At 45.7% G+C, this 71,741-nt stretch overlaps 1 protein-coding gene across 4 annotated transcripts; it reads right to left on the bottom strand.

The window, feature by feature from the left end:
• Positions 1-26,850: 26,850 nt before the first annotated feature.
• LOC144454061 (regulator of G-protein signaling 3-like) lies at positions 26,851-69,496 on the bottom strand. Of its 4 annotated transcripts, none has more exons than XM_020965489.2 (7): positions 69,332-69,496; positions 54,694-55,452; positions 47,913-47,977; positions 30,808-30,909; positions 30,273-30,334; positions 29,091-29,257; positions 26,851-28,167 (listed from the first exon to the last, which is right to left on the bottom strand). In XM_020965489.2, the coding sequence occupies exons 2-7, from the start codon at positions 55,450-55,452 to the stop codon at positions 27,982-27,984; spliced, it is 1,341 nt and encodes a 446-aa protein (XP_020821148.1). In that variant the 5' UTR covers positions 69,332-69,496; the 3' UTR covers positions 26,851-27,981. The 4 variants fall into 4 exon arrangements, with proteins under 4 accessions (XP_020821148.1, XP_020821149.1, XP_020821153.1 ...); XM_020965490.2 differs by lacking the exon at positions 69,332-69,496 and adding an exon at positions 56,870-57,129; XM_020965494.2 differs by lacking the exons at positions 47,913-47,977; positions 54,694-55,452; positions 69,332-69,496 and adding an exon at positions 35,010-35,763.
• Positions 69,497-71,741: the final 2,245 nt, after the last annotated feature.

Raw genomic sequence — 71,741 nt, 5'->3', positions numbered from 1 at the left:
TCTTATGCATTTTATTTTATAAAGCATTTGAAAACATTCTGAGAAGAGATTCTTAAGTTTCCCTTGACTGCCTAAGGGAGTCTGACACACACATACAAATTAAGAAGCCCTGCTCTAGAGAGAGAATGCTACTGCCTGTCTGATGTTAGACAGTCACATTCCTCTTTTGTGCCTCAGTTTACTCAACTATAAAATGAGTGATTATGAGATATATTTTATCATATTTTTATTAAAGATGTAAGGAAAGTCCACTTTTAGATGCCAATGTATAGCTTCAAGGACCTCCCTCTTAGTTGCTGAAAATGGAAAGTAAAATTCTGATTTTTTTTCCCTAGAAAATACACTGATTTATTTTAAAATTTCTGCCCCATCACTAGAAGAGTTTTCATTTTTGTGCCTTCTGTCTTATTTGGTAGGGGTAGCTAGTTTCTTTTACACATAATACCTCATACTCTTACTCTAAAGATCAAGAAAAAAATTTTTTTTTTAAAATTTGGTACCTACTAAGCTTAGATTCATGATTCCCAACCTGGGCCACAGATTCCTAGAGGAATCTCCAGTTATTGAAAGGGGTCCCAGAATCCTGTAAGCATTATGTGTTGTCATTTTGATCTTTATTTAGCTCCAACAAATCATTCAGATAAGCAAACATACTTTAGGATTTGTTCCTATACACTGTTCTCTCCCCTTGCTTTGGTTCTTCCAGTCCTGAATTATAGCCCTGTCTCTCCTACCTCCAACATCTCATGGCCGTGTGAGACACTTCTGTATCTCCTACAGCTGTGCCCTCCTGACCCCACTGGGCCTTGGCCCTGAGGAGACAGACAGACACACCTCCAGGCCTTGGAGAAAGCCAGCAAATCCACCAAGGTCACAATTGCTCCTGGGATTCTACCAGGTGTACCTATTCCCTGTTGCCACTGAGGAAGCCCACGGAGATTTTTTTGGAATTATAGGGCCTGTCAAGGACCTGAGCACAACCACTACCACCATCATCACCACCACCACCACCACCACTACCACACTGTGAGTCTTTCCTGCAGGATCCTAGAAATGCATAGGGCATCAGGGCGTGGAGAAGCCCCAGTTCCATCTTGGCGTAACCACTAATGACAGGATACCCGAAGTCCTGAAGCTTACTCTGTTCACAAGAGCTGTATTTTTAGCCCTAGGGCTGGCAGCTTCCCAAGTCCCAGACAGAGGTCCGGAGAACCACCACAAGTGGATGGTTTAAAAATTCTAAGCTTACGGGAACGTCTCCGCTGGAGAGGGGACCTGGCCAGAGTTTGCTAAGGACAAGAATCTAGGCTGGCATTTGAATAATTCACCCAACCCACATAAAATGTTTAAACCTTTATTTATTATTATTGTTGTTGTTGGATTTTGCTGGGGGGTTGCTATTTTTTTGACAGTAGGTGTTCAGGGGTAGGGTTCAGACTGTGATTTTAGGGAATTCCCTCTACCAGTCTAGGTAAGCCCCTGCTCTAACCTTAGAGAGCTGCCTGAAGCAGTGAGAGGTAAATAACTTACCCAGGACCACCCAGTCAGGTGGTGTCAGTGGACTTGAACCTGGATTCAGCAGGCAGCTCACTAGCCATTATCAAACACAGCATGCTGTTTGTCATTCAAAGCCCTCGGTAACCCAGCCCCCTCCTGCCTTTCCAGTGTTCTTAGACCTCATTCTTGGATATAGTGACATTGGTCTATGGGGCATTCCATGAACAAGACACTCCAACTCTCAGCCCTGGGCATATCCTCTGGCTATTCTTCCATTCCCTCCTCTGCTCTGATTCCTGACCTCCCTGGCTTCCTTAAGTCTCAACTAAAATCCCACCTTTTACAGGAAGACTTCTCCAACCCCCTCTTAATTCCCGTGCTTTCCTTCTGTTAATTATCTTTTTATTTATCCTGTGGAACAAGTAGGTGGCACACTGGATAGAGTGCCTGGCCTGGAGTCAGGAAGACCTGAGTTCAAATCTGGCCTCAGACACTTACTAGCTGTGTGACCCTAGGCAAGTCACTTAACCCCATTGGTCTCAGTTTCCTCATCTATAAAATGAGCTGGAGAAGGAAATGACACACCACCTCTAGTAGCTTTGCCAAGAAAACCCCAAGTGGGATCACAAAGAGTCTGAAACGATTCAACCAGCAACATTTATCTTATATATAGCTCGCTTTGTATATATTTGTTTGCATGTTGTCTCCCATTTGATTGTAAGTTCCTTGAGTGCTGGGACTGACTGTCTCTTGCCTCTTTTTGTATGCCCAGCACTGAGCACAGTGCCTAGCATATAGTAAGTGTTTAATAAATGTTTATTGACTATTGATTGATAGGCCAAGCTGTTTCTCACTAAAGCTATCTGATTTTATGGTACAAGGTGACACCCAAAATATTAGGAGAAAATGTATAATAATGTTAAGGTAATTGACTTTTAAGAAACCAGGGCTAGAGATGAGCAGTAGGTGAATTGGCTTTATGTAGAGTAACCTAGAATGCTGCTCTCTCCACTGCCCCACCTCCAAGCCCAATCCCCTCCCCTACAAGGGAATTTAAAATTTAAATTTAAATCATTTAAAATTTGAGATTCCAAGAGTACCTGTCTATTAATAGGGAGTTTGGATCCAGAAGTTTAAGACCCTAAGATTGGATTTCTAGGGCAGCACAGTAGGCAGACGGATAGATATTTAGAGGCAAGGCACCTGTCTGGTTTCTCTCAAATCGCAGCTACCTTGTTGACAGGCAGCCCCAAGCACAAGGAGAATCAGGAAACAAAGCAACCAGCAGGACAGCAGGCTTATTCAGCTGGTGGTAAAGCAGGACTCAGCATCTTCCCCCAGATCTGTATGCTCACTCCAGACAATGGCCCTTTGCAGCAGGATTGCTGGGAGAAGGAGGCCAGGCAAGGAAGCAATGGGGTAGGACATCAATAGAGCCACCCAGGACACCTGAAGGATTCTTTCTGACACACCCCCGAGGGAGGGAAAGATGAGCCAGCGGCCAGGCGCAGGTGGCACTGGGCTGAAACGTGGGCCCCCTTGTCGAGAACACAGGTCAGGGCTGAATAGGCTCCTCTGGGAATAGGGAAAGTATCTGATTTTGTTCTCTCTCTTTCTCCCAGGCAAGTGACCTATATAAAGGGTGAGATAGCTCAAAACCAAGGCCCAGCACACAGCACCAACTTCACGGGCACTTGTTGGCGTTTAGTTGTGTCCAACTGTTCATGACCCCATTGTGGTTTTCTTGGCAGAGATACTGGAGTGGTTTGCCATTTCCTTCTGCAGCTCATTTTACAGATGAGGAAACTGAGACAAGCAAGGTGAAGTGACTTGCCCAGGGTCACACAGCTAGTAAGTATCTGAGGCCAGATTTGAACTCAGGTCTTCCTGATTCCGGGCCCGGCACTCTATCCACTGCACCACCTAGCTGTTCAAGCTCCAAGTTACTAACGTCTCTTAATTTACAAATCCAATGCCTTTTTTTCTCAGTCTTCATCCTTCTTGAACTAGATGCAGCATTTGACACTGTTGACCACGCCTGCCTCCTGAATACTTTCTTCTTCTTGGGTTTTCATGATGACACTCTCCCAGTTTTCCTTCTATCTATCTGATCTTTCCTTCTTAGTCTCCTTTGCTGGATCGTCATCCATGCCCTGCCCCTAACTATGGTTTATGCCTAGGCTCCATCCGGGGCCATCTTCTTCTTTTTGGCATTCCAAGTCCTTTATAACCTAGCCCCCTCCTATCTTTCCAGTTTTCTTATACCTCACTACATATATGTTACTTCCATATAGATTTTTTATGTCACACATTATGCATACTATATACCATATTACATATTATTGGAATATATTGTTATGTAATGTATGTTATATCTCTTACTTCTATATAGATGATTTTTATTGGTGATCTCATCAGCTCCCATGGATTCAGTTATGATCTCTATGCAGGTAACTCTGAATTTTAATATTTGCCCCTAATCTCTCTCCAGTCCTACATTACCACCTGCCTGTTGGGCATCACCTACATGTCTCGTAGGCACTTTAAACTAACATGTCCAAAATGGAAGTCATTAGCTTTTCCTTTAACCACATGCTCCTTCTAATTTCCCATATTTCTGTTGAGTATATCACCACCTTCCCAGTCTAGGTTTACAAGGTTCACAAGTTAGGAGCCATCTTTGACCACTCATTCTCCTTCATCCCCCATATCAAATCGGTTGCCAACTCTACCCCGACAGTGTCTCCCCCAATCGCCTTCTCTCCAGTCAGAGTCACCATGCCAGGTTAGGCCCACATCTCCTCTTCCCTGCACTGTTCCTAACTGGTCTTCCTGCCTCAGGCCCCTCCATCTTCCACACAGCTGCCCAATTGGCATTCCTAAAGCTCAACTGCGACCATGCCATCCCCCTGATTCAGAATTCTCAGTGGCTCCTTGTCTTTCAGGATCAGCTTCTATCTTTGACATTTCCAACCTTTGACAGTCTGACTCCACCCAGCCTGTTCTTTCACATGACTACCCTGGCCACACTCTCTGCTTCAGCCAAATTAATTTACTTGGTGGACCCTGGCATTGCAGTCATCCTCCCATTCTATGCCTTTACCCAGATTGTCTGTTCACTCCTCCCCAAAGGGCCCTCCCTTTTTGTCTCTGCCTCTTGGAATACCCAGTTCCTCTCAAGGCTCAACTCAGGTGTAGATGCTTCTACATGGGTCCTTTCTTGGCCCTGCCCCAAATTGTTAGCACTCTCCCTTCCTGATGCCACTTTGGATTTATTTTGTATTTATGTATCATTGTATAAATTGTGTCACTCCCACAGAATATAAGCTCCTTGAGGGCAGGAACTATTTCTGTTTTTTGTTGTTTCTGTATCCCCAAGGCCTAGTAAAATGCCTTGCACAGGTTAAGCATTTTAAATGTTTATTGAATTGGATTTCATATAATAACCCTTCAAATACCTGAAGAAAGGTATCATTGGAAACTTCCCCAATTCTTTTAACCAACCCTCACATGTCATGATATTAAGGCTCTTTGCCATCCTATACTCCTGAAGAGAGAGCATCCTTCAGCTTTCAAATGTCCTTCCTAATAAGTGACATCCAGAAATGAACACAGTAATTCTATTGGAGGGTAGCCAGAGCAGAGTGTAGTGGGGACCATCCCCTCCCTCATTTGGGACTCCATGTCTCTCAGTGTAGCCTCAGATTACATTAGCATTTACAATTTCCACATCATACTACTGAGTCATATTGAACCTAGAGTCCGCTAACCCCATTCCCCACCCCAGTCTTTATTAGAGAAACTCACAAGCCATCCCTCTCATTAGACTTGGCTTGAAAAACTGCTGGGATGGGGAGCGTAAGGCAGATCACTCCACTTTTGGGCATCTCTGATTTATAGGAAATTCTTCTTTGCATAGCATCTTACATACATAGATAACAATGGAGGGGTGGGGTGTGAGGTATAAAGAGCAGGCACAAGAATTCAAGATTAGCAGTCTAGGTTGGGGCAAACAATACCACACCCTTCCCTAGGTCCTGAGGCTATCACCCACATCACATCCCAGTACATCCTATGAATAGATCATTGACTATGCATGCTTCACAGACCTAGAGGTGGAAGGGACCTTAGAGGTCACCCAGTTCAGACTCCTCATTTTACAGATGAGAAAACTAAGACCCGAAGGGGTGTCAAGTGATTGGCCCAAGGTGACTCAGCTAATAAATGAATGAACTGGGATTCAAGTTGAGATCCTCTGACTAACTCCAAGGCTGGTATACCCATAATAATGGCACTGAGTCATCAAGGAAAGACTAAAGGATAATGATACTAAGGTGAGAGCAAGAATAATGTTAACTCATTTCTATAGCACTTAACTGCTTATGTGGTGCTCTCCTTACAGAATGCTACTTTTATATGGTCTATGAATAGGATGGACTATCGTGCTTTGGGAAATGAGGAAGTGGTGGATTTCAGAGAATCCTGAGAAGATTCGTATGAACTGATGCAGAGTGAAGTGAGCAGAACTAGAAGAATGATTTATACAATGACCAAAATATAGTAATCATAAAGAATTTAAAGATTTAAGAACTCTGATTAGCTCAATGACCAGCCACAATTCCAGGGGCCCCATGATGAAGCATATTGCCCATCTCTGGACAAAGAACTGACAAACTCAGGGTGCAGAATGAGACATATGTATTTTCTGCATATGGTCAACATGGGAATTTGTTTTGCTTGACTATAATTGTTAGCACTTTTATAGCATTTTAAGATTTTCAAAGAGCATCACAAATATTATCTCATTTGATCTTCACAACAACCCTAGGAGGTAGGTGCTATCATTATTCCCATTTTACAGCTGAGGAAACTGAGGCAGACAGAAGTTAAGTGACTTTCCCAGGATCACACAGCTAGTAAGTATCTGAGGCAGGATTTGAACTCAGGTCTTCCTGACTGTATGTCCAGTGCTCTATCCACCATCTAGCTTCCTCTATTATATTTGTGACAAAGATTTTCTTTTTCTTTCTTTTTCATTTAAGGGTACAGGCAGTAATAATAATAATAATAGTTAGCATTTATATAGTGCTTACTATTTGCCAGGAAGCATGCTAAGTGCCTTATAATTATGATCTCATTTGATTCTCACAACAATGCTGAGAGGTAGGAGCTATTATTATCCCTTTTTTACAGATGAGGAAACTGAGGCAAATAGCAAATCATGATTTGCCCAAGGTAACATAGCTAGTAAATGTCTGAGATCTAATTTGAACTCAGGTCTTCCTGACTCCAGGTACAGCACTCTATCCACTGAGCCACCTAGCTGACTCATGCATATTTGTTACAAGGATTTTCGTTTTCTTTCTTTTTCAGTTGGGGGTGCAGCAGGTAGGGGAGAGAGAGAAGGTAGATTTTAATTAACTGGAAAAAATAACAAATAATTCTTTTAAAGAAAAAAGATGAGAAAAAAAGAAGCATATCAAAGTGCTATTTTAAGAAGGAAAGCTATCCCTTTAAAATATCAAATGTTCTTGGAATTTTTTTACATTAAAAGGCCCTGAACAGTGGTTTAGTCAGTACTCATTCCTAAGAAATTCTTTCTATGTAATTAAAATAACACTTTACTGTTTTGCATGGCTGCACATGTATAACCTATATCGAATTGCTTGCCTTCTCAATGAAGGTGGATTGGGAGAGAGGGAGAGAATTTGGAACTCAAAGTTTTAAAAACGAATGTTAAAAATCATTTTTACATGCAACTGGGAAATAAGATATACAGGAAATGGGGTATAGAAATCTATCCTGCCCTACAGGAAAATAAAAGAGGAAGGGGATAAGAAGGGGGGCAATGATAGAAGGGAGGGCAGATTGGGGGAAGGGGTATTCAGAATGTATGCTGTCTTGGGGTGGGGGGAGGGACGAGATGGGGAGAAAATGTGCACTTAAAATCTTGTGAAAGTGACTGTTGAAACTAAAAAGAAATAAATTATCTATCCAAAAAAAGAAAATAAATAAAACACTTTACTAGGTACCAGGAGACGGTAAGTATTGGTTTTATTTTTTTCTTTCTCTAGGACAATGCCTGGCACATAGTAGCTACTTAGTAAATATGTGTTGGGCGTGTTTCATTGTGTTTTGTTTTTAGTGCTGGGTTTACAGACAGAAAACCTGGGTTCAAATCTTGAACCCTATAGGTTGTTGCTCCCAACCTGTGTGAACTTGGACATCATTTCACTCCTCTGGGTCTCAAGGTGATGCCATTCTCCATCCTTCTACCTCTACTGCTGCTGCTGCTACTGTTCTGCCCTCCAAACCAGACCATGAAAGACTCGTAGGCTGAGCTACTCAGTTTCTACTTGTTGGTGCCAAGCATCCTTATCTTCATCCCTGCCATCTTCCTCTTCCATGGTGTCCTCCCTCTCCTCAGTCCTTCTCCCTCCACCTCTTGCTCTAAAAACTGTAATCGAATCAGGGCCACCTTTTTGCCTCTGGAAAGGGCCTATCAGTGCCCTACCCCAGCTTCCCAAACCATAGCTCCCTTGTCTGACTACCCCTCACCTATACTTGCTGTTTCTCCCCATTAGGAAATAATTACATTCCCTGAGAGTTGGTATTGCCTCATTTTTATTTGTAACCCCAGTACTTAGCCCAGTAATTGGCATGTAGTTACTGCTAAGTAAATGTTTTTCATTTATTCATTCATTCACTCATTCAGCTTGGTAGATCAGAGGTTCTTAACTGACCCCCAAAGGGAACTTGGATGAGAATATACATACATACATTTTTATATAGATATGTAGAAAACATATAATTATATAATATCATATACAACATATATTATATAAATATATTATATAAAATAATATTATATATGTAGAAAACATAATTATATAATATTATATATAATATATTATTTTTGCTAATTTCTCATTGATATTTAGCATTTCCTTCCATTTTAGAATTTTTTTCTGCATGTTCTGAGAAGGATTCCATAGGTTTCACTAGACTATCAACAGAGTCCATGATGCCAAAAAAAAAACAGTGAAGTATTACCAGACTACATTTACCAGTCAACATTTGGGTCTAAATCTATGCTTCTGTGAACCCTATGAGTTAGGTAGTTAAAGGAATGTTATGTTAGGAAACTGAGGGGCAGAGAAGGGAAATGACTCACTCAGGGTCACACAACTAATAAGATGCCAGACTTAGGATTAGAATCCAAGCCCCTTAACTTCAAATCTAGCACTCTTTCCATATACCAGACCAATTCTTTTGTCCAGGATGTTGTTTAAGAAGGCAAGGAAGTGTTAGTAGTGGAAATTGTAAAGATTTCCATCTCAGCAGGAGAAAATAGAACCTGTTTTGACTGAAGGAGTAATCTGGAAAATTCTCCGATGGGGACCAGCTCAGTCTCCCCATGGTGCTGCAGGATCAATGAGATGCTACAGTAGAGATACAAAAAAATCAATCATCAGCCATCATAAATGGCAACCGCTTCTAAACGTGGCTCTGCCCTGACTTGGGCTTTGTCCTCAATGGGCTAGCGTGCATTCAGGGGCCGGGATCCTGGTGAGAGCCTGCAATGATTCTGATGCAAAAACCAAGGCTCCCTGCTCCCAGGGCCAGGCTTCTCAGGTGCTCACCTCCCCATCCCAGGCCTCCCCAGGTAAGAGGAGTGTGCAGGGATGGAGCTTTGGCCTAGGAAATTGCTACCAGCCTCCTGCTTTCCTAAGATGTCAGGCCCCATGGCTGGGCAATAGGAAAAGGCCATCTCCAACGTTCCAAGTGCCAGGGTTTGGCCTCCTCCAGCAGCAAGCCAAGCTCCCTGGGTTAGAGCCCTGGACGTACTGAAAGCCAAGCTCTCCAAGCCCAGTCTTTTTTTCTAGATGGCTCTGGGAATGTATTACAAATGTGGGAATTTGTGTGTATGTGTGTATGTTTTTCCCTCAGAAAATAAATGTGGTTTTGTTCTAAGAAAATTGGAGCAGCTCAAGGAATGTTTCTTAGCTGGGTCAGAAGGACCCTTCTGCATCACACCCTTCCCCAGGTCTAGTTTCCCATTTTACCCCTGCCTCTCAATGCAGCCATAGTTGGCAAGACTTCTGACTGGACCCCTTGCTCTGCTGTTGACTGGGTTATGCCGAAGCGTCAACCCACTTCCCTGAGTCCAGTGCCTTTCACAATGAAACAGGCCTATTCACTATTCCCTGAAGAGAGTTTATGCTTTCCAACCTCCATGTCACTGCCTAACATTTTTCTCCCTCACTTCACATACACTATATGACTGGTGTGTTGTGGTCATGTGTGTCCATGTCTGACCTTCTTTATGAGGCTGAGAATTCCTGGAGCACCCAGACTACCTCTTACCCTCTCCTATGCCCCCTGGTGTGTTCTATACAGCCTGGTGTGGTGGGGAAATGTGGGGAAAGAGTCCCTGAGTTTAAATCCCCAGTACAGTTTCTTAATTAGTCCTTGTCTGACCTTCAATAAACCATTTATTGTCTCTGGCTTCAGTTTACTAATCCGAAAAATAAGAGAGCTGGTTTAGAATCATAGATATAGAACTAGAAGAGAGATGAGAGTCTGGTTAGTTCAACTTCCCTCATTTTACAGATGAAGAAACTGAGGCCCAGGGGAAGTTCAGTGTCTTCCTCACTGTCACACTGGTATTATTAGGCGGCAGAGCTAAGATTTGAACCCAGGTCCTTTCCAGCTCCGCTGATCCTATGAAATGCTTGTTGAATGAAAGAATAAATGAGCAAAGTGGATTGGGATGGTGATCCCAGGCTCACAGTAAGCAGAGTTCACTAAGCAGGGGGAGTTTCTGTTGTTGGGAGAAGCCCGGAGGTTCATTCCTTAGACTCTGCTACAGAGGAGTCACTGAGCCTGAGCTCTTTTAGGAGGGATGGAAAAACCATTATCTGAAAGATGACATCAGTCTGTAAAAATGCATGCCTGGTGTTGTGGAGCAAACCCCAAGAGGAGAGGGGGAAATGACTCTAGCCACAGAGAGAGAGAGAGATAGGGGAAGGGGGGAGGAGAAAAAGAAAGAGAGGGAGAGAGAGAGAGAGAGAGAGAGAGAGAGAGAGAGAGAGAGAGAGAGAGAGAGAGACAGACAGGGAAGCAGGGGAGGGAAGGGGGGAAGTTGGACTCCAGCCATGTTCAGAGGGGGAGGGAGGCAGCACAGGAAGAATAAAAGGAGAAATAGAAGTAGGGAAAGAAAGAGAAACAGAGAGAGGGAGAGAAGAAGGGGAAGGAGGGAGAGAGAAAGAGTAAGAGAGAGAAAAGGAGAGAGGGAGAGGAGAGAGAGAGAAAGAGAGAGAAAGGGAGAAAGGGAAAGAAGAGAGTGAGAGAGAAAAAAAGGAGAGAGGGAAAGAGAAAAGGGAAGGAGGTAGAGAGGAAAGGAAGAGAGAAAAAGACAAAAAGCAGAGAGTGAGCATGGAGAGAGAAAGTAGAGAGAAAGCAGGAGAAAGGGACAGAAAGAAAGAACAAAACAGATCATGACGAGGTCCATGAGGCATCCTGAGATGAGTGGGTCCTTTAATGGCAGGGGGGAGGGAAGTGCTCATCTATTATACCAGGAACCAACCAAGAGGTGGCCATGATGTAGATGACCCAGGTCAGAAAACCTGGATTCAGGTCATGCCTTTGCCATGAACTAAGGACAACACGACAAAAAGTACATAGGTTACTTTATAAACTAAATGACCCTGGGCAACTCAGCCTCTCTAAGCCTCAGTTTTTTAATCTATAAAATGGAGATAAAAATAATTATACTTCCAAACTCCCAGTATTTTTTTTTGAGGAAAGTACTTTGTAAACCTTAGTGTTACAGGAATAGAATCTATTGATCTCCACAGTGGTATCCGTTCCTGGGGTCAAGGGTTAGACAAGTAGAGCTTTTATCTCTCCTGCGGGCTTTAGAGAGGGCTAATGTATCTACCCTGCTCCATTTTTATCTTAAAGCTCAACACAAGCCCACTTGTCTTGATATAAAAAGTTGCCCCTAGAGTGCTCAAGATGTTCATTCCTTTAAGTAGATTAAACACATCAACCCAGTCTAAGGACCACAGGTCATCAGGATGCATCTTCCGTGGGTACCTACTAGCCGTCTTTTGTTCACGTATCCTTGCACTCATGACACTTTGGGACCACCAATTACTACTGGCAGAGGTTTGAGCAAAATCTGAGGAGCTTCTCTCTCTTGAACATATAAGGATAACTTCTAACTGGGCTAACAAACTTTATGGCTCTAGTGGCAGCAGGGGTCCAGGGATCTGCTTTACTGAATAGAGCAGTACAGAACTGTCACCTGGGAACCAGGACACTGGCATTCTTGTCCCAGATTCTAGTCCTAGTACCTGGCTGTGTGGACCTTGGCCAGGTTCCCTTTCTTCTTGGGGCCTCAGTTTCTCCAAATGTAAAATAACAAGTTTGGAGTTGTTGTTTGTCCTTCATTCTCAAAGAGGATTATGACATCAGGAAGGTGATGCCATGACTTGCAAGTGAATCGAACTTAAGAGAGGGAGGGCTATGCAAAGTCACCAGCCTCACTTTCTCCTCTGGAGCCATGTGGGTCCAGTGGCCAGATGTAGATCAGAACAACTGGAGATGGCCCCCAACAGGCTTGGAGTAAGTAGAAAGGAACAAATCTTGGAATCAAAGGACATGGATTCAAATTCTGACCCTCTGACTCACTGACCACATGCCAGTAAACAAATCACTTTGATCCAACCGATTTGTATGAGTCTCCCAATATTTGCAAAGCATTGTTCCGGGTGCTAGGAATACAACAGTGAGGAGAGTCCTGAATGAGCCTCCATCGAGTGAGGAGGAGGGAAGGAAACAAAAATAAAAACCACAAGGAAGAATGTAATAGGGACAAAGGATGTAATAGGGCTCCCACAAAGTTCTCTAGGGAAGTTTGAGGCAGGAGAGAATGGGCACCTAGCAAGATGGACTGGACGGTGATTAAGGTCCTTTGGGGCTCTAAAGCTGAGAGGATTTAAGTGAAGTAGCTGGTTTTCAACCTCTTCTTCTCCCAGATCTTACTGGCGCTATGCATTTACACAGCAAGCCTTCTGTTCAGAGATTAAATTTCATCTTAGTTGCTTTCAAAATAGTCCCCCATTTCAAATGAGTCTTTTATTGCTCATAAAAAAATTCACAGTTTTCAAAACACTTTTATATCCAGTAATTATACCTGTAAAAATACCAAAGCACAACTTTGAGTAAGTCACGTGATCTCCCTGGGCCTTAGTTTCTTTAGATGTAAAATGGTAGAGATGAACGAGATGGCCTCTGAAGTGCCTGTCAGTCCTAAATCAAGAATTAGTTCAGTAGTCTGGGAGCTCCACAGGACAGAAGCCATGTCTTAGCCAACTATGAATTTCCTTTCTTTCTTTCTTTCTTTCTTTCTTTCTTTCTTTCTTTTTTAGGCAAACAAGGTTAAATGACTTCCCCAGGGTCACACAGCTAGTAAGTGTCTGAGGCCAGATTTGAACTCAGGTCCTCCTGACTCCAGGGCCAGTGCTCTATCCACTTGCATTTCTTTTCAGTGCCCAATACAAGTAGAAGTCTGATGTGGTTTGTTCTTTGTTCTCAAAGAGGACCATGACATCTGGGAGATGATGACATGACTTGAACTGACTTTGATTTGAGTGAGGCAGGACTGTGCAAAATCACCAGCCTCACTTTTTCCTCCAGAGCCATCTGGGTCCCATGGCCAGATATTCATCAGGATGACTGCAGATGGCTCAGGATGCAATGGAAGACCCTGGCCCTTTTAAGCTGAGGTCTTTTCAGGTTCTGACTTTGAGTGAGGCAATGCCCATTTGGTGAATAGGCCTCTATAAGAAGTGAGTCAAGGGATGGCCCCTTTAAAAAAAAATCAGACTGGGAGGGGAAGACCCTCAGGATCGCTGGCCAAAAGAGAAACACTTAACTAGAAGTCTGATAGATGTTTGTTGAAAGAATAAATGAAACAATCTCCCTTGATCTTTACAAAAGCCCTCTAGGGTAGATAGGATAGGGAGTATTCATCCCATTTTACAGAGGAGGAAAGGGAAGCCCAGACAGGAAACTTTAATTCCTAAGTGCTGTGATGCTTCCTTTGGGCTGCTCAGAGGTTGTCTTTGCATTCTGCAAGCTAGTATTACTGAAGTTTAGTGTTTCCCTTTCTTCGAGGTGCCTTTCCTGATTCCCCCAACTCACCATCTTCCAAAGCACTTTTTATTGCAATATATATATATATATATATGTATCTTAGATTTACCCAAGAACGGGTTGTACTGCCCTGTCCCTTCTTGAGAGCAGGAATTGTCTTGATTTTGTATTCCTAGCCCCAGCATGGTGCCTGGCATATGCGGTTAGGGATTGGATTTATGGAGGACTGTAGGGTGTCTCAAAGTCTTAGAGCAATATTATTAAATTATTAGGTATTAAAGCTTCAAGCTATAGGCTAATGAAGTATAAAATTTCACTAAGACTTTTGGAACAGCCCATATAGGGAAAAGGGAATAAATCCCTTTACCAGTGCAGTCAGAGGCTTTACAGTTTGAAATCTTAGAGCATTAGGTGGGCAGCCAAGCGGTGCAGTGGATAGAATACTAGGCTTGGAATCAGGAGGACCTGAGTTCAAATCTAGTCTCAGACTTTTATAGCTGTGTGACCCTGGACAAGTCACTTAATCTTGCTTGCCTTGGTTTCTTCATCTGTAAAATGGTCTGGAGAAGGAAATGTATCTTTGCCAAGAAAACCCCCCAAAAATGGGATTATGAAGAGTCGGACGTGACTGAACTTAAAGAGAATTAGAAGGTTAAACAACTTGCCCAGGGTCACACAGCAGTATTAATCAGAGACTGAACTTGAACCTTGTCTCCTTAACTATACCTGGCATTTAATAGGTGTTTAGAATGGGTATTGTTTAACTCATGGGCAAGGGGCAGAGAGAGGCAGCATTCAGTTTCCCTGGTGCGGTGGCAGGGTGCTAAGCTGCCCTATTAACCTGATAGAGGCTTTCCCTGCCCGCTCCTCCTGGCGCAGGGAGGGAGGGCCCCAACACTAAATTCTCTGGGCCCAGGGCTACACAGTGGGAGAGAGGGAAGGGGGCAGATTTGAGGGAGTCGACGAAGATCCTTCTGAGTCAAAGCTTGAGGAAGATTCTCTGCTGAGGCAAGCAGGAGAAAAAAGTTTTCCTTCCAGAAAAGAGAGAGAAGCGATTTATATTTCTGTCCAGGAGAGAGGGGAAAGGAAAAGCTGAGCCTGAAAATAGAAAGCAGGAAACCATGATTCAGCCTGGGCAGCGCTGGCTTGCGGCTTGGCAGGGAGATTTGGCACAATCGGAGTCCTAGAGGCCAATGAGGAAGGTTCTCCCTATGAGGCCGCTCCCCCAGCCAATCATTCACTGTCCCGGTGCCAGGAGGCAGCCACAGGCGGGCACTTGTCAGGAACCCACTCGCCCCTGCACACTAATCTCATGCCCCTTCCCCAAGACAACCCACCAGCTCTGGCCTCCCCTGGCCTCAGCTCCCTGGCAGTCCCCAAGCCAGGGCTTCTGGTGCCTGCAAGGGGCCTCCCATGCAAGCCCCAGCTGAGCCAGGTGCTTCTTAGACTACTGCCCCTCCTCCCCCCCAGAATCATAGAATCAAAGTCCTAGAGCTGACGGAAGGGACCTCAGAAGTCATGGAGTCTATCTATCTCCCTCATTTTACAGATGGGAAAACTGAGGCCCAATAGTGCTTATGCTCACAGAGCAATTTACTATTTACTTTTTTTATTTATTTACTTTTACCATTTATTATGTTGGGTGGGTTGCAGAGGGAGAGGAGAACTTGAAATACTCCTATGAGGCAGACAGGCTGATCTCCCTGGATTATCATCATCATTTTGCAGATGAGGAAACTGAGGCCCAGAGAGATAAGTGACTAACACAAGATCACACAGTGAATTAGGAGCAGAGCCAGGACCAAAATTACTTTCTAGGGACAAGAAACTGGGACCACAATAATGGAGGAGGGAGCTGACCTGTTGGATAGGCAATCTCCCCAGATTTCCAAGTTTTTCTGCCCATTGTGGGCCTGGCCAAAGGCAGATTATATACCCCAAACTCTAATCTCACTCCCAGCCCTCAAGGGCTATTAGGATACCAATGAGTCCCCTTTTCCTTCTGTTTTAACCAAGAAGCCTAGGAAATTTCCCATGGTCCTTTCTATTCCACGTAGCTGCCCCAACCCCTCAATATCTTTTATTTCCTTCATTTTAAATTGGGGGCCAGGGAATAGAAAGAGAAATGGTAATATTATAATAACTCCTATTTCTACAATGCTTTACGGTTTATAAAGCACTTCTCACAACAACTCTGTGAGGTGGTCTGTGGATTCCCCCCCTCCCATTTTACAGATGAGGAAAATGAAGTCCTGAGAAGTAGAATGATTTTCCCTGGGTCACCAACATAGAGTGTTGGAGGCTACAGTAAAGCAAATTGTTTTTGAAGCTTTTCTAAGCCCTGGGGAGCCACCTTCCCCAAGCTGGAAACAAACAGGAATATTTGCTTCGTCCATTTCTTGTTATCTCTGGTAACACAAGGGTTTCTGTGTCCTGGCCCAAGTTGTTGACATTGCGTCTTCTAAGGGCACTGGGCATATCTGGCAGTCGCTGAGCCTTGCCTCACCCTCAGTTCAGGGGGAATCACAGCCCTCATTCCAGCAAGGAACTGGAACACATGAAAAACAAGGAATTGCAAAGTCCTGTGTTTCATGGAAGAATGTCAAGTTCACAGATTTAGAGCCAAAAGGGGCCTCAGAGACCATCTGGTCAGATGTCCCAGTTGGGACTCCATAATAATGGTGACTCAGAGCCTGGGGGTAAAGATATGCAATTTCTTTAATAAAAACATATTAAGCAACCCCCATGTCAAAGCAATCCACAAGACAGTGAAAACAACTGTATAGATGGTGCCTGGCACATAGCAGGCCCCTTAATTAATCCTTGTTGATTGGTTAAAGAGATACATACAGTGAAAAAAGCAGAACCTAGAGAACAGTATACACAATGATTACAATAATGTCACTTAAAGAAACACCAAGAGACAGCTGAATGCCAAATAAAAACTAATCCTGGCCCTGGAGAACCAATATGAAATATACTTCCCTCCTCTCAGGAAAGAGGTGGGGGACTGTAGGGGTGTAAGAGTACATACGCTTTTAGATGTGGTCCCTTTGTCAACTGGGATGTATTTAGCCTTTTATTTGTTACAAGAGAGGGTTGGGTTTGGGGAGGTATATTAGGAATTGAAAAAAAAATCATCAGTAAGCAATACAACCTCTTAAAGCTGGGGAAAAATCCAAAATTCGAGGAAGTTTCCTGGAGCTTGTGAGCACCCCACCAGAATCCTAGACCTGTCTTTATACTCCCTGCCCACAGAGCCCACAGCTAAGTCCCCATCAATCCCCCTGGGGGTGAGGTGCAGTCAAACAGTTGCCCCCTCTCCACCTTTCATAGCTCTTCTCTCACAAGAGCTAAGTGATTCCAGGGGTGTTCCAGTACTGGGGGTTAATTCAAGCTGCCACAGCTTCAATAGTGTCCAGGCCCACAAAATATGACCCCCTCATTTTACAGATGAGGAAACTGAGGCCCCACCAAAGTAATCTGCCTATGGTCACAGAGAGAGGTAGCAAAGCAGGGAAATGAACCTGGTTTGCTCAGAATCCAGATCCAGGCTTCCATCCACTGCATCCCTCTGCCTCCAAGAAGCAGGCATTCCGGGGGGAAGGACAGCTGAGTGGACAGTACACATAGAAACTTCTCCTGGAGCCCAGCCCTCCCAGAGCTTGGAGAACAAGGAATAATAATTTAAAAACAATACAAGGGAATCCTCTGGGGAATCTCTGTCAGAGACACTTAGGGAAATACTAAGTGCTATGTTATAAATAGGCCTGGGGTGCCCAGAAAGAGCAAATGCTTTCTCTAAAGATACACAGTAAGGAAGGGAGGAACCAGAAACTAGCTCTTCATCCTGGTATCTGGGCTATATGTCAGGCTAGTCAAACAAGCCCGGAGCTGTGCTAGATCACAGAATCAAATATTCCATGCAGGGTTCCTCAAACATCTCCCTAAAGTGTTTGTCTACAGACCATTCATTGATGGTGGGAAAGGGAAGTTACAGAAGGCAGGAGGAGTCACAGAGTTGTTACAGGTACATAAAGTTGGGGGAAATCAAACCAGGGGAATGGGGAATGGCTCACCTCCACCATGATCTATACCATGGCCCCAGGATGACAAGGGATGGACAGTCATAGAATGCTAGGCAGGACCTTAGACATAACCTTGAATCAGAGAAGCCTTTCCTGATCCTCTCCATGGCTAGTGCCCTTCCTGTCCTTACCCACTTGGCATTAATCGTCCTTTTATTTATAAATGTTCTTGTCCATCTCCCCCTTAAGAAGGTAAGCTATTTGTGATTAGAGATTGTTTTATTCATTGGGTCTGTATCTCCAGTGCCTTGCATATAGTAGCTACTTAATAAATACTTGTTTGATTGGAAAGAGCATTAGATTTGGAATCAGAGAGCCTGGCTTGAAATCTGGATTTCATAACTTACTACTTGTGTAACTGAGACCAATGACTTAAACTCTTCTAAGCCTCAGTTTCTTCATCTGTAAAATGAGGGGATTGGACTAGATCACTAAATCCCATGATCTGGTCTACCCCTTCATTTTACAGATGAAGAAATTGAGACTTAGAGAAGGGAGTGACTTACCCAAGGTCATCCAGTGAGTTGGCTGACACTGCACCCACGTGATCCCCACAAGTAAACAGGAGACTGTTTTCTATTGAGTTGGCATGGTCAGGGGACTCTGGTTCCAAAGGCCAACAGTTTGCTTAATGGACTTCGCTGGAAATAATTTTACCCAGTACCCACTCTGAGGCTGGAATGTGCAGAAGGCCTTGACGGTATCTTTTTTTTTTTCTCCCTGTCCCAACAGCAATGATCCAAGATGAAGTTTCTCGCCAATTTTCCATCCACTTTCTCTTTGGGGTAGATGCCCCAAAAGGAGCATTTCTTGGCAAAATGACATTTTGGTGGAAGTTTTTGAAATCATGTAAACAGCAGCAAGGACAGCCACACATGAAACCTGTGAAAGCATTGGCCACATGATTCTGACCTCAAGGTGATTATCTCTGCTACTAAAACAATTAGGAAATGGAAAGAACAATGAAAAATCAGTGGAGATCTTAGAAATATAGATTCATAAAATGTTAGAGTTGGAAGAGACCTTAGAATATAGAAGGTTAAGGCTGGAAAGGACCTTAGGGGACCATGTCATCCAATTCCTCATTTTCCTCAGAGGGGTGAGATTTGTCCACAGTCAAATCGTGAGTGAGGACAGAGCTGGGATTAGAACCCAAGCCTCTTGACTCCTCATCCAGCACTCTCATGATGGTATCATGTTAGTGTTGGTAACTTACGCCTTTTTTTAACTCATCTACCAGATGACAAGCGTTTGAGTAGAGAAGTCACATGGGATAGAGTGGACAGAGTTTTGGATATGGAGTGGGGAAGACTTGAGTTTGCCTTTCAATATTGGCAAGCCCATGGGCAAGTTACTTAAGTTTTTTGGATTTTGGTAAAACGTGAATAATATTGCCTAACACCCAAGGTTGTTGCAAGGAACAAATGAGATAGTAATGTATCCAAAGAACTTTGCAAGCCTTCGATATTATACAAATGCCAACTGATTTTACCTGCTGGGTGCCCCAACAAGGGATGAGCCCTTCCCTTAATGAACTAACAATGCATTTGGAAAGATAAAACCAAGCCTTGTAGAGCACTGAAGGGAGGCAACAGGCCACAGTAGTAAGAAAGCTAGAGTAGCTGGCAGAAGACCTGACACTATTTCCCAGCCTTGCCATTCATTTGCTACTTGGGCTGTTTTAGGGGTGGGAAGGGTACCTCTGGGCTCTGTGGCTAGAATTCAAAATCCCTTCCTCTCTCTCTGATCCATTTCCCTCAGTCCTTCTTCCTTCCTTAGCTGGTTTATCACAGAGGAGCCTAAACAGGGACCAGAGAATGGGAAAATTGTGCAGGTGAGCTCTGCCCCTAAGGTCTAGTTCCTCAGGGGAAGTTTCAGAAGATTGGACCCCAGGGAAGGCATGCTGTTCTTGTTGGGAATCATCAAGGCCCCACTCAGCCATAGCAGCAACTTCAGTTTAAATGAGGAAGTCTCCCTTTCCCCCAAGCAACCCCAAAGGAAAGGGAACCCAAAGCCAGTTTCTAGAAAGCAGTCAGAGGCCCTGCCCCAGAATGGGGCTGGGGAGGGAGAGCGGTGGAGAAGGTAGCAGCAGGCCTGGGCCACGACAGAACCCGCTCCCTGGCCTCACTCCAGTGACTGGTGACACGAACTTTAGCCTTTTTGACTAACTGCCGAGGTTCCCTCTCTTGGGGCTGTTCTGCTGCCTGTTTGTCTAGGCAGGACTCAAGGCAGCAGTGCTTGTCTGAGTGCTGGTGACATGACAGGATGACCTTATGTTCTTGCATGTTAACTCTAGCACAAGAAGGGACCTCAAAAGCCAATCCTCTCATGTCAGAAATGAAAGAGTCTCAGGGACCTATCTAATCCAACTTGCAATTTTTTTTATCAGTAGCTCCCCCCACAACAGAAGATGGGTGACATGTCCAAGGTAATACATCAGGTTAACAGTTGAATTAGGATTTAAAACCCACATCTCTCAACTCCCAGACCAGTTTTCTTTCCACTGTACTGTGAGGGATAGGGCTGGGTAGTAGGAGTGTAGCTATGGGTGAAGGAATTTTCAGACCAGGTGGGACAGTATCATTAGATGGTGGTTGGAGGGGGGGGGGATCCAGCCAGTGAAAGAACTTTGGCATGCAAGGACCAACTAGAGAGCAGGTTAGGGCCTCGAGACTAGGAAGCCGCATGGCTGCTGGCCCTTAGCTTTTAGATAGTAACACTGAAATCTGGAGAACCCATGTCGAGTTTGAGTTCAGGACCATTTGTGGTCATCAGCCCTACCTTACCACTCATCCACCAATGCTCCTCATTCCTGACTCAGTTGCCCACCAGCCAGAGCAGCACCTGGCTCCTCAAGGTTCCCACAGTTGCAGGAAATCCAGGGACAAAGGGTGCGGAACAGAAACCTTCCTGCAAGTCAGCTGGAAACTCACTCATCTTTTCCTCCCGCTTGCCCCCGCAGGAACACCAGCATCTAATCTGCAGAGAATTGGCCCTTTCTTTGAACCGTCCATCTCTGGGACCTCAGTCCCCCAGAATACTCTGTGGGATCATTGTTCTCCCTTCCGCTTTCAGTGAGACACATTCTGCCCAGAAGCCTGGAGCACTGGGAACCCGGTTCTCCCCCAGTTAAAAATAACCCCAGCCGGCGGCAATCGTTGGGTTCTTGCTCCCTTATCTGTCCCCCTGGAGGTCAGAAGCCAACTTCAGCCCAGAGCAGAAAGTGCTGTCCCTGACTTTCTTTTGGCAGAGGCATTCCACCGGGCTGTTGAGTCCCCCGGCCCCAGCCCCCGGGCTGGCTCCCAGCTGGGAGCAAGACCTTTGGCTCCGGCGTTTAATATCTCCTGCCTATGTGACCTGGGCCAACTCACTTTCTCTCTCCAGACCTTTTTAAAAATGTATTATTTTTGTCTAATGAAGATCCTCCTTCTCTACAATCTTCCTGCTCCCCACCCATTAAGAAAACAATAAAAACAAAACCCCTGTTACAAACATGTATAGTCAAGCAAAAAAAAAAATAATTCTCTCATTGGCTATGTCCAAAAAAATTACATCTCAATCTTAGACTAAGGCCTAAGATTGTTTCATTATCTATAAATTAAGGAGATTGGACTAGAGATAATGAGACAGCGTCTGGTACATAGTAGGTACTTAATAAATGCTTATTGACCAAGATGTCTTCCAATTCTAAATTCTATGATCCTTTTCATTTAAATCACTCTCCCAACTTACTCTTAGGGGAAACCGACATCCAAGGTTGTGTAACTCTGCCAGTTCTAGGATTCTAAGGTACCAAGACATTATTGCAGGCCCCCTTTCGGGAAACCTAGTTTCATTTTAACCAAGTCTTTTTGTAGACCATTCTTGAAACCCAAAGCTGGGACCTGTGGAGGTCCATCCTCTCCCTTCCCCCAGTTGCAGCTAGAGGTCCAGTGGTGGTAGCATGGCACCTATCTTCCAATATAGCAGTGCAGATCTACTACAGACAGGGTTTTTGGATGAAAAATGCTATTCAGAAAGAATCATTTTTTTTTCCATTTCTCAGACTTTCCTTATTTTCTTTAAGTAGCCTAGAGCCTAAGCCAGAGGCCCCCAGTGGCTAAAAATAACCTGGAACAGCACTAAATTGATGGAATCAGAGAATTATAGAGTTGGGGGAGGAGGGGCAATGTCAGATATGATCTCATGCAACCTCTACCCAAAGCATGAATCCTGTCTACACCCTCCCTGACAAGTGGTCATCTAACCTCCACATGCAATGACAGGGAATGCACTATTCCTCCAAAAAGCAAGTTTCATCTGGGGGAAAATTTTAAGAGTTAGGACAGTGTTTGCTCCTTTTTAAAGGTTAGGAACTAAAATCTCCACCCTCTAATCCCTTCTTCCTTCCTGTCCCCACACCCCATAAATTCCACCCATTGGCCCCTGTGGTCCTTGTTCTACTGAAAGCAAGACCACCTTTCATACATCTGAACACAACAACTCTCCCTGTCTCTGTTAATTAAGACTTCTCGCCTAAACAACCCCAGTTCCTTCAGTGTCTAACCCTGGCATGGCATGGTTTTAAGACCCCTCTACATCCTGGTGGATCTCCCTTGGATATGCTCTACCTTGTCAATGTTCTTCCTGAAATGCAGCACCCAAAAAAGAATATGACTTTACCAGGCCAAGGACAATGGGACCATCACCTCCCTTGCAACAGCTGCTGGACTTCTATTAGTGCAGCCTGAAATTGAATTAGCTTTTTTGACAGCCACATCCCACTACAAGTCTGTATTGATTTGACACCAGTAAGCTCTCAAGGATATTCCAGCCAGAAGGGACCTCAGAATCCATTTCCTTCATCTTACAGTTAAGGCCCAGAGGGGGCTTAATGTTATCCAACATTACAGTGGCACAGTGGCAGAGCTGGTATTAGAACCTCTGTCTCCTGCCTGGAGGCTAGCGCTCTGTCGTCTCACTATCTCTGCAGTGGTAGCTATTTCAAAAAAACAAACAAAAATCCAAACTCCAAATCAGTTACCTCCCCACCATTTAGCATTTGCCAAGAAAAACTGAACAATCCTTATTAAAAAGAGCCAGTCTGAGGGTGGGGGTAAAAGGGGGAGGGAAGAGGAAGACAAGACAAGTATACCATATGCTTCTCTTCGGGAACTATTTTTAACCTCATTCCCCTCCTCACCCCGAATTGTCCAAGAGGCCAGATGGGGCCTAAGGCATAACAGACAGAAAGCAGGAGCTGACCCTTTGGTATGAGCTGATGAAGGGAATGGGAGAGATGGAGGGAGGTTGGGGTGGAGGGATGGAGAGGCACGAAGGATGAACCAGAGTGAGAACGAGGAGCATCGGTCGAGTGTACCAAGCAATCTGATATCAGTGTCCCTGAAGCAAAAATGAAAACCAGGCAGGCTCTTGGCAGGGGTAGGGAAATAACCCACCTGGGTGGGTTCTAAAGGCCCTCATGGTGCTCGATTCTGAAGGAACCAAGCCAAATGGCTGAGCAGGGTGAGGACCCTACCTCAAAGTGGGAATTCTGGGAGGAAAGAACTGTCTGTGAGGAGTCGGAGCTAAGCCAGACGTGGGTGGGGAGTGAAGAGTTAGGAATGACAGACCTGATACTTTCACTGACACATACAGCTGGAGAATGGCATGAAGCCGGAGGCTAGAACCCTGGGAGAACAATGCCCAAAGCCAGGCCAGTGCCCACCTGGGCCACACCTGGAATTTCCTCACCCACCCCAAAGAATCATAAGAACTCAGGTTCTGTGATACCATTTCACAGTTGGAGGGAACACAGACCACAGGTGAAAACACAGCATAGAATGTCAAGAATAAGAGCCACCTCAGAACATAGAACCAAAGAATCTCAGAACGAGATATCTGAGGGACTGCAGAATCTGTCTTCTGATGGTCCAACCCCATGACCCCACCCAATGCAGGCATCCCTTCCATTGTGCCTGGCACAACTGCTCCCCTCCGGTGATCTCAGTTAGATTTCACCAGCTAGGCTGGTGGAGAGCAGGAGGCCTGCGAGGGATGGATGGACTTTGCCAGGAGGAGAACAGTGACCTCGTAAATAACTAGGAGGTTGTCAATGGGCCCATGCAGCTATTTCGAGAAGCAGCAGATGAGACCTTGAGAGCAGCCTGAATTACCCAATCGATTTCCTCGAAAAGACAGAGTTAGCCCCACAAAACAGAAGCCAATTGACATCCCAAACCCTAAACGTCTGTCTTTTCTTTCATTGATAGTTAAAACGTTCACCTTCTTTAGAAGGCCTGCAGATTACGGACAAAAAGGTGCCCCTCGATTCCCAGGCTTATGCATCACCACAATAATTCCTGATATCTGCATAGCCCTACATAATAACAAAGTTCTTTCACCTCATTGTTTCTATTGTTATCTAACAACACCTGGTCAGGCAGCAATTACTCCCAGTTTACAGACAAGGAAACTGAGACCAGGTGAGGCTGTGTCTCATAGCTAGCAAGGACCAGAACCAATGCCACCCAACTCCCAATCCAGTGGTCTTTCTACTGGGCCACACAGGTTTCTGAAATTTACAAGTTGCGTCTCTAAATCTGCCATAGTCTAAAGGAGAGCCTGGGGGCTGGTGTCTTAGCTTTCTTTCCCCTACCAATTCCCTGGGGATGTATGACATTAAACAAGTTAATGAGACCTGTTCCCCCCTCTATTGGAGTCAGAGAACACAGTATCTGCCTTCCATAAATTCACTCAGAGGTGGCTTCCCCCTGCCTATTCCCAACCCCCACCTTGACCATCCATGGTTGACCTTTAGGTTCCCATGGAAACAAACCCCAAAGAGAATAGAAAGCCAAAGCAGTCAGAATTCAATTTCATTGAAGCCAGCTGCCCCAGTCCCATTAATCCCACTCTGGTTTCTTTTAGATGCTGAGTGTGGAGAGCCAGGGATAATATTTGATAATGCTTTGTTCGTGACCTCTCCGGTATAAATCGATCATCTAGGGCAAGTGTCATGAGGATGCAGTGGGGAATTACCAGCAGCTGGAGAGTCAGGAGGCCGGGCTTCCGTTCCCAGCTCTGTCACTGACTGGGTAACCTCAGACCTCTGAGGCCTCAGCTTCTGCTTTGTAAAAAAGGAAGAGCTGGCACTGGGTGACCTTTAAGTCCAGAATCCAAAGTTCAATGGAGACCAACATCAGGAGAATCATCTATCCACCTTTTTCAAGAAGTTCTATGGTTCTGGAGCTACCTACCATCTCTAACCCAAGGTGAGGGCTCCTCAGGACAGGGACAGGATGTCTGTCTCTTTGTCTTGTTCTGCCTGTGCTCCCTTCCCAGATCTTCCAGGTGGAAATTGTCTGGTGAAGACGCTTAGAATTGGATCAAGAAATCCTTACCTGTTGGTTCCATGTAGAGGCCAAGGCACATCATATCTCAATTGGGAACTGCTTTCCCTCAATCATCAGCAGCTGGGATGTTGCTCTAGCACGAAGACCATACATGGTTCCATGTTCTACTGTACCCATCCCACTGCTGACAGGGATTCAGGCCCAGGAAGTAGGGAGTGTGAGGGACCTGACCACATATTCACCTCCTCTGCTTACATCTTCAACACTTTAATTCAGCGATCATTTATTAAGTCTCTATTATGTACGAGGCACTGTGCTAGATGGTGGGGATATCACCAGTACAATATAAGCTCCTTGGAGGCAGGGGTTATTTTTGATTGTCTTTGCATACCCTGGTGCCTGCACATAGTAGGTGATTTAATAAGTGCTTATTGAATTGATTGGATTCTCAGAGAGCCAAGCCCTGGGGACCGGAGCTAGGAAGGGGCTCTGGCAGTGAAACAACAATGGTTCTGCCACTAGTGGCTTCCTGGCAGGCAGGCTACCCATAAATCCCAATCTGGGAACTGGGGTCAGGCACAGGCTAAAGAAAAGTTCTCTAGTCCCTTATAGGAAGTCAGAGGGATTGAGGAAAACAAGTGTGGTCTCTGGCCACCTAGCAATGGGGCATAAAACAGGTTTCTGAGCCCTTAGTATCTGCTGGCTGACCCTGTAAGTTGTCTCTCCCCAGGACCCCAATCTCAGACATAGTTGGTGCCAAAACCTAGAAAAGCTTCCTGGAAGAGAGGACACTTGAGGAAGAGGTCAGGAGGGGGAAGAGGAGAGACTGATAGGTACGGGGGAAAAAGAGGGGAAGGAAAGGGAGAAAGAACCTAAGGGTCTCACTGCAAGGGAATAGCAAAGTCAGGCAAAGAATCTAACCCACAGAGTAAGTTTTGGTGCTTCTAGCCCAAATAACAGGCCCAGGGCACCCACCGAGGAGGGAGAGAGGCTAACTCCATATGCTGAGAGGTCACAAGGCAGCTGGGTCACAAGGATGAGGAGAGCCTTTCTGCAAAGTCTTCAGGACCTCAGGGAGGCCCGTTAAGAGCCTAAGTCCCACCTCTCACAGGAAGCCTTAATAGATGACTCTAACCCACCGTCTCTTGCTCTGGCTGCATTTAGATTCAGTACTACACAGGTTAACTCCTTGCAGACTGCTATCTCCATGGAGGTAAGGAGCCAGCTGCTAAGAGGAGAGCTGAAGGTAGGTTCTTATGCTGGTCGGTCCCATGCACAGGGCCTAGGAGGAGGCTACATCCTAAAGACGATCTAAGGAAGGACCAGAGTCCTGGGGAGCTCTGTCCTATCCCACACTGAACCAGGAGACCCGGAAGGCCTTTAGAGGCCACATCTCATAGGACCAGATACAGAGTGGCAAGGGCCAAGCCCCTCATTCTATGATGACATACCTAGGACTGTAGTCAGTGGCTTGCCTGCAGAACCAGCTTCTGGCTCCAGCGTTCTTTTGACTCTCCCACCATGCCCAGACCTGTGTTCTAGTTCCATTACTCACTAGCTGTATGACCTCATGCAAGTCACTCCCTCTCTTACCCCCCTCTGGGCCTCAGTTTCCTCATAGGGCAGCTGGACTAGATGGTGCTCTATGAAGGGCTCTGCCTTCTTCCAGTCCTGAATGTCTAATAAGATTCTCAGCAGGATTAAAGGGTTAATACTGTAGGTGACAAGAGGGCCTACAGCAGCTAGATAAAAAAGACAGCAACCAGTAACAGAAGTCAAATGGGCCTTTTATTCATTCCATCACCTGGCTGTGTGGATGGTTTGGGAGCCACAGCAACGGCTCTCAGGGACCAAATGTGCTGTCCAGAGCCAGGTGGGCCCCGTCAGAGATACTGTCCCTCTGCTGAGGGTCAGGCTTGCACGGCACTTTGTTCATATTATTGAACTTGAGATTTTCAACAAATAATATATACATCCAGGGACCCCAACTGCCTGCTGCCAGGGTCCCTTGGGCAAAAAAACAACCCTCCCTCCCGCCCCAACTTATAAAAGTGTGTACACCTTCTTAAAATAGAACGGTCATTCTGCTTTGTAGCTTCCCACGAAAACATATTTAAAATATTGCACTTGTAAATTAAGAAAATAAAGAGGCAAGGATTTCCTATTACAGAACAATGCATCAAGCATTCGGCTACAGTGTTGAAATAAATAAAATCCTGAGGCCAGGGTCCAGGGTGGGGATGTCAGGGTGCTGAGCACCAGGGTCCCAAGGGATGGCACCTGGAGGCCAAAACCTACAGGATAAGTCACCTGAGCACCTGCCTCCTGGCCCAGGGAATACCTTCCTCACCCCCGCCTTCTGCTACCCAGTTCTTTCAGGGCCCTGATCACTGTGAAGTGACCCAGAAGGGGGGGCAGGCCCGTGCTGGAGGACACTTGGTGGAGCTCATAAGTTAGAGGTAAAGTTTCCTGTACTGGTTGGTCCCCTGTCCCCCCAGCTTCACACCTGCCCCTGGCTCCTTGCTGCCTGGACAAGAACCTGTCAGCCTGTACCAAAGCCCTGCCTATGTGCCATGCCCATAGGCCCGATCCTGGGGCAGGCATCGTCGTACCAGAAAGCAGCACTGGGGGTGGGGGCAGGGTGCCGACACGCATGGCACCAGCCCACTGGCTTCTCGAGTGCCCAGGGACTCTTGTAGTCCAGGCCTCCGGCTTCTCATATGTCCATGGGCCAGTCCAACAGAGATATGGCTTCGAGGAGTCACAGGCGACAGAGTGGTCCATTCTCTCAGCCATCCTCAGGAGGGTGGGGAGGGAGAGGGCAGGCCACCTGCCGGGCTGGCTTCATGTAAACATTCATGTCCCCTGGGCTGCCCGGGGGAAGGGATGGGAGCACCCTACAATGGAGGGCTCAGCTTCTTCTGGTTAATGAGGTCTAAGTAGAGCTCTGAGCGGAGGAAACGAGGATAGGAGTCCTTCTCCATAAGCCCATAGATGCGCTTCTGGGCCAGGTCAAAGCAGCCCCTGGTGACATTCTGCAGGTTGTCCTTGGTGTGTTCCCTCGTGTAGGAGTCCAGGTTCACCTGGGGGGAGAAGCGGGTACAAGATCAAGGCCGTGACCTGAAAGGCAGCGCTCGGGATGTGCCCAGGAGGCCAGCACCAGTCAGCATTTCCAAAGCTAAGTCTGTACCGGTACAATCCCTCATCTCCAAGCCCCTATCTCTCCAGCTGCTCTCTCCAGCTTGGTGCACTGATCCAATCAGAACCCCCTAGGTGGTTTCATCCCCTGCAAGTCCTTCAGTGCCAGTCCCCAAGGATGTCCCCAGCTTCATGTCACTGGGAACAAAAGCCTAACTTTCCGTCTGGTCTCCCAACTACAGCAAGGCAAGGAAGACACCTGCCTCCCTTCCCCCTTAACCAGTGGGGGGGGGGCATCTTTGAGAAGGAACTAACAACTCACGATGAAGAGCAACACGACCTGAGGCCTTCGGGGATCACGCCCTCAGGAAGGGCACACATGGAAGAGTCAACCAATCAACCAATAAGCATTGATTAAGCACCTCCAATGTGCCAGACACTGTGCTGAGTGCTGGGGACACAAAGACAGAAACAAAACAGTCCCTGCTTTCAAGGCGCTGACATTCTCCCAGAATAAAGCCAGCTCAGTGTCCCAATCCTGCCTTAATGTCATGAGCTCCTACCATAAAATGGACTGATCAAGTTTCCATTCCTAAAATTGCTCTGATGGAACTACCTTCCCCTGGGACATTGTTTTGCCCACAGCTGTTTTCGTTTTCAGGCAATTAGGGTTAAGTGACTTGCCCAGGGTCACACAGCTAGTAAGTGTCAAGTGTTTGGTCTGATGCCGGATTTGAACTCAGGTCCTCCTGACTTCAGGGCCGGTGCTCTATCCACTGCGCCACCTAGCTGCCCCTCCATAGCTGTTTTCATATAACCAGTTAAAGATATCAGCTAGGGGATACACAGCCACACACAAAGGGGTTACCTCTTTACACGCCTGGATGGCAATATATTCTGCAAAAATCTTCTTTGCCTTGGATGCCATCTTGGATTGAGACTTGACTTTCTTGAAGTCCTCACATGCCAGCCAAAATTCCAGGTTCTCTTCACTGAACTCTGTTCGTAGGAAGGCACGAAATACTGCTAGTCCATCTGTCAGAAGACAAAGAGCCCAGGTTACATTGGGAAGGGACAACCTAGCACCAGATGAGATCCCTCCCAGCCCCATTACAGGTCCCAGGAAGAGGAGGACAGAACATATCCCAGACATATCCTAGGACTCCCCACTGAGCCTAGCCCAGAAAACCAAGGAATAGTTTGGTGTATTAGAGAGCTCACAGGGCTGGGAGTTAAGACACCTGTGTTAATTTAGTCCTATCTCTGCTACCAATTCATTGTATGACAATGGGCAAGTTGATTTGCGATCCTGAACCTCAGTTTTACATGCATTACATGAAAGAGTTGGATGAGACAACCTTTCAAGGGTCCTTTCTAGTTCTTTGACAATGAACTATAAGACAGACTCAATTCAATCCAAGAAACATTTATGAAATCTACTAAGTCTACTACTATACAAGGCACTGCTCCAAATTTTGGGCATATAAAGACAAAAACAGTGCCTGTCCTCAAAGCTGCCCTATCTCTTATCTGTCTCTTGCTAGTTGTGGGAGGAACCCAGCCTGGCTTAATGCCTGGCTGATGTGGGTACAAAGGTACAGCTAAAAAGATTCCTTCCCCCGCCCCCACTCCCGCCCCTTCTCTTTGGCCCCCCAGTCTCTCTCTCAGTCAAGACTTCAGAGGAACAAGCGAGTCCCAGTCCCATCAGAGGCCTCCACATTACACTTTTGAAACAGTGATTCCCCGGGAGGCCGTTTGACATTCATCACGGACATTCCGTGTTGGATGTTTCTGCTGCTTCCTTCTGGTGCCTGAGGAAGGACTTAGGACGCTTTGAAGAATGAGGATAAGTGATAGATAGTCACTAGGGGTTATGGGGTAAACTTTCCACACATTCTCATGGCATATCTAGCTTCTACCCTGACAGGAGAACAAGCCAGAAAACAGAATCCTTCTCTTATGGTACACAAGCCCCCGAGCTGAAGACAGGAAAGGAGACAGGAGAGGGGTAGGGGAGGGGGGGAGAGGACCTGACAATACACACACTCACATTTGTGCAACAGCAGTTTCTCCAGAGATTCTCCCCACTTGAGTGCCTCCTCAGAGGTGGGTCTGCCAACAAACAGGGGAGAGATGATGTGAATTCAGGCTGAGCCAAGGCAGTGCTACAGCTGCCTAATTTGCTAATAAGCAGCAGCAGCTGCGCCCATCCAGGAACACAAGAGTGATGGGAGCTGTGCTCTTTTGCTCTAGGGCTGGCTCTCAGATCTGGGCCTTTTCAGTAGATGATCAAAGTTAACCAACAAAGTCTTCTGTTGTACCCGCCCCCCCCCAACACTATAGGATGAGGAGACTAAAGGAAAATAATAGATCCCAGATCCCTGAACTCTTGGGGGGGAAAGCTGGCCACAGCTGGCAGAAGCTCCTTTCTCTGGTCTTCATTCCCACTGCTTCTGAATCCCCGCCAGGGGAGCAAGGATCTTCCAAAAGGAGCCCAGGTCTAGTTTAATGGTAAGGGTCCTGAGGCAGGAAACATAGGGGTGGAAGCAGAAGAGGATCTACTCCGGGTCCACAAAAGAACTCACTTCAGGGATTTCATCCCTTTGTCCGCCTTGCCAGCCACATTGCCCCCAGGAGAGTCATTTCTTCTCCGGAAAATCCCCAATCTGTTCTTCATATCTTTGGCCCTGAGAGAGAAAAGAGAGAGAAATCTTTAGGCTCAAGAAAGAAGACAAAGCAAGCAGGAGTGAGGGCTAGCTAGGGCCTGTTGTCCAAAAATTTCTTGGTGCCCGACAGGTGGGTTCGGTCGCACGTACTCTTTCATCGTGTGTCTACGTTGCAGGTTCCCATTCCGTGTTCGGTACATGCTCAGGAGCATCTCTGAGTGGAACTCCAGAGGTCCTGGCTTAGACAAGTCTCGGAAAAAGGGCATGGCCCTGGAATCAAGTTGGCCCAATCTGGATGCAAACCACCCACCCAAGGATCCTTCCACAACCCTTGCCCCCAGGCCTGGACAGGCAAAGGACTGCCCTCCACGGAAAACTCAGCCCAGGCAAGCAGGCAGGAACCAGCCGGGGCCAGTGTCCACTCAGAGCATGGGGAATTCAACGTCTGGGCTCTGAGCAGAGGCTGAAGCTGGTATTCAGACAGGAGGAGTCAGGAAGTAGGAGGGGCCGGGAAAGCAAATGAACAGAAAAAATACAAGCCAAGCCTAACAGCTAGTGAAAGAAGCATGTGTCTTTGACTAGGCTGGCCGGCTCCCACTGAGGCCCGGCCCCCACACGCCAACCCTTCCATGAGGCTGAGGCAGGAAGCTGCTCTGAGCTATTTGTGACCAGGCCTCAGCAGTTGCCATGACAGCAAGGGAAGGGAGAAAGAAAATAAGTCAGCAAATACCAGGGATGGGCATCAACACGTCCTACCAGGATGGCAGTAATGGTTATTTTTAGAACAGACTCATTTTTAGCACTTTCCCCCCAGATTGTCATTGGGAAAAAGGATGGCAGATTTCAAGATGGGGTACCCTTCGGGGCAGGGGGGAGGGGAACAGTGTAAAACTATCCGGCAGGGAAGGGGTGAAATAGCCCATACTCATTCCTGTTATTTACCCCAACCCTTACTCCCTCCCCAAGTCTTGGCACTTGGGATTAGGGGATTGGCCAAACTTGGGCAGTGCCAAGAGATGGGTGCTGGAGATAGGCATCTGTCTGACAACTCTGGTCCCTCTGGGCTCTGGTTTCAATCAGCAGCACTGGAAGAATCCCAGGATCCAGCTATGCCCATGCACAGAGGTGCAAAATTAACAAACAAGGCAACCAAGCCTTGCTGGCTTGGAGCAGAAGACTGGACTTTGGGCACTGCCGGAGGCTCCCTCCAGCTGTCTTGGCTCCCAGAAGCAGGCTTTCTAAAGGGCTTGGCACTTGGAGCACAGCCCAAGCAGTTGCCAACCCAGTGAAATAACATAGGGTGGAAAAGCTCTAATCAACATGCAGAAAACAATCATTAGCATAGGGAGTGGGCCAGTGGCTTAGGAAGAAGAGAGAGCATCTCTTCAAGCACTTGGCTCCCAGGGGAGGAGGGGCCAGGAAGGTGGGGAGGTGGGGGCAATTTCATCCCGAGGACAGAATTCAGGTCTGAAGAGTCTAGAAGCCCACGACTGACCAGTTTGCTCCTTTAACCCTAGGTCCTCAATCATGGGCTTAATGTTCACAAGGATAAAATACTACAGTGTTACAGTGAAGTCACCTAACCCAACCCTCACATTTTTCAGACAGGAAGACATAGGCCCTGAGAATGGGGAAACTGATATCCTTAAAATCATACAACTCTTCCTACTACTACTGTTTTTCCCACCACATCTTATCAATGGGACTTGAAGATTACACACACACACACACACACACACACACACACACACAACAGACAATTCCCAAAACTCTTGTTAGTTGTGAACAAATCTCTTCCTCATCCTTCACCTAAAATGTAAGCAGTAATTAAATGGATAAATAAGGACTGCTGCTCTTCTCCTATCCTCTGATCAGCCTCAGGTAGAAGGTAGAAGGGTGGTGATATTCATATTTGTTATGAGGGTTTTACTTTTGTTTGTCTTTTTTCCTGGAGGAGAGGGAAAGTAGTGCAGAGTGAGAAATAAATGTTTAATTCAAAAAAATTGAAGTACAAAAAAAAAAATCACTAAATGAGTTTTCCCCCTACCCTGAAGCACATCTATTACTTCCCTCCACCTCCTCAGGACTACTGTCCTAGACTTATGCTCCTCCTGGAGCAAAGAAAAAGAGAAGGCACAGGCTTGCAATAATTCACTGGCCCCTGGTTAATTAAGAGGTGACTATATTATTCTGGGCCTGTCACCAAGTGCTTACAGATAGAAGTCTGAATACCCTGCTGACCTCCTCCTAGGACAAGAAGCGTGCCAGCTGCCTAGAGATGCCACCATTGAAGCGCGGATTAGCATCTCTCCACTCTCAGCCCAGCCCACTGTCCCTTCCTTCACAGCACACTGTTTCTTCTCTGGTATGTGACAGGTGACATTCCTTTTCCTATTCCCTCCCCCCACCCCTAGCTCCCCAATCAGAGCAGAGCTGAATCTCCTTTTTGCTTCCAAAGTGGGAATGTGGCCAACAACCATAGGAGGTCCCATGGATGCTGAGAGTGGGGCAAGGCGAAGGACCGAGCTTATAAGATTTGAGAAGAGACCTTAAGAGACCATCTACTATAATCCATTCATTTTACAGATGAGGTAACTGAAAACCAAAGGGGTTAAGCCTGTTGTGCCTAAGGTCACAAATGGAAGTCAATAGGAAGGCAGTTGCCCAGGGACACCATGTTTTATACCCTCTCCAACCCTGCCTCTAATAGGGAACAAGACTCCCCCCTCTGGCCCACTGCTTTCAGTTGACAAGAGCCTTTTTTTCCCTTCCCCAGGTTTCTCCTGCTATCTTAGTAAGTGAAAGTATTAGGACCCCTGTGGGGAGGTCTAGACCAAGGGCAGTGAGATTGTAGGAGTCTCCCAAGGTGTCTATTTCCAAGTCTTCCATTAAACTGCCCAGTAAAATTGCTTTCTCTTCTTGGGCCTCTACTTTCAGAGCTCTCTCTGGGTACTCTCTACCTCTAAGGGGAAAGGATTAATGGGGTGAAGGGCTTTGAATTCCCAGGTCAGGTATTAGGCCAGACAAGTGGAGCAGTTATTCCCTAATGTAAATATGACATTAAGGATAAACTCCCTGACCCACAAGCACTCAATGTATATTCCCCATTGGACTGCTCCCACAGTAACCCCTACCTTCCCCCTCATACGTCAACTTCTTTTGGAGTTTAAAAGGGCTCAGTATTTTTCTGCAGCTCCACAGCTGAGTCTATAATCACAAGAGCATGCTGAATGTGGGGAATACTGTAACCCCAGAGTGTGATCAAGCCTATTCATATGCTGAGTGCCTCTGTAGTCAACCATGACTACCCAGCTGCCTTCTTTCCAAGCCTATGTCTGGCCAAATGCACGTCTTTAAGGAATGTCAAGATTCCCCCTGGGACATTAGACATACAGTTGTTTATTTTTCTTTTATTTTCTAGTTTAATTTTAAAATTTACATGTATATATACATATATATACGTACATATATATATATATAAAATCTTCATTTCCAAATATATCCTTCCCCAGAGTATGATGCCTTGTATAACAAATCATGAAAAATGAAAAAAAGCTGTTTAGCAAAACTAACCAGCAACTAAGCCAAGACTGACATTATATCAATACATGTAATGTTCTATACTACAGTCCCTCATCTCTGCAAAAAACAAAGGGAGGTATTTTGCAGTTGTTTTTTTCAAAGAAAAGGGGGTGGGGCAGGAAATCTACAACACTGCCCCAGTTTGTAAATAGTTAAAAATTATGTGGGTTTGGGTTGTATGCTGTTTTTCCCTTTTGGAAAATCCAAATTGTTCCAGGCGGTCCATAGTGGGAGAGCTTCCCCAATCTTTGTAGCAAACAGGGGAGAAAGGGAAAAGAGCCTGGATAGAACAGGAAGCGGCTGGAGAACAGGGGCATCTTGTAGCAACAAGTTCAGAAAAATAGTGTATTGCCCAAATCAAGGTTCCAATAACGGCCTCCAGGTTACATATAACCTTAGGTTAAGAGGGAAAAGACACAGAAAGGGTGTAGGGCGCCCTTTAGGAAAATCACTCCAAATCCCATTTCTTCCTTTCTTGCCCCTACCCCTCATACATATGGCTTAGTTCACAGCTATAAAATCACAAATTGAGGTCCTACCTTTCCAGATACTTTTCAGAAAAGTCAACCATAGTGTGGTACATTGGGGAGAAAGCGGTCAGTAGAAAGCAGTGGGCCAGGCGCTGTGCTGGAGGCACTGGGCTCCAAGCACAATAAATAGCCCAAGAAGGCTGCCGGCAACCAAGCCCCTGCAGTCAGCCAATGGGAGGGCGCTTAGTCCCAACGCTCCCCAAGGCGAGGCCGGGGAAGGTCTCTTGCTAACCGCCAGCAGCGCAAGGACATTAAGACAGAGGGGTTATACTTCTCCCACACACAAACTCCAGGGTCATCCAGCACCCTTGACTTTACCCTGGTTTTTCTATAATCTAATCTCAAAGAGTATGTTAGGGGAGCAGGGAGGAAAGAATCTGATAAAGGTATTCTTAGTACTAGGAACTTTCCGCATGTTTTTTTTTGCAAATATTATGACTGCAATGGTCCCATTAATTAACAGCTACATTAAAAACCCAATACTGGGGGAGAGGGGGAACAGAATTGGAAAGGGGGAGAAGGAAGGGAAGGTACTTGAAATGATAACCAAGATGGGCCTTTGGTCTAACAGCTCCACCTGCTGGCAATATTTAGGATATTATAACTGATTTTTGAATTAATTGCTTGTTTGTACAAAGCTCTAATATCATGGGGTCATAGATCTAGAATGCGAAAGGGCTTAGAGGTAATCTCTTCCAATCCCCTCATTTTACAGATGAGGAAACTGAGCCATACAAAGGCTAAGGGACCTGGCCAATTTCATACAAAGTGTATGTATAGCCAGACTTCAAACACATCTCGACTCCCAGTCTATGATTCCCCACTGCTTCCCATCATAGGATTCAGAGCTGGGTGAGACTATAGGAATCATCTTTTTCCACGTAACAAAACTGAGGACTAGAGATGTTAAGTGATTTGCCTAAGGCCATATAAGTAATAAGAAAATTGTCTACGATCAGGGCCTCTTCCTCTCCTCTAAACTCTGGCTTCCTACCTCATCATTCCACCGAACCTGCCCCCTCCAAAGTTACCAATCATGTCTTAATTGTCAAATCTAAAGGACATATCTCAGTCCTTAGCCTTCTTGACCTCTCTTCAGCTTCTGATGCTAACAATCTCCCTTTTCTCCCAGATACTCTCTCCTCTCTAGGATTTCATGACCCTACTTTCTCCTGGTTCTCCTCCTATCTGTCTGAGTGCTCCTTTTTAGTCTCTGCTGGATTTTCATCCAAGTCATGCCCACTAATAACCAGGGACCCCATGGCTCCATTTTTGACCCTCTTCTCTCTATATACTGTCTCACTTGGTGATCTCATCAGCTCACAGAGTTTCGATTATCACTCTATGCAGATCATTTTCAGATGTATTTATCCAGCCCTAACCTCTCCCCTAAATTCACTCTCATATAGACAACTGCCTATTGGACATATCGAATTGAATGTCTTGTAGACATCTCAAACTCAACATGTCCAAAACAAAACTCATCACCTTCCCCCCAAACTCTCCCCTCTTCTGAACTTCCCTATGACATCGAAGTCACCATCATCTTGATAGCTGCCCCAGCTAACAACCCCAATGACATCTTCGACTCATCACTTGTCCTAATCCCACATATCCAATCTGTCACCAAGCCTTGTGACTGCCACCTTCAGACATCTCTTGCCTGCATATGCTCCCCTCCCTATTCACACAGCTGGCACCCAGATGCAGGCCCTCACTGCCTCACACCTGGACTACTTCAATGGCCTCTTACGGATCTCCCTGCCACAAGTCTATCCTCTACCCAGCTTCCAAAGGGACCCTCCTAAAGTTCAATCCTTGCCATATCACCAGCCTTCTGCCCCCACCACACACCCAACAGACTTCAGTGGCTCCCTGATACCTCCAGGATCAAATACAAACTCTCTCGTTCAGCTTTTAAAGTCCTGCCTGCCTTCCCAGTCTTCTTTCACTTTTGCCCCCTCCACATACAACGAATCCAGCAACACTAGTTTTCTTGCTCCTCAAACGGGACAGTCCATCTCTTTCCTCCACACTTTTTCACTGGCTGCGCCAGATGCTCTACCAGAGGGTTGTTGGAACCAGCCAGAACAGCTCCAGGGAGCCAATTGTTAAATTTTCAGTGTGAGTACTTATGCCTTGGAAATTGGCAAATAATGCAAATTTGGGTTTGATATATTATTTTATTGGCTTATTGGCTTAAGAAAACAATGGAGAAAATGCCAATAATGCAGATTAACCTTAAAAGTGTGCCATGCTTTTCAGACAGCCAGTTGTTAAATATCAACATACTCCTGCTCTCCCTCTGACTCCCTGGCTTCCCTGGTTTCCATCAAGATTCAGATCAAATCCCAGATTTTGTAAGAAGCCTTTCCCTTGTAGTGTTTTCTCTTTGAGATTTATATCATATTATATTGAATTACAGTATCTATCACATTTAAAATATGCACGTAGCTGTACATACATAGGTGGCTGCATGCCTCACTGGAACATGAGGTCCTTGAGGGCAGGGACAGTCTTTTTTGCTTTCTTTCTATCCTGAGCCCTTAGCACAGTGCCTGACACACAGCACTTAATCAGTGCTCACTGGTGATGAAGTAGCCAAGCCAGAATTTGAACCTAAGTTTCTAAAGACCTCCAATGCAAAGGTCAGCCCACTCTGTTGCACTGCTGCTGCTCTGGGCTAATCCTAAACCAGGAGTGCTCATGCTATATTTCAAGGACTACTGATTGTCACTATGGAGCTAGGAGTGGCCTTGTTCCTGTTTGCTGGCTAGGAATTGGGCCAGCATTACATAGGGGCTAAGCACAGGGGACTTAAAGAACACCAGAAGGGCCCCTTTGCCCAAAAAACCCTAAGAGAATCAGTAGAGACACCTCACTTTAGAAACAAAGGTTATCTGGCAAAAAAAAAACTTCTCTCCTCTCCATATTTCTACCCATCCTTTCTCTTTCTACTACCTTTTCTCACCTGAAGGAAAGATCCTTTGTCTTAATCTTTCCACTTGTCTTCTAAGTCACCTAGTTCTGTCAATCATCCCTTCTCTTCCATGAATCTTCCATTTCTCTCTCTACTGGGCCATTGTCCACAGCCCACCAAACTACCCAGGTCACTTCTGGTCCCAGGCACCATCCCTTCACCTGCCAAGCCCTGTAGCTCTCTCCCTCTTCTTTTTTCTCCTAAACCTTTATACCACTGCCTCCAACTCCATTGAACAAACCTTTAGCAAGTACTTACAGTGAGCATGGTACTAGGCAAAACATGGAGATAGGGAGACAAAAAAAACAAACAAACAGAGGGGCTCTGCCCTCCCCAAAACTTTCATTCTACTGGAGGAAACAACATTTACAGAGATAAGTCCTTAAAAAATAATGAAGAGGACAGAACTACAAACAACGAGGGAGATCAGGAAAGGTTTTCCATAGGCAACGTCATTAACGCCAATCCTTGAAATTTAGGATTTTTAAAGACATTTTATTGATTCTCTTTTATTTATGTCATTTTAACTTTCCACCATCCCTTCCTTCCCTTTCCCCCCTCCAACAGCATAATCCTGTCTTGTAGCAAATACCTGTATGCCTGAGGAAAGCAAATCAATACATTGGCCATGTGTGGACATGCATGCTTGTATGTCCACTGTACACATCTGCTGTAGAATCCAACACCTCTGTGGAGGGGGGAGTCATAAAGCTGAGAACTGTAAGAGGCAGAAGTGACAAGGGAGTGTATTCCAGGTATGGAGGGACAGCCTGTGGGAAGCACGGAGCCCAGACATGGCTGTAGTTGGGCTGGGATAGAGACTAAGATAAAATAAATTTGGAAGAGAAGGCTCAAGCTAGAATGCAGATGGCTTTACGTACTAAACTAAGGAGTCAGTATTTTGTTTTGAAAGGAATGGGGATCTACTAAAGCTTTTTGAGCAGGGAAATGATAGACCTATGCCTAAAGAAAATCATTTTGTCAGCAGTGTGGAGAATGAACTAGAGAGGGGAGCGACTAATGAAGAGGTTACCACAGTAGTCCACACAAGAGATGGTATGGGACTGAACCGGGATAATGGCCAGGTGAATGAAGAGAAGGGGATAGATAAGAAAGATGTTATGAAGGTAGAATCTTTAAGACATGGAAGCTGATCAGACATGAAAGGGTACGGGAGAGAGAAGAGTCAAGGATGACTTTAAAGTTGCAAACTTGGATGACTTAATTCCCTGTCACATATTCTTTGATCCAGTGACCCTGGCTTCCAGGCTGTTCCATGAAAAAGACACTCTATCTCTTGGCTCTGGGCATTTTCTTGGGCACTGGGCATCCCCCATGCCGGGAACATTTTTCCTCCACTCTGATGACTGACCTCCTGGCTTCCTTTAAGTCCCATCTAAAATCCCACCTTCTACAGGAAGCCCTCCCCAGCCCCTCTTAATTCCAATCCTTCTCTCTGTTCATTTCCTATTTATCTGGTATATAGTTTGCTTGTACATATTTGTTTCCATGTTGTCTTCTTTATTAGATTGTAAGTTCCTCGGGGACATATTTTGCCTCTTTTTGTATCCCCAGCACTTAGCACAGTGCCTGGCACATACTAGGTACCTAATAAATGTTTACTGATTGATTGACTATAGGAAGATGGTGGTGCCCTTCCTCAACAGAAATGAGGAAATCCTGGAGGAAGGATAGATTTAAAGGAGAAAATAGTGGACATATTAAATTTGAGAGCTGATAGGAATATCCAGGTGAAGGTGAGCAGCAGAAAGCTGTGATGTAGGAACAGAGTGAATAATAACAATAACTGATATACGGTGCTTTAAAATTTACAGTGTGCTTTACATGTATGATCTCATTTGAGCTTTACAATAACCCAGTGAGGTAAATATTACAGGCCTTATTATCCCCATTTTATAGATGAGAAAGCTGAGGTTAAGAAAGGTCAAGTGGCCTAGGGTCTCACAGATAGTGCAAATCAGAGGCAAGATTCAAACCCAAGTCTTCCTGACTCTCAGTCTAACATACTATGTACTGCATGCATCATGCTGCCTCCTAAGAAAACACACTAGAGCCAGAAAGAGAGATGTGAGCATCTTCTGCATAGAGATGCTGGGAGTAGATGATCTCACCAACAGGGAAACTGGAGGAGAAAGAAAAGATAAGAAGGCAAAGGCCAGAGGTTTAGGCAACACCCATACTTAGAGCAGGGAGGAGAGTGACCTGATTCAAAAAAGGAAAGTGAAACCACAACTTGTTACAGTGGGGAAAAATAAGGACTTGGGAGTCCCAAGGACTTGAGTTCAAACAATGCTTCTCACTTCACTAGTTGTACGACCCTGGACAAATCACTTAACCTCTGTTTGTCTGTTTCCTCATTTGTAAACTGGATATACTAGCACCTACCTCCCAGGGTTATAGTAAGGATAAAGCACTGTGCAAAACCTTAAAGTGCTCCATAAATGCTAGCTATAATTATTATTATGTATGTCCCTGGGCCAGTCCCTTACCCCCTCTAAGTCTGTTTCTTATGTCCAAAATAGGGGTTCTGGACTAGATGGCCTCTAAGATCCATTCTGGCTCCTGATCTATCATCCTGTAAGAAGCAGTCAGTCAGGTAGGACGGCCCTGTCATAAGAGCCAGGGGACAGGATGTAGAAAGCACTTTTAATAGAGTGGTGAGATCAGAAGCCAAATCCAAAGGATTTAGGAATGAGTGGGACATGAAGAAGCAGAAGCCATGAGTATACATAACTCTTTTCTAAAGGTTTGGCTATGAAAAGGAAGAGAGATATAGGTAGAGAGCTGGAGGGGTAGCAGTGTCCAACGAAGACATTTAAGGCTGGCAGAGACCTGGGAATATTTGCAAGCAATAGGGATAGAACTGCAGTTAGGAACAGTTTGAAGATGGGGGGGGAGGGAGTGAATGATCAAAGGAGAGGCTTCCAGAGGAAATGGGAAGAGAGTAGATTGAGGACACAAGTAGGATGGATGGACTTGGCAAGGAGAAGAGCCACTTCTTCCTCAGAGACTGGAACAAAAGAGGAGAGATGGTAGAAGGGAGGAAGGAGTAGAGAGAAAGGAGAGCTCAGGACCACTTTTCTTGGTAAAATAGGAAGTGAGGTCATCTATTGAGGAGAGAGGGGGAAAGGTGCTGGAACTCAAGGAAAGAAGGGATCTGAAATAGCCACTTTAGGGAGCGTGGTAGCCATCAGGTACTGAATGTGCCAGTCACCTCTTGGTGATGAACAATAGTTACAGAATGGGGCATACATTTTCAGACATAGCCCCTGTCAATTTGTTTTGCTTGACCAATATGGTTTACACCAAGGAAGGGTTCTATGGCATGTGCATGTGGTAACGGAGGTCACTGAAAAGTGATTGACATGTAAAAAAAAAAGGGCATCATTGAAACTTTTTTCAGGAAAGAAAACTCAGGGATGGAAAAAAGATTACTGTGCAGCATTTAGAACACAATTGAGTTTAGATTACATAAATTTGTAGTGGATCCAACTGAGGACAGTTATGTGACTTCTTTGGTGGCATTCAGCAGTACTTGAGTAGGCTCAGAGAAAGTGGAGGAAGGGCTGGGGCTAGGGTCTAAAATGGCTCGAGCGATGACAAAAACAAAAAGGCAATGGTGGAGCAAAGTGTATAAGTGACCTGGCTAAGTAGTGGACTAAGAGAGGACAGGAATAAGGGGGTGGGGATAAGGTTAGGGACAGGTTTAGAGATGGGGATGGAGATAAGGATGGGGATAGGGTTAGGGACAGAGAGACAGGAACAGGGTTAGGTATAGAGATAGTGATGGAGATGTAGCTAGGCATAGGGTTAGCAACAGGACTGAGGATGAGGATGGGGTTAGGGATAAGGATGGGGATGGAAACAGAGTTATGGACTGGACCTCTGATTTCATATAGTGAACTTCCCAATAAAGAAACTCTCTCTATCCATGAAGGTTGGCACCTGCCCTACAACTTATAATCTTAAAGAGCAACTGGGCAAGCTTAATGACTTTCCCAGAGTCACATAACCAATGCACGTCCTAGGCAGGACTTAAACCCAGTTTTTTCTGATTCTAAGGCCAGGTCTCTATCTACTATGCTAAACTCAAAACCATGAAGAGAAGAAAGTGAGGACTAGAACAGAGGGATGGAAGTATTAGAGGTCATTGTGAAGGGCAAAGAATAAGTTTTGGAAGGAAAGAAAGAAACAAGCATTTATGAAGCTTAACTTACTATGTGTCAGGCACTGCTCTAAGTGATTTATAATTATTATCTCATTGTCCTCACAATAAACCTGAGAGGTAGGTGTTATTATTATCCCCATTTTATAGTTGAGGAAACTAAGACAGACAGAGCTGGGGTAGACAAAAAGACTGACCTTCCTTGGCATCCATTCACTTCTCAAACCTTTGGCAAAATGGCTTCCATCCTCTTAGCTCTACTTAAACACCCCTCCCCTTTCTAAGGTCACACTTTACCTTATCATCAAATGAAATGGCCTCCTTTCTGTCCTTGACCTCTCTGTGATACAGGACACTGTGAACCACCCTGTCTCTTCCCCTTGGCTTCCATGACATTGATTCTTTATGATTCACCTCTTATTCTTTGAGTACTTCTTTATCTCTTTTGTTGGCTCCTCATACCCCTTCCACCTTTCTGATGTGTATGTTCTATCCCTAAACTTCCATCATCCACCCTCTTCTCTCTGTACACTCTGACCCTTTGTGATCCCATCCACTTTCGTGCCTTCAATCAGCACTTTTCTAGCCAATCATTTGAAACCTAGTAGTGGGGTGAAAACAGGGGCTGCAAAATCAGGAAACCTGACCAAGGTGTCTAAAAGAGGAATAAGGCCAGTAGAGTGAGGATTGTTGATCGATGAGTCGATTGGAGAGCACAAGAGAGGTCCCTGGAACAGTTATTGGATATGACTACACATGCCTGAAGTTTCTGAATGGGCCAAATAAGAGACTGCTCTCTATGTACAGGAGACAGGCCCCGTTACCTTTGTCCTAAAGACTCTCGTCTGTGATAACTATGAGGTGCTCCTCTCAAAACAACCATTCAAGTGTGACTCCTGAGACTCCATCACCAGCAGAATTACATGCCTTGTCCGTCACAGCCAGGGAACTGGTGGTTCTGAATCAGTCTACTGGGCAAGTCTCTGATCTGCAGCCTGAAAATGTCAAGTCATATTTGACATCTTTTTTTTCCCCTTTTTCTAAGATCAGATGGTCCTCTGAACCAATAATTAGATAAATAGATTTATATATTTTATGCCTATTATTTGTATTCTCCTATGTATTTGTTTATGTGTGATGGTGTCCACCTCCAGAGAAAGAGTTGATATAGTCTGAACACAGACTGCAGCATACTGTTTTTCTGTCTCTCTCTATTTCCTTTCTTTTTCATGTCTTCTTGCACAAAATGACTAATATGGAAATGTTTTACTTGATTGCATATGTATTATCTATATCAGACTGCTTGCCATCTCAGGAAGGGGGGGACAGAAAGGAGGGAGGGATAGAATTTGGAACTCAAAACTTTTTTAAAAAATTTTTTAAAAATGATAAAAGTTGTTTTTACATGTAATTGGGGGGAAAGACTTTTTTTAAAAAAGAATCTCCAGGTGAAACAGTATGGAATACCAAATTTGCAAAAGATAAATCTTTGTTTGGTTCTTTCAAACTTTTGGAAATGGGAGGACCGTGGAGATCATCTAGTGACTAGTCTAATCCCCTTCATTCCACAGATACAGAAACAGAGGCTCTGAGTCACTGTCATTTTCAAAGTTGTCTCTGTACACGTCAGCGCACAGCAAATTAAGGAGCAATAGCCCCAGGAATTTACTCTCTAAACCGTATAACATAAAGATATTTTTAAAGGTATAAGTATTTCCACTATGTAATAAGCAAAGGATTAAATCTAATACCATGATGAAGGAAGACAAGACCCACGGGAGTTGTATGTCATGGGAATTACTGCTACTCTCAAAGTTAAGTGGGAAAAGCTTTTCGGAACAGATGCAATTTCAAGAAGTGTCTGAATGATGAGAGGGAGTTTAGCAAGGGGAATTATGAAATCATGCTAGGAAGAAGGAATCAAATGGAAATGAAAGGCCAGCAACAGGAGTCCTAGCGTACACAAGTTGAAGAGGAAAAGACAAAAAGGCAAAAAGGGCAAGAGGAGCAATTCTCAGGCCTCCAGAAAATGTCTTATACCAGTAGACTGACAGCTGGGATTTCTCCTATCCCTCCATACTCTTACATTTGGTTGATCTTATCAGCTCCCACGGATTCAACGTATTATCTCTGCTAATGATGATTCCCAAATCTACTTATCTAGCCTTAACGTCTCTGATGCCCTACTGAACATCTTGAACTGGATGTGCCATGTTAAACTCAACATGTCCAAAATGTGATTCATTCTCTCTTCCCCAAAAATATCCCTTCTTCTGAACTTCCCTATTACTGGGGAAGCGTGATGGTACAGTAGACAGCACACCAGGCCTGGAGTTAGGAAGACCTGAGTTCAAATATGGCCTCTGACACTTACCAGCTTTGTGATCCAGAGAAAGTCATTTAACCTCTGCCTCAGTCCCCTTATCTGTAAAATGGGGATAATAATAGCACCTACCTCCCAGGGTGGTTGTGAGGATAAAATGAAATATTAATTGTAGAGTGCTTAGCACACAACCTGGAACATAGTCTGTTATGTAAATGTTCTCTTACCCCTCCATAACCCAACTGTTGCCAAGACCCGTTGACTTTATCTTCACAATGTCTCTTGCATACACCTTCTTCTCTCCTCTGATATTATCACCATCCTGGTGCAGGCCCTCATCACCTTACACTAAGACTATTGTAAAAGCCTGCTTGTGGGTCTGCCTGCCTCAAGTCCGTCTGCATTCTGGTCCATTCTCCAATGATCTTCCAACACACACCTCTACCCCCAACATTCAATAAACTCCAGTGTTTCCCTATCACCTCCAGGACCAAATAAAAACATTCTCTATTTGGCATTCAAAACCCATCAAAACCTGGCCCCTTCCTACCTTTCCATCTTCTTACCACACACACACACACACACACACACACACACACACACACATCTCTCTCTCTCTCTCTCTCTCTCTCTCTCTCTCTCTCTCTCTCTCTCTCTCTCTCCAGTGACACCAGCCTCTTTCTTCTTTGAACAAGACAATTCATCTCTGGACTCTGCATTTTCATTGCCCATCTTCTAATCCCCACTTCCTAACTTCCCTGGCTTCCTTCAAGTTCTAGCCAAAATCCCACCTGCTGCAAAATGCCTTTGCCAATCCCTCTTAATGCTAATGCCTTCTTCTCTGTTGATTATTTTTAATTCATCATAGATAGATAGATAGATAGATAGATAGATAGATAGATAGATAGACAGATAGATAGATATGGATAGATATGTGTATATGTATATACATGTATACAAATACATATATCTTTGTACATAGATGTTTGCATGCTGTCTCTCCTTGAGATCAAGGTCTGTCTTTTACTCTTCTTTGTAATCCTAGCACAGTACCTGGCACAAAGTAGGTGCTTAAGAACTGCTTCTTGATTAACAGCTATTCTAAGATGATTTAGAATTCCTTCATCCTATAGACTTTAACAGCAAAAACAAAAAACAAAAAAAACAGTTACTCACTGTATCAGATCTCTCTATAGCCACAACCTATAAATTACCAATGCTTGCCTGAGAAGTTTGAACAAACAGTGATAGACTAGAATGGAACCTTGACAGCAGCCACTGTTACCTCTACTTCTAGGAAATGGGCCAGAGTCCTAACACCTACCACAAAGCCAAATGGATGAGCTCTCATTTTTTCAGCTGCATGTCTGCACCAGTATATGTAAGGTTCCTAACCAAGCCTTCTTCCTTCTCTATATCAGCAAAAAGACAAACTTCTGACCCTGCTGACTCTAAAATGGCACGTTACAAACTGGATACTGGCTGTGAATCAGCTTACAAGAGACACTAAAAACAGTTGGTTCTATTACCAAAGACAGATGAGAATTTCAGAGGGTGGCTACAGAAGCAGCAAGGGCTGGTGGAAAGGGGAAGGAATATAAGTTCTTGGCTTGGTGTCGTGGGAAGAGCACACATTGGTTTGAAGTCAGAGGGCATTGGTTTAAATTCTTAGTTTGGCTATTAATTACCATACACTAGTCACTTTAGTTCTTGGGGCCTTGATTTCTTCATCTATAAAATGAGAGGGTTGAACTAGATGGTTTCAACGGCCCCTTCCATCTCTAGATCCCCCCCAGTCCTCTATAGATAACTCCCAGAGAGCTCTCTCCACCTCCACCCCTCCCCAGGGCTCCAGCTCTGTGTTTGTCTGCCGAATATCTTCACTGGAGGTTTCACCTACACAATAAACTCAAACTGTCTAATGCTGTGCTCACCAGCTTTCCCTCATCCCTTCCCCCTGTTCTTCTTCAGTTTGTTTCTGTTTCTGTTTCTGTTAATGGCACCTCCCGATCTTCTAGGCTCATACCCTCAGAGTCCTCTTCCCACTCTCTCACCCCACACATTTGATCAGTTGCCAATTTTTTGTCATTTCTGTCTTCACGATCTCTTTACTATTTGGCCCCTTCTCTCAGCTCTCCCTAAAACTACTTTAAGTCCATTCTAATAGCCTCCTCTCCCATTTTCCTGCCTCCAGTCTAGCAACATTCCTTAGGCAATGCCACAATCATGCCACTCCTCAAGTGACCACCAAATAAATGATCAATTCCCATCCTTGGCATTCAAGGCCCTCAACAATTTAGTTCCAAGACATTTTCCCAGTTCTAATCTCATACTACTCCCTTTCACGTATCCTATTTTCTTGCCAACTATACTACTCTCCACCTGCCATTCTTATTCTCTACTCATCCATCTCTATACCTTTTGTTCACAACATCCTAGAATGGACACCCCATCTCCACATGCTGAAAGCCTTCCTTCTGGGCCAAATCACATACCATCTTCTCCTTGAAGCCTTCACTGATACTCCTTAGTGAAAGTGATCTCTCCCACCCCAAATTTTTCACTCTCTCTTGGATCAAGGCAATATATACTTGTCCTCTTCTCCCTCTCCATGAGACTGTAAGCCCCTTGACATCAGAGTCTGCATTATATCTGTCTTTGTATCCTCAGAGCCTCATACATTGCAGGCATTTAAGAACTGTCTGTTGAAATGAAATCAGATGATTTTAGAGCTAGAAATAACCTCAGCAATATAGTCCAAACTCCTCATTTTGCAGGTGGGGAAACTGAGGCCTAGAAAGGAGAAGTGACTGAGACAAAGTCTCGTGTTAATTTAGTAGTAAAAAGCTTGAACTGGAACCCAGGCCTCCTGACTCCCAGTCCACTACTCTTTCCACTATGCCATGAGTCTAAGCACTTCTATAAGTGGATCAGAAAACTGAGATATAAAAAGGGAAAGTGATTTGCCCAAGGTAGTCTCCTTGCAAAGCTGGTCACTGATTAAAAGGGTGACCTTGGAGGGGTATGGGTTGAGTATCAAGCATGACATGAGGTTGGAGGATCCTCTAAGGCTTCTCCTAGAGATATAAAAATCCACTTTGTCTTCCCCCTAGGGCAGAAATGCCTCTGGTTGATCCAAATGTCAGGTGACAACACATAAATCTCCCGGGCTGATAGGAACAGAGCATCCAGCACTTTCTATCTCAACCTCAGGGGCAGACATAGCTATGGCAGGCTGAGAGGAAAGAGTCTGGAGAAGGAATTCAGTGAAACGGAGAGCAACCCTCAAGCAGGAGTGGAAGGAATCTGAAAGGAAATGGGAGAGTCAAGCAAGCCACAGCAAGCTCAATGAAGCCGGCAGAGTCAGAAGATGTGCTCCGGAGAAAGCGGCCATGACAGAAGCCAATGTCCTTTTTGACTTACAGTTTTTTGCTCCTCTTCTGAGATGCCTCAGCACCATCATCACAGCTTGCCTCAGCCCCGCTCAGCTGGGGAAAGATGAAGATGTTTTGTTTACATTAAGAAGGCTATAGTTAGGCCAGGGAAAGCTTCATTCTGAGGTATTACTACCCACCTGGATCTCCCTCCCCGGTTCTAAGCCCATGAGGAAGGTGTCTGTATATAGGTCTCTAGCAATGAAGTGATGCTTTGGGGACTACGACCAGATTAGGAAACAGAGAAATTTTTCTTTTTTTTTTTTTTGCCGGGGGAGACAACCTTCAGCAGACAGATTGCTATCCCCAGCCCAAACAGTACCTCTGGCTGAGGAAGAGGCCTCTGGCTCCTGACTTGTCAGGTCAAAGGAGGCACAGCCTTGCTTGGGCCAAGATTGTAAAGCAAGGGCTGACCTGGAAGAATGAGTCTAAATCCCCTCCCTTTTTGTCACTGCTAAACTCTGACCTTAGCAACCAAGGTCACACAATGTGTATGTTAATGACAGAAGTAGGGGCTAGAACCAGGGGTCCTGCCTAGCTACTCTACAACGGTGCTTCGCTATTTCCTTTGGCATTACATTCACAGTGGTCACCCCCACCCTACCTACCAAGCAGAATCTTCTTCTCCTCTTTATGAAGTTTATAGAGTCACAGGATCATTGATTTAAAGTTGCAAGATACAACAGGAGTTTATCTGGTCCAACCCCCTTGTTTTCCAGATGAGAAAGTAAGATTCAGAGAGGGTGACTGATTTGCTCATGTCACACAGGTATTAAGGAGCAGAACCAGGCCTCTCACTCCAAGTTTGGTTTCTCCCCCCACTACAGCACATCTCTCCTTCCAGCCAGGCTACTCCCTTAACGTTCCTGGCATGAGCCGTATCTATACCCACCTTCCCACTTGTGCTTGTGGCTTCTGCCCCTCCTTTCTTAAAAAAATATTTATTTGTTTGTTTGTTTTTCATTTTCAACATTCACTTCCATAAGATTTTGGGTTCCAAATTTTCTCCCTATCTCTCCCCTCCCCCCACCCCAAGGTAGCATGTAAATTGATACAGCCTCAACATATACATTCACATTAAATCTATTTTTCACATCAGTCATGTCGTAAAGAATTTGACCCAATGAGGGAGGAAGAAGAAACAAAAAAGAGAGAGAGAGTGAATAATGTGCTTCGATCTGCAGTCAGACGCCATAGTCCTTTTTTTTGGATGCGGACAGCATTTTCCTTCGTGAGTCTTTTCTGCCCCTCCTCCACTCTCCCGTTCTACCTAAACAAACCCTGCCCAACCTTTTGGGCCTTGCCCAGGCCAGGGCCCTCTCTAGATCCTTCCCAGCCTACTACAGAGTCTCTCCCTTCTGTGATCTCTTCCAGTGCTTACATCTGTACCACACAGTTTAGCATTTGATCAGATTCCATCCAGGACTGCTCTCCAGTTGTAAAAACAATTAGTCTTCTCTCTCCAACTAGACAGTAAGCTTTTCTAAGGCAGGAATTGTGTTTTCTTGTATTTCCCACAGCACTGGGCACAGAGTACATACTTAATGAAAACTTGTTGATGGATTGATTCGCTGGAGCAGTCAATGTTCTGTGCCCCTGGGATGGGTTCATATGCCAATCAGGTGGGCTGGTATTTTATCACAGAATCTAGCTGACACACATGTCACAAATGTGTGGGTTGTAGTATTTTTCTATTCTTTTTTCTTTTTTACATTTTGAGGGAAGTAACTACATGCAGGTACTCCATTTGTGGTCATGGCCTCCTTTTGGCACAACTTGGCCCCCACCTTCCTATGCCAGTCTCTCCACTGGGTACCCCCCCGCCCGTGGGAACGAGCACCTCTGGCCCCTCAGCCTGGCGCTGGGCTTCCTTCCATTCTAACCTTAAGCTTCCGCAGTTTATCAGCCCAGTACAATGGTACTCTTGAGCCCCTCCCACTCCCCCCTCCCTCCTTAGGAGTTGGGGAAATCAAAGCAGTTCAAACATGGGAAGAAACTTCCTTCCATTGTTGGGTAGGGCTTGTCTTGATTCTGGTGTCTGCTGGGATCTGTCAGACCCAACCTCCCCAAGCAGACCCTCCCAGAGGCTGGCCCTCAGGGACAAGGCCAGGGCTCAAACGCATGTCACAGAATGTCCCAAGTAGAAAAGCTCTTCAAGATTATTCCAACTCACTCATTTTATACAAGAGGACGCAGAAGCCCTGGTAGCAGAAGGTCACTGTCCAAGGCTGTATAACAAGTTTCAATGCTCAGTACAGTATCCTGAATATCTTATAGGTATGGTTAACAAATTTACTGAAGTTAGTGGTAGTTTGGATATAAACCCCAGAGCTCCTGACTCACAGGCAAATGACCTTTCCATTCACAAAGTGGAATCATGACAGGCCCAGGAATTGGGGGGGGGGGCAGAGGTAAAGGGAAGAGGGAGGATAAGGAAATAAAAACAAAACACCTGTTACTCTATTTACACATAGGTAAACCAAGGGACTATGAATGGAAAGCCTTTGCCTAAGGATTTAACCCAGCAGTCTTGATTCTCAATTCAACATCAAATTAAAATAAACTGGATTCCCAGACCAATTGAGGTTTTTCTCCAAATGCCCTGTCACCTTCATGAAAAGGTTTTGGTAGTGAGCAACAATACAGCCCACCCTGCCTCTCTTTTCCCTGCTGTACCACCATCCTTGAACACATGGAGTGAAGCCTGGTCAAGGCTTCAGTCTTACTGAGAGCAAAAATCTAAGACTAGGAGAGCCAGAGAAAGGTAAGCAGGATAAGCTAGGAATAGGTACAGAATCCACCTGGGCCTAAGGCTGGCCCAGAAAACCATTAGTCAGAAGCGGAATGACTTTTCAACCTTAGAGTCAGCTGGACACAGCACAATTTAATGATTCCTATTATTCTCATTTATAAAGGACTGAGAACCTTTCAGGCTTGGCAATGGACTTCTCTTAGAGCTAGGGTATTGCAGGATCTGATTAAGCAGGATTGGCTTAGTCAAACTGCCATTCAAAAAAACAAAACAAAACACTTGAAGATTCATTGGTTTCACTTGGGAAGGACAAGAGCTACTGCACTGATCTCTAAGACACAAGGCAGCTAAAAGCAAGGAAAGAAAATAAGCAGCCTAGAAGGGGGTGGCAGGGGGAGCATGGTGCAGGGGAAAGGAGTCCCAGGACCTGGATGGAAAGACCACTAGATTCTGGGCGAAGCATTTAGCCTCAGTTTCCTCATTGGTAAACCTTGTACTATCTACTTCATAGTATCATTGTGAAAATCAAATTAAAAGGTATACAAAGCATCGCCGTCCCAGGAGTGGATGCCGATAAGGTTCATTCTTAGAGACAGATTGATGTACTGGGTAGAGCTCCGGACTTGGGGTTGGAAAGACCTAAGTTCAAACACTGCTTTAGACACTTTCTAGCTGTCTGACTCTAAGCAAGTCATTTTAATGTCTTTCTGCCTCTGTTTCTTCATCTACAAAATGGGGATAATAATAGCACCTAACTCAAAGAGTTGTCATGAGGATCAAATGAGAAACAATATATGAAGTGCTTGGCCTACCTTAAAGTGTTATGTAAGTGTTAGCAGTAGTTTCTCTGGCCTTCTTCAAGACCCGGCTCGAATCCTACCTTCTGCAGAAAGCCTCCCTAGGTGTTCTCCCTGCCTCTTCCTGCTCTCTCTTCCCTTTGAAGACTACCTTCCATTTCCTCTCTACAGATCTCGCATGCACATAGTTATTTCCATATTTTCCCCCTACTAGAATGTGAGCTCCAAGATGGTAGAGACAGTACTTTTGCTTTTCTTTCTCTGCCCAGCATTCAGCACCTGATCAGGGGAAGCATATAGCAAGTGCTTGTTGGCTCACTGATAGTAAGTCATTATGAGTAAGTTACTATTGTTGTTGATAATAATAATAATCCAGATTCTCCCTTCTACTCAAGGGAGGATCTCCTGATGAAGGAAAATCTGTGGAAAAGAGATTCTTTGAAAGGTGAGTACTGATGAGGAATTTTCCAAGAGCTAAGTTCTGAGGGTATTTGGAGGTGAAGAAGGGCAGAGCTGGGACTCGGGAGGCCTGGGTTTCAGGGCTGGCTCTCTCACTGCCTTGCTTTGGGTTCATCTCCTTGAACACATCACACCCTGCTCTGCTCTTGGGCCACAGTTTCTTCCTCTGCAACATGAAGGAAATTGAACTGGATGACTGCTAAGGCCCCTTCCAGCTTCAACATTCTATGGTTCTAAGATCACTGGGTTGCTTTCTTCTTGGCTAAAGTCATGTAAACTGAGGAAGTAGGGTTCCTTTTTTGGAGGGGAGATGACAGAAAAAAGAAGGAGAAAGAAAAAATTTTCAAACAGTACTTTGAAGGACAGCTAGGTGGTACAGTGGATAGAGTGCCAGGAAGACTCATCTTCCTGAGTTCAAATACAGTCTGATACGACTTACTAGCTGTGTGACCCTGGGCAAGTTACTTCACTTCACCCTGTTTGCCTCAGTTTCTTCATCTGTAAAATGAGCTGGAGAAGGAAATGGCAAACCACTCTAGTATCTTTGCCAAGAAAACACCAAATGGGGTCAGAAACAACTGAAAACAACTGAACAACAACACCACTCTGAAAGAGGGCAGACCTGTTTGCCACTTTAGACTAGCAAACAGCCTCTGAGTGAGGCTCACCTTAAGTCAGGTGCAAAAGCTAGAAAACACTATGGTCCTGAAAACCACTATCTCTGGACACAGAAGGAAATGACTCACTCCCCGCTCAGGACTTGCGGTTGGGGCTTCTCTCCACTAGAGGGCAGGGGTAAGCCAGCTCTAAATCTCTGCCCTCTGATCCCAGCCCACTGGAGCTGTTCCTCTCCTCACTGCTGTGGTTAATGAGCTTTCAACGTTCTGATGCCAACATTTCACTCAAGATCCAACATATCCTTGGGCCCACACGCTTTAAGGATTAATTTAAGCATGGGCCCCTCCTCAAGCCTAGGTTCTAACCCCAACCCTATTCAATTCAACAAGCATGTATTAAATGCCTGGTATGTGAAAGGTGCTCTGCTAGTCACTGTCCAGTCCCTGTGTGACTCAAAGTAAGTGCCTCCCCTCTCTGGGCATCAATTGTCTTACTCATCAGAGAAGGGTGACCTCTCTGCTCCCAGGCAAGTCTAGAAAGATGTATTAGTAAATGTTTCAGAGCCAAAGAATTACTGTTTTGCTTAGCTGCCCATCTTTGTTTTTAAAAAGAGGCAACGGAGTATCATTGGGAAGTGACAGCCACATAGAAAAAGAGCATAAATAAAATATAGATTTAATTTTAAAAATAAGTAAATAAACAAACATCTCTGTAAGGCCTGAAGTTCAGGATGCAGAGGATGGAGTTTCTGCACTCCCTGAAGTCTGACCCATCTCCACAGACCCTAAGCCTCAAATTCTCCTAAAGAAAATATTCCTTGAGAAAAGAATGACCAGAAAAGGAAAATGGGCCTTCTTTTCTACCCTCTTCAGTCCCAAGTCCAATCTCCTCAGCCCGATAATCAACTCCCACCCTACCTCTCTAGCCTCAGCCAAATTCTACTCACTGTCTTCAAAACAGGTTATTCCTCTTGTAGATTCCTGCCTCTCTTCCTTTCTTCCCATTCTTTCTCTCTCCCCTGCCTCAACAGAGCCAAATCCTACCCATCCTTCAAGGCCCTGTTCAGCTTTACCTCCCTCAAGAAACCTTCTCAGCCCTTTCCAGGTCACAGAGGTTCAAGGGCCATCACCCTCTGAATGCCTACCATGTTCTGTGCCATAAATTTGGGATTTAGCATCTGACGCCCTCTTACATCTCTTATATTGTTGTATTGCTTATTATTTAATTTTGTATGAGAGTGCCTTGCTTCCTTAACTAAGTCATAACCTCCATGCATGAAAGCAAGGACTATTATTTTATACTTTTTTATAAGGCCCGCCTCTCCTGGTTTCTAGTACAGAACCTCTTCTTCAGCCTCTTCATCCAGGATACCATCCTGCTCTATCCCTTCTGCCCCTAAGCTCTGGCTGAAGGTGCGGTCCAGGCAGACCTCGGGGATCACAACGAGCTGCTTGTTGGTTAAGGTCGGGGCCCTAGAGGCCGCAGCCTCCTCTGTGGGCACTTCCTCTTAAGGACAGTTACTGGCAGGAGGCCCAGGATCTTCAGGTGCTCCACTAGCCACCCCCTCAGCAGGTGGGGGCACTTCCAGGTTTGTAGCCTCCCCTACAGGTGGCTCCCCTTGGGATGGGTTATTCTCAGCAGGTCTTTGTTCCTAGACAAGCTTTCTAATCCTGTTTCTCCCTGGCCCTGGAGTGAGGAGGAACTGAGTTCAAATCTGGCCTCAGATACTTACTAGCTGTGTGACCCTGGGCATGTCACTTAACCCCGTTTGCCTCAGTTCCTCATCTGTAAAGTGAGCTGGAGAAGGAAATGGCAAACCACTCCAGTATCTTTGCCAAGAAAACCCCAAATGGGGTCACAGAGAGTTAGAATTCAAAAACACCAACAATCTTGCCTCTACAATTTATTACTTGCATGAATTTAGGCATGTCATGTAAGCTCTCTTTGCCTCAGTCTCTTCCTCTAGAAGATGAGGAGACTGGATTAGGACAAAATCCCTTCCAGATCTAAAGTTCTGATCTCTGATCCTCAGTTGGGTATTATACTGGTAAAATCCATCACCATCCCATGTTCAGCAGGGCCTTTGCCCAGGGTCCCGGATGTGTTCCCAACCACCTCCCCCCCCCGGCATTGTTCTCCCCTACCTTTCTATGTCCTGTAAAGAAGAGGGAGAGGTGGTGCATGGAGCCCCCATTGCGGGTCAGCTCCTTCTTCATCGTGCTCGGGGAGGCCAGGGCCCAGCCGCTCTTCTTGGCCTCCCCGTCGGAGCAGTTGAGGGTGGTGTCCGAGGTGAAGCAGTGGCTCTTGGGCTCTTGCAGGAGGCTGCCCTCGCTGTGGGTGCGGCGCCGCAGGGAGCTCTGCACCGTCAGCATGAAGGCCCCTTCGGTGCCCGATGTCTCGATCATGCTGCACCGCTTTGCCTCGTTCCGGTCTAGGTAGTTGTCATCACTTTCGTCATCCTCATCCTCATACCCCTCCTCACCCTCGACTTCTTCCTCCTCTTCTTCTGCCTCTTCATCCAGCAGGACACCATCCTGCTCTATCCCTTCTGCCCCTAAGCTCTGGCTGAAGGTGCAGTCCAGGCGGACCTCGGGGATCACAAAGAGCTGCTTGTCAGTTAAGGGAGGGGCCCTAGAGCCTGCAGCCTCCTCTGCGGGCTCTTCCCCTTGAGGACAGTCACCAGCAGGAGGCCCAGGTTCCTCAGTTGCCCCATTGGCCACCCACTCGGCAGGCAGGGGCACTTCCAGGCTTGAGGCCTCCCCTACAACTGCCTCCTTTTGGGAACGGTTGCTCTCAGGAGGGCCTGGTTCCTCGGATGCCCCCCTAACCCCCACCTCATTAGAAGGGGGTACCTCCTCCTCAGAAGGCATCTCTCTTCTTTCATCCACGTCTGTCTCAAGCATCTGGGGGAGGAAAAAAGGTAGGGAGAGAGAGAGACAACAAGAAACAAGATGAGGCCAAAGAACATCAGATTGTGCAAAAGTCCCAGAGGTCTTACCTCATAGACTTAGAGGTGATGGCCATAGGACCATAGGATTTTTAATTGAAAGAGATTATCCAGATCTTCCCTTTACAGATAAGGAAACAAGACCCAGAAGGATGAAGTGATTTGCCTGCAGTTATAAAAGTATTAAGTAGCAAGGCTGGGATTTGAACTCAAGTCCTCTAGGAGTCCAAATGAAAAATTCTTCCCCTGGTCCGTCCAATCCGCCCACATCCCAAATGACACCCTATTACCTGAAGATTGATTCCCCACCGTTGAGGGGGCCCCAAATAGCCAGAGACCCCAAAGGCAAGCCAGGGGCCAAAAAGCCAGAGGTCAAAACAAGAAGCCAAGGCCAGGCATGCAGAGACTAGGGGCCCGCCTTCGCCAGGAGGCTCTGAAGATCCTTCCTGCTGTATGTAGTAAGATTCAGTAACTGCCTTCCTAGGACTGGACCAACCAAAGGTTTGGTGCTCAAAGAATACCACAACTCATCTACCCATCACAGATGGCAGGTTCTGACTGAGCCTGGCAGAGGACAGGGGCAGTGCCATTGTGTGAGAGATAGGAAAGAAAGAACAAGAAAGTGAAACGTAAAGGGGATATTTGACCAGCACTAACATTTTGGGGGACATTACTATACCAGACCTCTAGGAGAGCAAAGAGGGCCCAGTATGTTAATTTTATGTTTGCCTTTTATGCACCAGGTCCCAGGGGCAACAAACTAGGGAGACCAATTCTACTTCCCTAAACCCTGAGGTCTTTTTGCCTGGCCCCAAGGTATGGGGAGAGACAGGGCTTCTCAGCTAGGGTCCTCTAGTCATATCTAGACCAGTGCTAGAAGATACTATAAAATTATGCCATTCCTGCTCAATCCTTGCTTGGAGCTAGGACCAGGCTGTAAGTTGGGGAAGTTCTAAATCCCATCTGAAGGAACAACGACCAAAACACTGACCAGCAAGAAAAATTCAAACCGGCTTCAGGAAAACCCTGCCAGTGAGAGAGTACACCTCCCCCTCCCCCTACTCTAACTCTGTCATCTGGAGGATGTGACCCCCTTGCTCTTATATCAGATGTCCCTGCCTGGGACCGAGAATGACAACTCTTGGCAATCCACAAGTTCTCTAAACTGGAAGAGGAGAGAGCTTTGAGAAGCCTCACAACTCTGAGCCTCAGAGCTGAGGCGGTCCTCTTCTCCCTTACATGTGACTGAGAGGCTGCTGCTCCCTGAGAAGCAACCTCATCACTCTCAGGTTTCAAATCCTGGCTTGCCATCCCACCCACCAAAGGGGTTCATCAGCACAACAGAATCCCCACTCTCTCAGACAATTCTCTACCTGCTTCCTTGTGCTCAGCAGAAAAAGAGATAGTAAACAGCCAGTTGATTCTCATCCATAGCCAGTGCCACCACCGAGGCAGAGCACCCCCAGGTCTGTCTCTCCAGGGAAGTGACTAGCTCTGAATTTCCCCTTTCCTGTGGTGGCCTGGGGTAGGGTTCAGGAGGAGGGGTAGGAGTGGCCCTGGCCTGCCCAGCTGGTGACTCCTTTGCCAACGCCCTGGTGGGTTGGGGGGCTGGAGAACACAGTGACAAACCCAAAACCAGAAATGCAAGTCAGGCAGCTCAGACCATTCCCACTGGCAGATTAGAGCAAAAACAAACAATGCTCAAAAGGGGAAGTGCCTCCTAATCACCTTGGCCTCCCATCAAGGGGGCAGGTTCTTCTTGGTTTCACCACAGGAGATTTCTATGAGAGATTTCCTAGCCAAAGGGCCTATTTAAGAATCATAGGATGTTAAAGCAAGAAGAGGCATTAAAAGTCACCTAAGTTCAAGCACCTCGTTTTGTGTTGTTTTTTTTTAAGAGAGGGAAGCTGAGGCCCAGGGAGAGAGAAAATGACTGGCTTACAGTGACCCTTTTAGTCTAAGGCTCCCTCCCCTCTACCACACGGTCACTAGCTTCCTCCTGCTCCCATTGCTGGCCTGCCCTTTCAGCTATAGGAACACTGGGGGTTTTGCCTGGAAGTTTCATGCTGCTGGGGTGGGTGGGGAGGCACCTCACAACTTGGCCCAACACTGGAAATCCCTGATCTTTCCCAAGGGTCCAGGAAGGGGCAGTATGAGCTGACAGAGCTTTCCTTCTCTGACTGCTCCCGAAGCTGGCAGCTGCTGACTCCAAGCCAATGCTGGCTGAGAGGGGACCCTGGAGGCCATTTAGTGCCAGACCTTCTTGTACAAAGATACTATGAGCCCACCTCTCTAGATTCCCAACCTAGCACTCTTTCTACTGCACCAGACTGCCTTCTTATACTTGGTGGACCTCTGAGAAATCCTAGAGGAAGGAGAACAGGCTAAGACAACATTTGTATATGCTCCAACCACCTTCAAAAGGAGCACAAATAACCCCCCACTTGCCCTTGGAGAAAGTCCTGGGACCCCTAAATTCCTTAAAGATAATCCACCCCTCAGAAGCCTCTGGAGAGCCCAACTGCTCCTGCCTGGGAGGAGGCTGGGCTGGAGGTACCCCCTCCCCAGGCCTCAGCTCAGTTGTACATACCATTCCTCTACTGGTCCCTGAACAGAGAGAGTCTTAGGACTTAACAAGGAAACTGACCACATCGGTATTTGAAGAAACTGGTTGTGCCTTCATGTGCTTTCCAAGCCTAGTATTCTCAGAGGCCTAACTTTTCTCTCCTTCCAGCAGGATTTCTAGATCTACTCCATCTTTTAATTTGGCTTAGCTGTAGCTTTATTTAATTTTGCCTAGTGCCCATATCAGATAACAGAGGAGCAGGAAATGAACCAAAAGGAGACTCAGTATAGTATTTCATTAACTCCCCTACCAAATTCAAAGCAGGGTTTTAGGCCTGCTATAGAGGGGGTAGTGGATAGGAAGCCCAAAGCTTCTCAGAAACTACCATTTACCTTCTGACTTGCCCAGACTACAAGAGGAGTAGCAGGACCTGGGTTTTTTAAGGGATGGTTAAGGCACTGGCATACATGGGAATGGGCTGAGAGTTGGACAGGTATGGGGGAAGGGGAAACGATAGCACAAGGATAGCTTCTTGGCCTAAAAGCTGAGACTAGGCAGAATCACTAGCTCCTTCAGAGACAAAGGAAACCCATAAAAGGATGGGTTCTTAGAGAACCTGGTAAGGTCATTTCTAGACTACACACTCCTTGAGGGCAAAAGAAAGATCTGCTTTTCTATCCCACACAACATCTAACACAAGTCTAGGAACATTAGTAGTAGATGATCAGTAAATACTGAACAGGTGAATGAATATTTGAGGATTTGGAAAGGCAATCCTTCCAGCAGGTTTGGACCAAAAGCTCTTAACCTATATTCGCTGTGATGAACAAAAAACCTAAGAGCAACAACCCATACAGGAAAGCTAATTGTGAGGTTGAAAAATTCATTTTGACAGCACAGAAAGAGTAGAATCAAGTCCACTTTTTCATCCCTCTGTTCAGTGACCCCGCATGAATGATGTCACCTCCCTTTTCTAAAAAAGGGGGCTGGACAAAATCCACAGTACGGCCTCAGATCTTAGCTCATACATTCTGAGTTTGCCGACAGGATTTCAGCAGCACCATGTTTTGTGAAAGTCGTCTTCACAGTTTTTCACAGACAGACAATGTGGTTTCTGGTCTGTTTAACCCTGCCCTTTCAGAAAGAGGCCCTGGTGCCTCCAATCACGTGCCAGATGTTTGCCTACCCTTGTGTCATAAAACAAAAAGTTCCCATGGCCTCAAATTTGAATAAAGGCTCCGATGTGGTGCAGTAACAGTGACCAACTCAAACGTGCCCAAGGACGCCAGTCTGCTTAGGAAGAAACAGGCAAACATCCCCTTTTCCATTCACACGCTCTCCAGGTCCAATCTAGCTCATACCTGCCTCCAGGAAGTAGATGGTATTAAAACACAAATGCTGTCTCCCATGGGTTGGTAAGATTCTTCACAGAAAAATCCTCAGTATTATCTCCCATTTACGAGAAAGATCCCCACTACATTCTAGTTCCTCAGAGAGGGGGAAGATTTTGTATAGAGAAAATCCCCAGAGGAGGGATGGAAGCAGGAGTGTGCTAGAACCAGCTCCCACCAGCCAGGGAGAGCCAATAGTGAAATTTTCACTGTGAGCATTTACACCATGCCACAAATCAGGGTTTGATGTATCGTTTTGCCAATTGTCTAGACTAAATAAAGTGATGGAGAAAATGTGATAGTACAGATGAAACTTTAAAAGTTGGCACTGTTTCAGAAAGCCTGTTGTTAACCACTTATTAGCACACCCCTGGATGGAATCAACCGACCAAACCAAGGGGAGTGGGATGTTGTGGAGAGAACATTAGGCCAGACATCCTGGTTCTTCAGGTCCTGAATTTGATCAGGCCTGGACCAAGGTCATCCCTGGGATGGTGGTCCCCTCATCAGGGTCACCTCAGGCATCTGAGCCTGAGATGAGCGTCTGAGTATAACCAATGCGGCTCCTGTTCCATAGATTGCTCGTAATTCAGCAAAGTTCATCAAACCAGAGACAGCCATTTTCCATATACACTAATCTGTGGGGCCTCGCCATCAACCCATAAACTATTTCTTGCCCTGGCAGGAAGTACATAAGGAGCGGCCAAGGTGAAGCTTTTTTTACCCGGTATTAGGGTTACATGGAAGCAGTAGGGCCCTTTACCCACCCTACCTGTCTACCTGGATTTTTGGATCCCTTACCTACCCAAACCTCTGAACTTATCTGTTCCTCCTGAGGTTGGTGAATCCTCTGTTACCATTATACTGGGCTTGTTCATCACTTCTTGGCACTACAGATTCCCTGGTCCTTCCAGATGACTGGCTTCAGGTTCCTAAGCTCAAGTTTGCCTCCCACACCTCCTAGCCACTATCTGACTCAAGCCCTGATCTCTAACTTGATGTGACACTGACCTATGCGGCAGATTAACCCTCTCAGTCTAAGGATCCTAGAGGTGGGCGTTACCCACCCCGCATTCGCTTGCCCTATGCCAGGTTCCAGTAATACCCTCAAGGGAAGCCATGACATTCCTGCTATAGGTCATGACCAACTTTCCAGAAGAATCTGGCCAGAGAGGAACAACTTGGCTTATTCTCAGAATAAAAGTAGTAACAGTTCACCTTCGTAAAACATTCAAAGGCCTACAAAGTGCTTTCCTCCCATTAAGTAGGTAGCTTATTATTATTCCTGCATTAGAGATGAGAAAGCTAGGGCTCACAGAAGTTAACTGACTTAACCCAAAGTCACAGAGAGCGCTATTGGCCACACCAGGACTAGAATCCTGATTCCCAGTCCACTGCATTGAAAAAAAAAATTCTTTTTTTTTTTTTTCACTTTTTGGTAAGGCAATCAGGATTAAGTGACTTGCTCAGGCTCACACAGCTAGTAAGTGTCAAGTGTCTGAGGTCACATTTGAACTCAGGTCCCCCTGACTCCAAGGCTGGTGCTCTATTCACTGTGCCACCTAGCTGCCCCAAAACCCATTTCTTTTGATCCTACCTAATTCCTTGTTGCTCCTTTTCAGTACGCCTACTTGGCATTCCCCAATACAGAATGACAAAGGCATTACAAAACTGCAGCTCTCTTAAACTTAGGAGAATTTCCCCGTGCCAAATGCCCAGAACCCTTGCTCTTACTGGCCCATTGGCAAAGGTAAACTTTGTTCCCCTCTCAGATTCCTTCCAAGTAGCAGGGCAGGGTCTGGGTCAAGAGCTCTCTTTGATCCAGTCTACACTTAAAGTTCTGAGGTCCATCATCAGGACCCAGGCCATTTAGGAAGGAGGCCATTCATTCAACATCAGAACAAAAGAGAGCAAGTTAGAAAAGTCTCAGGAGCAATGCGAATATTACTGTCACTGTCCAAGATGAGGTGGCAACCCTCTCCTTCACTTACTTTCTCTTACTCACATCCCTCCTATAAGCAAAACCCTAACAAAGAAGGACTCAGCAGAAAGCAGAGATGACAATCCAAAGGTCAAATCTTCTATATATTTGAAGAAAAACACCACTATCTTCTGCTTATCTGGAGTATTTAAGGAGCTCAAACCAGGGCTATCATAATGGAGAAACTGAGGCATTGGGGAATGGAGAAGGGACTTGCACAAAGCTCTGCCAGGAGAATGTAGTACATTCAAATAGGTTAACTTCAAAGGGAGAAGACTTTCTGCGAAGGAAAAACAAGTGAAATCTACTTCTGCCTTTCTTCCCTTCTTTTAGGAAACTCATGGGCTGAAACCAGAAGAGGGGGAACATTACTTACTAGGGAGCTTCCACAGAAGGCTAGCCTTTGAAGCCCCCACTTCAGCAAGATTCCCAAGGGGCTGATCTTGTGAACTTGTACCTGACTCATGGCCTCTTGACAGACTGTCAGTCCCACCCTAGTGCCCTCCAAGGATCAGAGCATTATTGGTAACCACAGTCATGAAGCAGGAAGCTTCACTGCACCCCTGGGGAACAGGAAGCAGAAATACTAGTAATGGCCCTGTGGACTCAGGAAAGCAGAAGCAAGTGAACTTACACACCTTCGGGGCAAAAGCTGAAACTCCTCCCCCTCCAGGTGGTCAAATACCAACATCACCAGGGATCATCAATGGGAATGGAAGTAGCTGCCGAGGGCCCCATAATACGGTAACTTCCATCCCTCATTCCACAGAGCCAGGCATGTGAAGGAGGGTCAGGAAGGAGGCCTATTGAGAGAATGTGCTTAAGCCTTGTACAGCAGGAGCCAAAGAAGCTCCCAGGCTAGGGTAACGTCTGGGCCATGGCAAGGCAGTGGGGCGCAGTGGAAAGCAGGCTGGTTTTGTTCAGACCCTGCCACTTACTATCATATCAGCATGACCTTAGCCAAGTCACTTCATCTCTTTGTGCCTCGGTCTCCTCATCTATAAAATAAGGGGGATGAACTTAACGACATGTTAGCTCCCTTCTAGCTGCAAATCTGTGATCTTGTGATCCCAGGTGCTGTGGGAAATGAAAAAATAAAACAGGGCCAGTCACCACCTTCAAGAAGCCAAGTAGAAGAAATAAGAGACAGGTCACTGTAATTCACAGCACAGCATGACAAGGGTGCAAGAGAGTCACGAGGTGCTGAGGAAGGATTCAAAGGCAGCTTTCATGACAAGCTCTTCAGACGTCTCTTCCCCCCAATTGCGTAAGCATCTCTGCTTCCTTCATCTAGAGATAGGGGAGCGGAGGCTCCTGAAGTAACCCTGCCCTACAGTCCCAGCCTGGGGCAGCTGACTGCTCAGAAACCCCATCAGCTACTCATAGTTTCCCCGGATTCTGCTTTAGACTTTCGCTCCCCTGGCCATGGCAGTACCACCCAACCCAAAGCCAGCACAAAGCAAGAGTGGAGTAGGCAAAGTTAAAAGCTGCTTTTCAGCACCCTTCCACCATCCCTGCTTCTCCCATCACAATCATGGAAGGACCCACAGAACAAAGAATATCACGGCACAAAATGTTGGAAGAGGTAGGGACCTCAGAGATCTGGTTCAACTCCTTCATTTTACAGATTGAGAAATTGAGGCCCAGAGCGGGAAATGATTCACTCAAAGTCAAAAAGCTACTAAGTAAAAGAACCTGAACTAGAATTCTGGACTTTTGCTTCTCAGTCTAATGCAGTCTCTGCTGAGACTCTTCTTAGACTCATGCAAAGAAATAACTCTAGAGTAATGGAGGATAATTTCATTGTTACAGTGAACTCCTGATGTGGTTACCTCACTCTGCTAAAACAGATCAACAACTCAGCTACGACTAAGAGGGCTAGAGAGCAGCCCAGGGCACTGAGAGGTTAGGTGACTTGCCCAGAGTCCCACAGCCAGAGTGTGTCCGAGGCAGAACTTGAACCCAGATCTTCCTGGCTCTGAAGTCAGCCCTCCCTCCATTGTGTCAGTTGGCCTACTGTTGATTAGTTGTGGTCCTGAGAATAAAGGCTGTGTTGAGCAGGCAGTCCTGGGTTTAAGATTTGATTTATGAAGGGCTCCTAACACCCAAACCACTCTTGCATAAGTTTGGGAATCTTAACCTGAGGTCCAAGGGGTCCATGAACTCGGATGGGGGATAAAATTACATCTTTATTTTCACTAACCTTTGGTTTCCTTTGTGATCCTATGTGTTTTTTGTGGTCTGGCTCAGAAACCTAACCACCAGGTACCATTGTTTCTAAAGGAAAATGTGCTCTGAAATCGAAATAGGTCACTTACAAATGAACTTTTGGAATACAACCTGTATTCAAATTAGATGTCAGAAAAGGACAAACTCTAAAGCTGTGTGCCAGGCAATGTGCAAGGTCAATCTCAGGGAGAAGGGAAGAACGCCATGGGAAGGATCTGAACTGCATCTGGACAAGATAAATTGTACTCCTCTTCCATCCATACGCTCCAAATGGTCCAGGACCCTCTGCTGTTACAGTAAGCTCCTATGACCTCTGTCAGGGAGCTCTTATGTCCCCAAAGACCCTGAACACATGGCTCAAGTCTTTTTCCACTCCCTGAAAGGAGAGGGTCCTATGTCTAGGCCTACTGCAGCTGCACCCTGCTGGCAAAGCAGAACTCTTCTCTTTGGAGAAGCTGGGTCTGAGGAACAAGGCAAGCAGCTCTAGCTCACCCAGACCCAACCCCAGAGAGAGGCGCCAGCCTCTCCCTACTTAGTGGGACTAAGCTGTAAACAAGCTTGTTTATTCCTGGGAGGAATAATAGCTTTCTCTGGAGTGATGACATCTTGGAAACAGCATGGCTTCACAACAACAACAAACCTCCAGCCGCTAGGGCTTTCTCACAAGAGCTGGAGAAGGATTTCCAATGAGAACTATTTGTCAGCCTCCAAAGAGCTAAGAAAGGAATAGGGGCCTGTTTCTGGATATGTACAGATAAGCCTTTTATCTGCAGTGGGTACCACATTCTCCACCCACATCACTAGGGTGAAAGGAACAGAAGACAATTTGTAGTATACCCTGACACTCATAGACTATTCAAGCTGAAAAGAATTTGAGAACATGGAATGTTATAGCCAGAAGGGATCTCAGAAAACTGAGGCCAAGGGAGGTAAAGTAACTAGTGTCAAGTCACATAGCTAATTTTTTAAAACCCTCACTTTACCCTCTTCTATGGTAGCTGTCTTCCTCAAGCTACTGTCTTATATCCCTCCCACTTTTCACACTCAATTCCTAGAAAAGACTGTCTCTTCTGATTGCCTCCATTTCCTTTCCTTTCCCTTGCAGTAGTGCTTCCAACTTCTTTGCCCAAATGAACATGTTCTTTCCTAATTTGCTCATAATCTTTTAGCTGCAAAATCCAGTGGCCTCCTCTCAGCCCTCATCCTTCTTCACTTCTTTGCAGACACTGATGGTGTTGATCACTTCTTCCTGGAAACTCTTTTTCCTCTCAGTTTTTGTGATATGGTTTGCTCTTCTCGTTCTTCTCCTCCCTGTCTAACCACTCCTCAGTCTCTTTCGGTGGATCACCATCTCCAAGTGTGGATGAATGTTGAGGCTTTGTCTCGAACCCTCTTCTCTCTCTAAACTCTCTTACTTGGTAGTCTTATTAGCTCCCGTGGATCCAAATACCATCTCTATACAGATGACTCCCAGATTTGTAGATCTGTAGAACCAGCTTTAGCCTCTCTCCTGAGCTCCAGTCCCACATCACCGACTACACATTAGAAATTTTCAAAAATCCCATAGACATCTCAAACTCAACATGCCCAAGATAGAACTCATAAAACTAACTCTTAACTCTTCTTCCTAACATCCCTATTTCTGTGGTTGATAGAGTGCTGGACCTGAAGTCAGGAAGACCTGAGTTCAAATCTAGTCTTAGACACTTACTAGCTGTATGACTCTGGACAAATCACTTAACCTCTGTTTTTGCTTCAATCTCTTCAACTATAAAATGAGGATAATAACGGCACCTACTTCACAAAGTTGCTGTGAGAATCAAATGACATCATATTTGTTTTAAAAAAGTGTTTAGTACGGTTCCTGGCACATAGTAGGTGCTATATAAATGCTTATTCCCTTCCCCCTATCACTCAGGTTTTACAACTTTGACTTCTCACCTTCCTCCATCCCCCATATCTAATCAGTTGCCAAGTCTTGATGATTCTCCCTCTATACCTCTCACACTCATCCTCATTTCTCTGTTCACATGGCCACCTTCCTAGTTCAAGCATTCAACACCTCTCACCTGGACCATTGCAATAACTTCCTATTTGGTTTCCTTGCCTCATGTCTCGTCCTCTTCAGAGCCATCCTCCAAACAGCTACTAAAGTAATATCCCTAAAGCACAATCTGACCATGTCACTCCCTAGAATTATTATACATTATTCCCCTTTCTGCTCTTCACAGTCCAGCCAAACCAGCCTTCTTCTTGTTCCTCAATCCACTGTTCCATCTCCAGTTATTACACACCTCATACCATTCCTGACACAAAGCAAGCACTTAATAAATGCTTATTGATTGATTGATTAGTTTCATAGCTGAGACCCAAGTGTCCAGACCCCTAGCCTAGGATTTTTTCTACCATACCCCACCACTCTGCTCCAGAGGCCAATGGCCACCTTTCCAGAAAACTACCAAGCACTTCCTCAAAACTTACCCTCATCACTGATACGGAGGACACGCTTGAGCTGAGTTTTGGAGGAAACTAGGGATTCTAACAGGCTGAGGTGAGGGAGCTGCATGCTAGACATGGGGTACAAAGGCAAAGAGAAAGGAGATAGAATCATGCACTAGAGAACAGCAAATTAGGACAGGAAGGGGAGTGATACATAATAATCCTGGAATGGTAAGGTCAGAGAGAGACAGATTAGACATGGTTTTAAATGATGGAAGAATTTATATCTGATTCTAGAGGCCACAAGAAGCCACTGGAATTTACTGAGCAGAGGAGTGATGCAGTCAGATTTGTGCTTTCAGAATATCACTTTAGCAGCTGTATGGAGGATGGGCTGGAGAAGGAAGAGACACGAGGCAAGGAAACCAAATAGGAAGTTATTTCGATGGTCCAAGTGAGAAGTGTTGAGGGCTTGAACTATGGTGGCCATGAGAGCAGAGAGAATTGCATGGACACAACGAATATTGTGGAGGTCCCAAAATCTTTGGTGAATTAATGGAATAGAACATTATATAAAGGAAAGTGTCAAGTTTGTAGTCAGACAAACTATATTTAAATGTCAGCTCTAATGTACATGAGGTCCCGTTTACCACTGGGCAAGCCACTCCATCTCTCCAGACATCAGTTGCCATTAAATATTTGCACAGATTATCAACTTTGTAAACCTTATAGAACTGAGGTGGGGGGGAAGGATTGGCACAATTTTAATTTGAAGCCAGGGCTTCTTTCTAGGATTCAGTTTCCTTATCAGTAAAAAGGAGATGAATAATCCCCAAAGTCCCTTGCAGCTGTGATAGTCTAGTTCAAGTAGTATTGTAACTGATGTTTTCTTATAAAAGAAGCAAGAGATATAAAATTCTCAGCTACTGGGAGGTATAGCTGAAGAGTATCTGCAACTTGGCACTCCAGGAAGCCAATTTCCTTCTGTTCTCCTGCCTTTCCACCTCACGTTCCTAGCCGAAACTTTTAACTGACAAATGCCACTCAGTTGCTCTCCTCACAAAACACTAAGCAGAAGAGATGCTTTCACTGAATATCAACACCCATTAGCTGAGTTGAACACCCCCTGCTTTGGGAGCTAAGACAGAGGCTAGGGCTACAGTCAGTCAACAAGCATTTATTAATTGCTTACTACGTGCCAGGCACCCCATCAAGTACTAGGGATACAGAGAAGGGCAAAACCAAAACAAAGCCCTGCCCTCAAAAAGCTTAGATTCTAAAGGGGGACACAACACGTAAACAACTGAGTGCAGAAAAGGGTTGTTCAGAAGAGACTCTGAGAGCGGAAGGCATTGGCAGTCTGACCTGTGCGCACTGAGGGCTGGGAGCAGAGCCACAACCCTGGGGCCCAGGAAACATGTGCAGGACCAACAATCAGTGTCCAGGCCATCTGACTTGGATAGCATTATGAGCTACTAACAAAGAACATTCAATTTGCTTCCCTCACTACTTCAGCTGGGCTCCAAGAAACCAACAAATATAGACATACACTAACACGTTTTCGGGTGCCTCACTTGAATGCATAAAAATCTCCTCACAGACACAAGACTAACATATTTATTCTCACTAGGAGCAACACAGTTAGTGACCATCAGAGAAGTCCTTGTGTCTCCCTCCCCCAGCATAAAGAACCAGAATTTCTCAGCTCCGAGCTCCCCATCCTACCTAAAAACACCTCCCCTCCTTCTGTAAGTAGTTATGATAGAAAGCCTGCTCTGGGTGGGATCTTATAGATACATATGTGCTGAAATCTCTCAGTTTCCTGCAGGAACAGGCTCTCCTTACTAGTCTAAAGCCAACAACTGCCTCCTACTAAGAGAAGATCCATCAAATGTCAGCAGGGCCCCCCCCCAGACAGCCAGAGAACTGGCTGGCCACGTCTCAAGACTGCCCCACTTATGAGTGACTGTCTTTGCTGTAACTTGGCAAGGGGTTTGACGTGCAGGAGAGAAAGAAAGAGAGCTGCTCTAACCCCTACCACACCTCAAGTCAAATGTGAACTATTAGATTGACTGGAAAATTAACTAGCACCAGGTCCAGGGAGGCAAATGCTTCTGACTGACTTTTCAGACACTTGAGTAGCTGGGGCTTGACCACAATCATTTTCTTTTTCCTTGTCAAGAATAGTCACACAGTGTGGAGAAACTAAAGTCATCCCCGTCAGCTTGAAGCCACTGCTGGCTCTTGCAACAGCCTGGTGAGATTTGCTCTTCAGCCTCTTCCTTCCTTCCACGGTCCCTGATGAGTCTGGCTAACTTAGGTGAGACAGCCCCACCCCTTGCAGAGCCCAGCCTGGAGTGGCCCTTCTAAAAGCCAGTCTCAAAGAGATGAAGCAGAGGAGGGGCTGTCTTGGAAGTGGGTTTGGGGAGGATCTGGCACATTTCATAAGTGGCCCTGAGTATAGAGTGCAGAACAAGCTGCCCTCAACCTTAACACTTTACAAGTAGCTCAGACATTTCAACAGAAGGAAAGCCCAGAGTTCAGTCAAATCATCACCTATATTCACATTCACACACTCAAAACTGCCTAATCTCAGAAGTCTTTATGCCCTCAAAACAAAGAGTTGTAACAGTTTGAAACCGGCACCCGTCATCCTCACTGATGAAACCCACAAATCCTCTTATTTACTGCCAGCTGGATCCCAACTTTTCATTCAAAGCTGCTTGCTTTCAACCAAATAATCCCTCTTGCTAGGTTGCTTCCTACAGCCACCAAGTCCCAAGTCACAGGACAGATTTTCTACACATTCCAATCCCTTTCCTCCGCAAATAAAAATGACATGCCTGACAATAAGTCAGAGGCAGGGCTTGGAAAGCAGCGGGGATTGCAACAGAATCCACGTTCTCCAGAGCTTTTCTCCTCCCTTTCCCCTCTTCTTCCTCTCCTTCTCCAGAATTCAATTTCATCTTTTCTCTCTCCCTTCTCTCCCTCCTCCTCCTCTCTTTCTCTCCCTCTCCCCCCTTCTCCCTCCCTCTCTCACACCCAGTCTCTTTCTCCACAGCGCCTGCTGCCCCCCACCCCACACCCCACACCACACCCAGCTATCTCAGAGCAGTACACACCATTCTCTCTGGTTGCAACATCTGCATCAATGGCTGCCTTAGAGGAGATTTTCAAAAAGAAAAAGCACTTGAAATAGAATGGAGAGTAGCTCTCCCAAGGCACCTACCCAGCACTCTCTGATGGGAACGAGCTGAGTTCCAAGTACAATGAGCTAAATCAGCCCACCCCCAGCTGCAACACTCCTCCAGCCGCAGGGTCCCCAGGAACTAAAGGCATGGGCACCCGGATCAAGCCTGCACCAGGATCCTCCAGCGAGCAAACAGCTTCCAAGAGGGCTGCGGCACTTCTTAGTGGTCCGCGTCAAGTGGCTGCCTCAGACATGTGAAAGACTCTCCCCCAGACAGAGTGCCTTTTGTGTCAGCTGGGCTATTTATGGCAGTGCCCAACTTCCCCAGGGGGACCATTACCTGCTGGTAGAAGGAAAGCCAAAAGACCAGCTTTCTGCTACACTCATCCATGTCTATGAATCCTTGAATCACCTTCCCGCTGCCTCTTCTCTTTTCCTCCCCAAACGTGTACCCCCTCCTGCCCTTGGGCAACAGAAGGTGAGAGGTAAGAGAGACTTAGTTGCTCCCACAAACAGAAAACTCTGCTACTTGTTAAACCACTGTTGTCTGGAAAAATGAGTGTCTGATGTCTCTGGTAAGTCAGTCCTCAATCTGAGGCTTCTCTCTCCCTTGCTATTGTACCTCCAAGCTCACCAAGGCTGTGCATTATTTCTGCCTGATCTAGTTCCAAGAGACACAGGGGATGACTGGGGAATCACACTTTTCCCTCCCATACCTGGGAGGGACTGAATTCCCCAAATTACCCACCTCACAAACACAGGTTCAGCTTCAGCTTCTGTTTTCACAACTTCAGACCCCATGACAGAGCCTGGCCAATTCCTCTCTAAGGGCTGGCTTAGGAGTCCCTACTGACCTGGCTGTCAGGCAGCTCAGGACACACTGCTCCATAGAGAGGCATGCATCCATCTCTCACACTCAACACTATTGTGTTCTGGGACCTGGAACACAATTAACTCTTCCCGACCAGAACTACTAAGGCACTGACATTTCAGTGCATCCTAGAAGAGCTCTGCTGGTCTGCGGCAAGATGAACAAGGAAGTGCTGAGTAAAGCCACTGTACCCTTCCAGAGGAAGATCCAATCCACTCTGCCTCCTTATCAACAACTCGGACCCCCACCCTGCCATCTACCCCTAAGCAATCTTATTGGCAGGACATGCTGAACTCATTGCAGATTAAGAATGCAGCCACCTCTAGGGTGTGACAGAATAGCCCTTTCAACATCTTCAAAGCAACATAGTCCAGCAGTTTAGGACTGCTATGCTAAAGGAAAATATGTGCAAATGGATCCTATGGTATGAGAAAAGGAGAGAAGGGGAGACACAATAACTCAAAGTGGTATCTTCCTAAGACCCTGGGTTGGGCACAATGACTATACCATCTTGGGTCTCATCTGCTACATCGTGGACATGATTTCACTTAGCAAACCTCCAGTAAACACCTAAGGCTCTGGGCATACAAAGCATGCATAGGATCTGAATCTGGCTGAGTGTGGCCTGTAACGAAAACAAAAAGAAGCATTTACCTTGGGATCTACAGTCATCTCTTCACTTAGAGCTACACTGGGGAAATAAGGCTAGTGGTAGACGAAGTGTTAGTGTCACACAGAAAAAGACTTAGCTAAACACTGACCTTTGCCAGGACTATCCAGGAGGCTTCCTCAAAAACATTAGGTACTCACAAATTCGAACTGATCCCTTATCTTGTCATTCGAAGGCAGAGACAAAGAAATTATTTGCAAAGCCCAGAAGTGAATTAGCATTGGCCTAGCATGGACCCCATGCTTGAAGGCAGCCTGCTATGGTGCCCTGCCCAGGATGAATGGGACCAGAGTTGTCAGCTCTTCCTGATTTGCTTGGGTCTCTCTCTCAGCACTCGGGGGAAGGGACCTGTGCTACTCAGGCAGCAAGGTCTCTGCCCTTGGCCTGGGAAGCAGAGTGAGTGAGACCTCTGGGAGGAGGTCTCAGTGGCCTTTTTCTTGATGTTTAAGAAAATGAAAGGAAACGCTCAGACGTGAAGATGTTTAGGCCTCTGTTCTGGTACGTTCCCTGAGCTTGGTTAGCCAGTGACTGCTGGCCCCTGACCCTATTCCACTACTGCCAAACCTCCAACATGTGAGATTTCCTTATTGAAACACGGACTGGTGGTATTGACGCAGTTACGACATAATAAGTGTTTCTGATATTAGTTCAACAGCATCTCTGATAAAATTGCAAGGCCCAAGGTCATTAGGATCCTAGTTCTAGAGCTTGAATGGGATTTCAGAGGTCATCTAATCCAATAACTGCATTTTATAAACCAGAAAGCCGAAGAAAAGGGAAGTAAAGCAACTTGCCCAAGGTGACACATGTAGTAAAGGTCAGAGGCAGGATTTGAATTCAGGTCCTCTACAGCCAGAGCCAGAGCTCTTTCCACCACACTACAACAAACTAAAGTTGCTCACGTGGGT

The sequence above is a fragment of the Phascolarctos cinereus genome, unplaced genomic scaffold, assembly GCF_003287225.1.
Source record: "Phascolarctos cinereus isolate Bilbo 61053 unplaced genomic scaffold, phaCin_HiC Scaffold_2;HRSCAF=192, whole genome shotgun sequence".
In the NCBI taxonomy this organism is placed as follows: Eukaryota; Metazoa; Chordata; class Mammalia; order Diprotodontia; family Phascolarctidae; genus Phascolarctos; species Phascolarctos cinereus.
The sequence above is the reverse complement of the archived record's forward strand: the minus strand, read 5'-3'. Positions and strand labels throughout refer to the sequence as shown.

Bases quoted from the DNA above. Each gene is read 5' to 3' on its own strand.
- LOC144454061 (XM_020965489.2), bottom strand. From the start codon at position 55,452: ATGCTTGAGACAGACGTGGATGAAAGAAGAGAGATGCCTTCTGAGGAG. The intron at 30,335-30,807 runs GTGAGTTCTTTT...GTTTGTTGGCAG, and splicing joins AAAGGGATGAAATCCCTGAA to ACCCACCTCTGAGGAGGCAC. The intron at 28,168-29,090 runs GTAACCCCTTTG...TTCTCCCCCCAG, and splicing joins CCATCCAGGCGTGTAAAGAG to GTGAACCTGGACTCCTACAC.